This window comes from Triticum urartu, chromosome 3A (genome assembly GCF_056163025.1).
Source record: "Triticum urartu cultivar PI428250 chromosome 3A, HENAU_Tu73, whole genome shotgun sequence".
NCBI classification, from domain to species: domain Eukaryota; kingdom Viridiplantae; phylum Streptophyta; class Magnoliopsida; order Poales; family Poaceae; genus Triticum; species Triticum urartu.
Window position 1 is genome coordinate 156,341,369 of NC_141875.1, and position 72,089 is coordinate 156,413,457.

A 72,089-nucleotide genomic window follows, 5' to 3' on the forward strand; every position below is an offset into this window, starting at 1 on the left:
AGGCAAAAGCACACAATTCACTTCAATCAATCAAACAAGGGCTTACAAACGGTCTAACTATCGCAAAAGTGCTCGACTATAATGTGTTTACATGGGGGAATACTACTACTATCTGGTGGTCATCTAGAAATTTGAACCGGTGGAAGACTCCATGATATCTACTCCAGCTTCGTCTTCAAAGTCGGGTTCACTTGGATCCGAATCGGTGTCGTCGATGATGATGTAGTTGTCTGGACATGCGACGTACTTGTCGTCCTCCTGGGATGCTAACTTCCTCTTGAGTTCTTCAATCTCCTGCTTAAGATCGCAATTGTGCCTTGCTAGAGCTACGATCTCGTCCATGTAGTCCTTGCGTGTAGACTTTAGTTCTCCTTCTAGCTCGATGATCCTTGCCTTCGCATTCTTCAACTCTACCATATCATTGCACATCTGGTTCTCGTGGCGTCGAATGTGCTGGTTTAACTCCGGGATGAAAGATGCAATGGATCTATCTTTCTTGGTCCTGACTAACTCCCATTGTTCATCACGGCGTCCGCAAATCTGGTAGATAGTATCCTTGAGGTCTTCTTGATAAACTTCTCCAATGCGTCCTATGGTGATATGGGCTGCCATGCTCCTTCCTAGACTCCAGGTTGGTGCATTGAAAACACTATCTATGGGTTTCGTGATTGGCGCGAATGTCCTTCCCGGAACGTGAGCTTGAATCTTCCAGCGCTCCTCTTCAGGCAGAGTGGCGTTGAAGGTTCCCGTGAAGCTTGGTAATCCAATGTTCAGGTACTTGGTGACTTCCTTCAGGTGAAATCCAAATGGTGTGCCTTCATCCGGTTGAGCGTACTTAATCTTCGCGTGCGTCATCCTAAAAGAGTAGAAAAGATGAGGAGTTAGAAAACGAGAAGAGAAGGGTGATCTATGGCTTTAACTTAGTGGTCGTGTCCTACAGTCAGCGTGTGCTCTGATACCATCTCTGTAGCGACCTGACCCGAATGGATCACGTCTACTGTGCTACGGTGTCATCCCTGGATCAGTAATGCTGACACCACACAGTACATCGAGGTTTTATAGCAGAGTTGCAATCACACACTTATTACATCGATGGCTGAAAAAGAACTTATGACAATAAATATGACTTAAGGCCATATTTTAAAGATAACAACGGAAGACTTGGAAGATAAATGGGTCCATCAACTCCAGCGGCATCACTGAGTATAGGGCCACGACCTAAACGCACCTCAATCGTCGTCTGAAAAGTCTGCAACATTAACGTTGCAGCCCGAAAACGGGTCAGCACATGGAATATGCTGGCAAAGTAACACATAGAGAGTAATGGAATGAAACAGCTATACTATATGCATATATGGCTGGTGGAAAGCTCTATGGTTACAGTTTTTGCGTAAAGCCAATTTTTCCCTACTGCAAAGGAATAAATTTTATTTACTATCATGGTGGTTGTGAAACATTGAGAATGGTTGACAGCATTCTCAATCCCAATTAAAAGTAATTAAAACCCAATAACATTAATTAGAAGTAACATGTTGAGATTCACATTGATATTCAAGTACTAGATACTCAAGTTGTCCATAACCGGGGACACGGCTAATCATGATTAGTTTGTTACTCTGCAGAGGTTGCGCACTTTTCCCCACATGACTCGATCGCCTCCGTTTGTTTTCTCGCACTACATGGTGTTTGAGAGACGGATGACCGAGACATAGTCTTTCAGAAGCACTAGCACCTTACATGTGGGGTAGACCGGTACACCTACATCCCCTACATCTGCTAGTCCACCCCGTAAGAGTTCGCACAACTTAGTCAACTATGCCAGAGCCCATAGTAGCATGTGGCTGCACACGGAAGTTTCTAGCATGAATTATCTTATGATCCCTTTGAGCCTGGGTGGCGGTCCAAAAAAAACAGGCAAGTCCTGATAGACATCAGGTGCCTCAATCCACCAGATGTGTGTTTAAGTTGCCACCTTAGATAAACCATTAAAATTATCAATCTCACATCTGTCATGGATATCACTCACCCAATCCACGTCTACTAGCATAGCATGGCATAATAAGTAAATGTAGAAGTAACTCCCAAAGGTTTCATAATAATACAGGTAATAGGTACTACCTCATCTACTTCCCATCCCACAATTTAATTAGATCCTAATCATGCAATGTGTGAGGATTGATCTAATGCAATAAAACATGGGTTGTAGAAAAGGTATGATCAAAGTGTTACTTGCCTTGCTGATGATCCGCGAGTCCTAGGGTTTCGAAGTAACAAGCGGCGCAATCCGGGTAATCTATCGCAGACAAACAACAAGCATACAATAAGTACTCATCTAATGCACAGGTAAAACTCGAACAAGAGAACGAACCAGGTAGTTCAACTTAAGAACTCCAGTTGCAAAGAAAGAACGAAAAACAAACGGCGGAAGAAAACAACTCGGTTCTAGCAAGTTGAATCTAGGTCAAAATTTTACTGTAACAAAAGCTTGTTCAAGTTGATTAGACGGAACGGCAGTTTCGAGACGAAACTCCAGGCGCTTGAATCACCTGATTCCGATAAACGAGCGAAAAGAAAGACTAGAAAGAAGATCGGATCTGAGATCGCGATCGCGGAATAAATCCGACGAAAAGAAAAAGAAGAACGGTTAAACGAACGGACGTTCGTTAACCTAGAAGAATCCGGTGATCACGTTCGTTAGGACGAACGGTCCGGCGAACGGTCCAAAGCAACTAAATCGGAGAAGAAAACGAATCCGATCTAGGGTTTCGGAGAAGAAAAACCGAACGAAAAACCGATCTAGAAAACCGGAACGGTTTAGAGAAGAAAAGAATCGGAACGATTAGAAGAAAACGATCCGAGAAAAAGAATAGATGTAGCGCGGGGCAACCTTGGCGAGGTCTCCGGTGAACGGGGCTCCGGCGGCGTCGGCGTAGGGCGGCGGCGTGGGCAAGGTGCGGCGGCGGCGCGGGTGTGGGGCGGCGGCGGCGGTGACGCAGGGCGCGGTGTGATGCGGCGCGGCGGCGGTAAGGTGCGGCGGCGGCGCGGGGTGTGGGGTGGCGGCGCGGGTGAGGCGGCGCGGCGGCGGTGACGCAGGGCGCGGTGTGGTGCGGCTTGGCGGCGGTAAGGCGCGGTGTGGAGGAGGGCTTTGATTTGATGTGTTTAGAGGGGGGTGCTTGGGTATTTATATTGGGGAGGGGAGGGGTTTACTTGGGGTAGAGGACAAGGAATTAGAATAGGAGTAGGAAAGATCTAGAAAATAAACGGAGTAGGACTAAAGAAAACGAAATAAGGAAAAGGGGACAAGGGGGCGCCCTAGAATCCTAAAAGGATTCGGTCCTAGCAAGAGGCGGCGGCGGCCGACCGGCTCCCGCTCGGCGCCTGGCGCCTGGGAGCGCGGCGGTAGGTGGCTTGGCTTGGGCCTTTGGCCCAAGGCGCTGCTCAAGAATTATTTTTTTTAAATAGTTTCCTCGCGTAGAAAAAGAAAAAAAAACAAAAAAGGGATCTAAACGAACTCCGAAAAATCTAAAGTAAATTTTCCCCGACTCCTAAAAATGAGCCGAACAAAATGAACTTTTCTCCGGACCTAAAATGCAATTTTTGAAAACGCGCATTTTTCCCTATCCAAATAAAATGCAAATAAACACCGGAAAGCAAAATTGATCTATTTATTATATCTTCATTTTTTTCCTAAATTTGGGAAAGTCATATTATTCCCTCTCTCATATTTTGACACCGGAAAAATTATTGAAGATAAAATAAATAAATCAAATGATCCTATTTTCAAAATTCGAGAGAACTCTCAAATATGAAAATAACGAAATCTCCAACTCTCTCCGAGGGTCCTTGAGTTGCGTGAAATTTCTAGGATCAACCAAAATGCAAGAAAATATGATATGCATATGATCTAGTGTATAACATTCCAAATTGAAAATTTGGGATGTTACAGTGGTGGTAGCGGCAACAAAAGTAAAGACAGCAAAAGTAATGTTTTTGGTATTTTGTAGTGATTGTAATAGTAGCAGCGGGAAAGTAAATAAGCGAGAACCAGTATATGGAAAACTCGTAGGCACCGGATCAGTGATGGATAATTATGCCGGATGCGGTTCATCATGTAATAGTCATAACATAGGGTGACACAGAACTAGCTCCAATTCATCAATGTAATGTAGGCATGTATTCCGAATATAGTCATACGTGCTTATGGAAAAGAACTTTCATGACATCTTTTGTCCTACCCTCCCGTGGCAGCGGGGTCCTATTGGAAACTAAGGGATATTAAGGCCTCCTTTTAATAGAGAACCGGAACAAAGCAATAGCACATAGTGAATACATGAACTCCTCAAACTATGGTCATCACCGGGAGTGGTCCTGATTATTGTCACTTCGGGGTTGCCGGATCATAACACATAGTAGGTGACTATAGACTTGCAAGATAGGATCAAGAACTCACATATATTCATGAAAACATAATAGGTTCGGATCTGAAATCATGGCACTCGGGCCCTAGTGACAAGCATTAAGCATAGCAAAGTCATAGCAACATCAATCTCAGAACATAATGGATACTAGGGATCAAACCCTAACAAAACTAACTCGATTACATGATAAATCTCATCCAACCCATCACCGTCCAGCAACCCTACGATGGAATTACTCACGCACGGCGGTGAGCATCATGAAATTGGTGATGGAGGATGGTTGATGATGACGACGGTGACGAATCCCCCTCTCCGGAGCCCCAAACGGACTCCAGATCAGCCCTCCCGAGAGGTTTTAGGGCTTGGCGGCGGCTCCGTATCGTAAAACGCGATGATTTATTCTCTCTGATTTTTTTTTCTCTCCGAAAGCAAATATATAGAGTTGGAGTTGGCGTCGGAGGGCATCCAGGGGGCCCACAAGGTAGGGGGCGCGCCCTAGAGGGGGGCGCGCCCCCCACCCTCGTGGATAGGGTGTGGGCCCCCTGGTCTTCATCTTTGGCGAGGATTTTTTATTATTTTTTCTAAGATGTTCCGTGGAGTTTCAGGTCATTCCGAGAATATTTGTTTTCTACACATAAAACAACACCATGGCAATTCTGCTGAAAACAGCGTCAGTCCGGGTTAGTTCCATTCAAATCATACAAGTTAGAGTCCAAAACAAGGGCAAAAGTGTTTGGAAAAGTAGATACGACGGAGACGTATCATTGCCCAACAGTAATTTGTTTACCCACCGTTTGTTATTTTTCTCGAGAGAAGCCACTAGTGAAACCTACGGCCCCCGGGTCATCTAGTTTTCCTTTGCATTTTTATTCAGATCCATTGAACCAAAAATCCAAAAATACCTTGCTGCAATTTATTTTATTTGGCATTCGATCTATCAATATTTACAACTTTATCTCCCATTACTCGTTGTCACCCGACAGGGATTGACAACCCCTTTAACACGTGGGTTGCGAGGTGTTGTTATTTGTGCGCATGGGATGTTTACGTTGTGTTGCTTGGTTCTCCTACTGGTTCGATAACCTTGGTTTCATATCTGAGGGAAATACCTACCGTCGATGTGCTACATCATCCCTCCCTCTCCAGGGAAATACCGACGTAGTTCCAGCTGCCATCAGGCGCCTCCAAGAGGGCCGGCGGCCGCCCTGGGCTCCTGCCCTGGCCGCGCCCCCTTCCTTCCTTGGCACCTAGGGAGAAGGCAGGAGGGGAGGAGCCCCCCCCCCCTTTCCTTTCTCTCATGTGGAGGGAATGGAAGGAGGGGCTATCCCTCCCCCCTTTCCTTCCCTAGGGCTGGCGACCTAGAGGTGGGGTGCACCAGCCCCTTGTTGGCTGGTGTGCTTCCCTCGTTGGCCCAATAAGCCCGATAAATCCTCATGGCTTTCCCGGACCCCTTCCGGTGATCCGATAAATACTCGCTGCATTCCAAAACCTTTCTCGTGACCAAATAGTATCGTCCTATATATCAATCTTTACCTTCAAACCATTCCGGAGCTCCTCGTCATGTCCGTGATCTCATTCGGGACTCCGAACAACATTCGGTAACTATTTCACATAACTCATATAATACTATATCGTCAACGAACGTTAAGCGTGCGAACCCTATGGGTTGGAGCATGATGTAGACATGACCGAGATGCTTCTCCGGTCAATAACCAACAGTGGTACCTAGATGTCCATATTGGTTCCTACATATTCTATGAAGATCTTTATAGGTCGAACCTTTATGACAACATAGGTGGTTCCCTTTGTCTGTCGGTATGTTACTTGCCCGAGATTCGATCGTCGGTCTCTTTACTCATTATGTAATACATCATCTCGTAACTAACTCCTTAGTCACTTTGCTTGAAGCTTCTTGTGATGTTGTATTTCCGGGAGGGCCCAGAGATACCTCTTCTATACATAGAGTGACAAATCCCAATCTGGATCCATGCCAACTCAACAGACACCTTCGGATATATCTGTAGAGCATCTTTATGATCACCCAGTTATGTTGCGAAATTTGATAGCACACAAGGCATTCCTCCAGTATACGGGAGTTGCATGATCTCATGGTCCAAGGAATATGTATTTGACATTAAGAAAGCAGTAGCAATAAACTGAACAATCATATGCTAAGCTAACAGATGGGTCTTTTCCATCACATCATTCTCCTAATGATGTGATCCTGCTATCAAGTGAAAACACATGTCTATGGTTAGGAAACCTTAACCATCTTTTGATCAACGAGCTAGTCTAGTAGAGGCTCACTAGGGACACGGTATTTGTTTATGTATCCACATATGTATTTAAGTTTCCGGTCAATACAATTCTAGCATGAATAATAAACCTTTATCATGAATAAGGAAATATAATAATAACAATTTTATTTTTGCCTCTAGGGCATATTTCCAAGATTCTCCCATTTGCACTAGAGTCAATAAACTAGATTACATAGTAAAGAATCAAACACCCATGGAGTCTTGGTGCTGATCATGTTTTGCCCGCGGAATAGGTTTAGTTAATGGGTCTGCCACATTCAGATTCGTATGTACTTTGCAAATTTCTTTGTCTCCATCCTTGACCTTTCCACGAATGGAGTTGAAGCGTCTCTTGATGTGTTTGGTTCTCTTGTGAAACCTGGATTCCTTCGCTAAGGCTATTGCTCAAGTGTTCTCACAAAATATTGTCATTGGACCCAATGCACTGGGTATTACAGCCAGATCAGATACGAACTCCTTCATCCAGACTCCTTCATGAGCTACTTCCGAAGCAGCTATGTACTCTGCTTCACACGTAGATCCCACCACGACGCTTTGCTTGGAACTGCACCAACTGACAGCTCCACCATTCAATATAAGTACGTATCCGGTTTGTGACTTAGAGTCATCCGGATCTATGTCGAAGCTAGCATCGACATAAACCTTTACGACGAGCTCTTCGTCACCTCCATAAACGAGAAACATATCCTTGGTCCTTTTCAAGTACTTCAGGATATTCTTGACCGTTGTCCAGTGATCCACTCCTGGATTACTTTGGTACCTCCCTGCCAAACTTATGGCAAGGCACACATCAGGTATGGTACACAACATGGCATACATAATAGAACATGTGGCTGAGGCATAGGGAATGACTTTCATTTTCTCTCTATCTTCTGTCGTGGTCGGACTTTGAGTCTGACTCAATTTCACATGTTGCAACACAGGCAAGAACCCTTTCTTTGACTGTTCCATTTTGAACTTCTTCAGAACTTTGTCAAGGTATGTGCTTTGTGAAAGTCCTATTAAGCGTCTCGATCTATCCCTATAAATCTTGATTCCCAATATATAAGCAGCTTCACCAAGGTCTTTCATTGAAAAGTTCTTATTCAAGTATCCTTTTATGCTATCCAGAAATTCTACATCATTTCCAATCAATAATATGTCATCCACATATAATCAAAAATGCTACACAGCTCCCACTCACTTTCTTGTAAATAGAGCCTTCACCGTAAGTCTGTATAAAACCATATGCTTTGATCACATCATCAAAGCATATATTCCAACTTCGAGATGCTTGCACCAGTCCAAAAATGGATCGCCGGAGCTTGCACACTTCGTTAGCACCTTTAGGATCAACAAAACCATCTTGTTGCATCATATACAACTCTTTTTTAAGAAACCTGTTAAGCAATGCAGTTTTGACATCTATTTGCCAGATTTCATAATCATAAAATGCAGCAATTGCTAACATGATTCGGACAAACTTAAGCATCGCTACGGGTGAGAAAGTCTCATTGTAGTCAATCCCTTAAAATTGTTGAAAACCTTCCGCGATAAGTGGAGCTTTATAGACAGTGATATTACCATCAGCGTATGTCTTCTTATTGAAGATCCATTTATTCTCAATGGCATGCCGATCATCGGGCAAGTCCACCAATGTCCACACTTTTTTCTCATACGTGGATCCTATCTCAGATTTCATGGTCTCAAGCCATTTGTCGGAATCTGGGCTCATCATAGCTTCTTCATAGTTCGTAGGTTTGCCGTTGTCTAACAACATGACTTCCAGGACAGGATTACCATACCACTCTGGTGTGGTACGTGTTCTGGTCGACCTACGAGATTCAGTAGTAACTTGATCTGAAATTTCATGATCATCATCATTAGCTTCCTCTCTAGTTGGTGTAGGCATCATGGGAACGGTTTTCTCTGATGTGCTACTTTCCAATTCGAGAGAAGGTACAGTTACCTCATCAAGTTCTACTTTCCTCCCACTCACTTCTTTCGAGAGAAACTCCTTCTCTAGAAATGACCCATTCTTAGCAATAAAGATCTTGCCTTCGGATCTGTGGTAGAAGGTGTACCCACACTACTAGGGAAAACCTTATACACAGAACTTTAGCAGTAGCGCGGGTCAAAGAAGCACGCTGGTGCTAAGTAGCAGTAGCGCGCCTATGCAAACCGCGTTGTAGATAGAGTTTTAGCAGTAGCGTGTCTTGTTCTAAACACGTTACTACTAAAATTCCCACGGCTTAGCCGATAGGCTACACATAGTAGTAGCGACCTATATCGAACCACGCTACCGCTACTTTCTTTGTAGCAGCGCGTTTTAATCTAAACTTGCTACTGCTAAAGGATATAAAATTAAATGGAAAGCACATAGAAAGGTAATTGAAAATGAAAGAAATAGAATAAGGTGAAAGGAAAAAATAAAATGTGAAGAAAACTAAATGAAAAAGGGGGGAAAGAGAAAGGAGTAGCAGTAGTGTGTATCCCAGAATGCGTTGTAGCTAACGTAGCAGTAGCGCTCTTTCTGGAACACGCTACTGCTACTTCTGACTTAACGACGGGGTTCGTCCTTCCCCGCGGCCACTTCCCCCAAATCCATCTCTCCACTCTCGCCGCCGCTGTCGCCCGTCGGCCGCCGCGCGCTCTCCGCACACCCTCTACGCCGCCCCCGACCCCAGATTCAACGCCGCCCCGCCCCGACCGCAACGCCGCCCCCGACCCCGACCTCGACGCCGCCATCCGTCGTGCGCCCGAGCCCCGACCCCGACCTCGACGCCGCCTACCCCTCCCTCGTCGCAGGCACCCGAGGTGAGCACGCCTGCTCCTCCCTCTCCCCTGCCTCTGCCTAGGGTTTCTTTATATTTTAGTTGCATCAAATTAGTTAGGGTTCATGTAAGGGTGGAAACGAATCGGATGCGGATGCGGCTCAAATGAGTTAGGGTTCATCTAAGGGTGGAAACGAATCAAATTTCTAAGATGAATCATAAAACGAGTGAAATTTGACCACTTATTTCACTTTATAGTTGGATAATTGGAATATCCGCTACCACTTTCCACCCCTAGCTTCATCAAATTAGATGGTAATTAGGGCAGTAGTTCCTAGGTACTAATTAGTTAGTAAGAACTAGGTACTAATTAGGTACTAGTTTATTTTTATTTATAGTAAGTTTATTTTTAATAAGAACTAGTTGAATTAATAGAACTAGTTAATAAGAACTTGTTGCTATTTTTTTAGTTAAAGCAATTTTTCCCGCATCGACGTGGACGATGCCTATCCCGCATCCTCGTCGTCGAGTCGGCGGAGGACGACACCTGCTTGACCAGATGGGCCATGTCCGGGACTGGGCTCCGCCGGGGTGGTACTGGGAGGCGCTACCTATCGGGGAGCGCAGGTTGGTGAGGAGCCAGCCTGTCGTTGACCCGAACCTTCTTTGGTGGCGGTCGCGTGGGCCAGTGATGGTCCAGAGGCTCGAGGACCCCGCGGAGGTGGTGCATCACCGTGTCAGTGAGGAGGACGTGCACGTCCGTCGCTACTTGTTTGTGTTGGAGCACAGGTTCTCCAATACCTGGCAGGTTCTCCAGGGATCTCACTAGAGCTATGACCCCGTGATGGTTCCTTCTCTGTGGGTGTCCACCGCCCGCGCCGATACCCGTCGTGTGCTAGGGTTTTAGTTGTATTAGTGATGTTATATGTATGACACTATTCGGGATGTATTAGTGATAATATTCGACGATGTATGGATGCATGAGATGATTTACTTTTGCTTATTGAATGCATGCTAATTTGAGTCCTATAAGATATTTTGAAATGTATATCTTGTGTTGCTCAAATAGGATATGTGCTTGCCCAAGTGGCCGGTCATGTTTGCAGGTTACACCTCCGAGTGGCCTATGTTTTGCCGGAGTGTTGATTCATTTCCGTTCCGACAAATTTCAGGCGCTCGATATGTCCTATTTTAGAAAAGGACATGCCGGATTTTTCCATGAATTTTGGCATGACTTGTGCCAGAAGATGTAGGAAATATCGAGTGCCCCGGATTTGTGTGTTGAGTATCCTGGTAGTTGTCTTTGATGGATTTTCAATTAATGTTTTAACTATGAACATAGGAAATGTCTGACGACGAAAAGGATTTCGGTATTTGCAAATACTGCGAAGACGAGCGCGGCCTGTGCGACGGAATCTTCCTAGATGATGATAGGCGCTTCAGCATCAAGCTGGACGAGAACTTCGAAGTGAATACAGTAAGTCACAACGACAAGTCTTCTTTCGTAATTAAGCATGACATTTGCTTCATTTGCTTCAACTTATAATTTAAGCATGACAAGTCTTTTTTTTACTATTCTACTAGCGTATCCCCTGCCATGCAAGAGTTTTTGTATTGGATAAGATAGGTTTCAGTCGTACTATGCAGGAAAATAAAGTTTACTTGAAGACCGAGCATGGTTATATTTTCCATGCAAAATTATACAATTCAGACGACTACACCTATTTTGGATGCAAAACATGGCGAGCACTATGCAAGACTTATGCATTTGAGCCTGATATGGTTATCACCTTTGATATTCGTCCGGAAGATGATATTGAAGGTAATTCCGACATCTGGGTCGATGTGCAGACACCTCTAGTTATACCATTATGTAAGTTTCTCAACCATATTTATGTCTTTGATATTGTTTATTCAAAAATAGTTGACAACTAATTTGTATTGTCAGCTTATTTCGGTGCAAGCAAACATGTCCAGCGCTTGGTAGACAGGACCTACTACTGTCCTGAGGCTGAACTAAACTGCGAGGAGTTAAGTCATTATGTTTCATGGCTTGAGGATCTTCATACTGTCAAGACAAATTTTCTTCCTGCATTTAGAAATGTTAGTACTGAAAACGTGTAACCAATAGTGTTTGTAATGAACTACGGTCACATCTATTTAGGAAGGATGGTAAGATTTTTACTATTTGTCCTCAGTGCATCTTTTCCATACATTATTTTTGAAGCTAAACTTCATAGCTAAGTATGTTACCATACGAGGTTCTTCAACAGGGACTCCTAATGAATGTTGTGCCTTATGGGATCGAGACTAAAGGTACCATGAGTATTATTAGCTTACGGCCAAGATATCCTACAGATTACTTTAGTGCATTCAAGATTAGCGACGGATGCTTAATAGTGCAAGACTGGACCAAATGTGTGATGGAGAAGCGCAGAGAAGTACTAGGGGGCAGCAAACAGATGCGCTACCCGCGATTAGGAGACAGGTTCATCTGCATGCTCTAACTTGATCAAGGAGGAGAGCTACACATGTTTTATGTTATTTTACCTAAGAGAGAGCAGCAGGAGTGATTAGCTAGCTAGAAATGAGTTTGAGGATGATGATGTGCTACACTATTACTATGATGATAAAATAGCTAGTGTTGGTGGTAATGACTATGATGATTATTATTAGCTAGTGTTAGTGGTGATTAAATAAATACTGTTGGTGGTAATGACTATGATGATGATTAAATAGCTTGTGCTGGCGGATTAGATTCAAGTGGAAACAACATGTGGTGCACATCGAAAGTACTACTAGTCCAAACTGATCAAGTTTGGATTAGTAGTATACTTTTGACATGCACCACATATTGCCTCCACTTGTACCTAATCCACCTTCATTTGACACACTGTTATGGACATAATGATGTAAACCTCATAACTGGTATTGTACCAATATTTGTACGATGGCGCATAAATACACTAAAAATAAAAAAAAGAATACTAGTAGCGATGGAGAGAAAACACGCTGCCAGTAGTTACAATAGCAGTAGCGTGGGAGTGAACAAACGCTGCAGCTATTTGTCCTAGCAGTAGCGCGTGCGGGCATGCGTTACTGCTAAGCAATAGCTGTAGCGCCTTATTAGTACCGCGCCTACCCGCGCTACTAGTGAGCACAAAACCAGCGCTACTGCTAGGGTTTTCCCTAGTAGTGCCAATAGTTTATTTAGGGTATCCTATGAAGGCGCACTTCTCCGATTTGGGTCCGAGCTTATCAGGTTGAATCCTTTTCACATAAGGGTCGCATCCCCAAACTTTAAGAAACGGCAGCTTGGGTTTCTTACCAAACCATAGTTCATATGACGTCGTCTCAATGGATTTAGATGGTACCCTATTTTAACGTGAATGTGCATGTCTCTAATGCATAACCCCAAAATGATAAAGTCAAATCGGTAAGAGACATCATAGAACGCATCATATCTAATAAAGTACGGTTACAACGTTCGGACACACCATTACACTGTGGTGTTCCAGGTGGCGTGAGTAATGAAACAATTCCACATTGTTTTAAACGAAGACCAAACTCGTAACTCAAATATTCGCCTCCACGATCAGATCATAGAACTTTATTTTCATGTTACGATGATTCTCTACTTCACTCTGAAATTCTTTGAACTTTTCAAATGTTTCAGACTTGTGTTTCATCAAGCAGATATACCCATACCTACTCAAATCATCTGTGAAGGTCAGAAAATAACGATAGCCACCGCGTGCCTCAACACTCACCGGACCGCATACATCGGTATGTATTATTTCCAATAAGTCATTAGCTCGCTCCATTGTTCCGAAGAACAGAGGTTTAGTCATCTTAACCATGGGGCATGGTTCGCAAGTATCAGATGATTCATAATAAAGTGATTCCAAAAGTCCACCCGCATGGAGTTTCTTCACGCGCTTTACACCAACATGACCTAACGGCAGTGCCACAAGTATGTTGCACTATCATTATCAACTTTGCATCTTTTGGCATCAATATTATGAATATGTATATCACTATGATCGAGATTCAACAAGAATAGACCATTCATCAAAGGTGCATGACCACAAAAGATATTACTCATATAAATAGAACAGCCATTATGCTCTGACTTAAATGAATAATCGTCTCGCATTATACAAGATCCAGATATAATGTTTATGCTCAACGCTGACACCAAATAGCAATTATTGAGGTCTAAAACTAATCCCAAAGGTAGATATAGATATAGCATGCTGACGATGATCACATCGACCTTGGAACCATTCCCGACGCGCATCGTCAGTTCGTCACCTTGTCCTTAGCCAATCTTCATTTATTCCGCAGCTCATGTTTCGAGTTACAAATATGAGCAATCTAACCAGTATCAAATACCCAAGCGCTACTACGAGCATTAGTAAGGTACACATCAATAACATGTATATCAAATATACCTTTGTTCACTTTGCCATCCTTCTTATCCGCCAAGTATTTGGGGCAGTTCCGCTTCCAGCGACCATTCCCTTTGCAGTAGAAGCACTCAGTTTCAGGCTTGGGTCCAGTTTTGGGCTTCTTCACGGGAGCAGCAACTTGCTTGCCATTCTTTTTGAAGTTCCCTTTCTTTCCCTTGCCCTTTTTCTTGAAACTAGTGGTCTTGTTAACCATCAACACTTGATGCTCCTTCCTGATTTCTACCTCCGTGGCCTTATGCATTGTGAAGAGCTCGGGAATCATTTTCATCATCCCTTGCATATTATAGTTCATCATGAAGCCTTTGTAGCTAGGTGGCAGTGACTGAAGAACTCTGTCGATAACACTCTCATCTGGAAGATCAATTCCCAGCTGAGTCAAGTGGTTATGGTACCCAGACATTTTGTGTATGTGTTCACTGACAGAACTGTTCTCCTCCATCTTATAGCTATAGAACTTGTTGGAGACTTCATATCTCTCAACCCGGGCATTAGCTTGAAATATCAACTCTTGGAACATCTCATATGCTCCATGGCGTTCAAAACGTCTTTGAAGTCCCGGTTATAAGCCGTAAAGCATGGCACACTACACTATTGAGTAATCATCAGATCGAGCCTGCCAGATGTTCATAACATCTATAGTAGCTCCTGCAGCAGGTCTGTCACCTAGCGGTGCATCAAGGACATAATTCTTCTGTGCTGCAATGAGGATAACCCTCAAGTTACCGACCCAGTCCGTGTAGTTGCTACCATCATCTTTCAACTTAGCTTTCTCTATGAACGCATTAAAATTCAAGGGAATGGTAGCACGGGCCATTGATCTACAACATAGATATGCAAAAACTATTAAGAATAAGTTCATGATAAATTTTAGTTCAAATAATCAAATTACTAATGAACTCCCACTTAAATCAACATCCCTCAAGTTGTCTAAGTGATAGATGATCCAAATCAACTAACTCTTGTCTGATCATCATGTGAGATGGGGTAGTCTTCAATGGTAAACATCTCTATGTTGATCATATCTACTATATGACTCAGGTTCGACCTTTCGATCTCTAGTGTTCCGAGACCATGTCTGTACATTCTAGGCTCGTCAAGTTTAACCCAAGTATTTTGCATGAGCAAAACTGGCTTACACCCGTTGTATGTGAACATAGAGTCTATCACAACCGATCATCACGAGGTGCTTCAAAACGACGAACTTTGGCAACGGTGCATACTCAAGGAGAACACTTTTATCTTAAAATAAAGTGAAGGGATCATCTTATAATGCTACCATCGTTCTAAGCAAAATAAGATGCATAAAGGATAAACATCAGATGCAATCAAAATATGTGACATGATATGGCCATCATCATCTTGTGCTTTTGATCTCCATCTCCTACGCATGGGCATGATCTCCATTGTCACTGGCACGACACCTTGATCTCCATCGTAGCGTCGAGGTCATCTCACCAACTATTGCTAACGCATAGCGATAAAGTAAAGCAATTACATGGCGCTTAGTGATTGACACGCAGGTCATACAATAATTAAAGACAACCCTAAGGCTCCTGACGGTTGTCGTACTCATCGACATGCAAGTCATGAACTTATTGCAAAACATGATCATCTCATACATCAACATATATCACATCATATCTTGACCATGTCACATCACAACATGCCTGCAAAAACAAGTTAGACGCCCTCTACTTTGTTGTTGCAAGTTTTACGTGGCTGCTACGGGGAACTAGCAAGAACCGTTCTTACCTACACAAAACCACAATGGTGATTATCAAGTTTGTTATTTTAACCTTCTATAAGGACCGGCCATAGTCAAATTCGATTCAACTAAAGTCAGAGAAACAAACACCTGCCAGCCACCTTTATGCAAAACAAGTTGCATGTCAGTCGGTGGAACCAATCTCATGTGTTTGGATATGTAAGGTTGGTCCGGGATGCTTCACCCCACAATGCCGCCGAATCAAAATAATACGTTGGTGGTAAGAAGTATGACCATCACCGCCCACATTTCCTTTCTGTTCTACTCGTTCATATCATCTATGCATAGACCTGGCTCATGATGCCATTGTTGGGGAACATTGCATGGAACACAAAAAATTTCTATGCACACGCAATATCTATCCATGGAGATTCAAAGCTATGAAGAGGGGGAGAGCATCTACATACCCTTGTGGATCGCTAAGAGGAAGCATTTATCAATGCGGTTGATGTAGTCGTACACCTTCATGATCCGTCCCGATCAAGTGCTGAACGTATGGCACCTCCGCGCTCAACACATGTTCAGCTTGATGACGTCCTTGCCTTCTCGATCCAGCAAGAGAGGCAAAGTAGTAGATGAGTTCCGGCAGCATGACGGCATGGTGATGGAGGTGGTGAAACTATCTGTAGGGCTTCGCCAAGCACAACGGACGTGGACAGAGGAGTAACTAGAACTAGAGGGAGATGGGGCGCCGCACACGGCCTGGGGATCATGGAGTGTGTTGCCCCTCTCCCTCCTCTCATATATATATATATATGTGTGTGTGTGTGTGTGTGTGTGTGTGTGGCGAAGGAGGGAAGGCAGCCTAGGGCGCCCCCAAGAGGGACGGCGGTCGCCCTGGGCTCCCCCCCCCTCCTTCTTTGGCGCCTGGGAAGAAGGCAGGAGGAGAGCCCCCCCCCCTTCCTTTCTCTCATGTGGAGGGGAAGGCGGGAGGGGCTAGCCCTCCCCTCCTTTCCTTCCCTAGGGTCGGCGGCCTAGAGGTGGGGCGCACCGGCCCCTTGTGGGCTGGTGTGCTTCCCTCGTTAGCCCAATAACTCCCCGTGGCCTTCCCGGAACACCTTCTGGTGATCCAATGAATACTCGATGCATTCTGAAACCTTTCCGGTGACCAAATAGTATCGTCCTATATATTGATCTTTACCTCCGGGCCATCCCGGAGCTCCTCGTCATGTTTGTGATCTCGTTCGGGACTCCGAACAACATTCGGTCTCTATTTCACATAACTCATATAATACTATATCGTCAATGAACGTCAGGCGTGCAGACCCTACGGGTTCGAGAATGATGTAGACATGACCGAGATGCTTCTCTGGTCAATAACCAATAGCAGGACCTAGATGTTCATATTGGTTCCTACATATCCTACAAAGATATTTATCGGTCGAACCTTTATGACAACATACATTGTTCCCTTTGCCTGTCAGTATGTTACTTGCCCGAGATTCGATTGTCGGTATCTCCATACCTAGTTCAATCTCATTACTGACAAGTCTCTTTACTCATTCCATAATACATCATCTTGTAACTAACTCCTTAGTCACTTTGCTTCCAAGCTTCTTGTGATGATGTATTACCAAGAGGGCCTAGAGACACCTCTCCGATACACATAGTGGTTATTTAGCAATTTCATCAAAACTCCTTTAATGTTTTCATTTTCCATAAGTATGGTTTGATGATCAAAAGGTTCCGCACTAGTGGCGGGAACATCATTTACTTTGTCAAATTCAAACATGATTGCAACTTCAAGCAAACAAACTAGCAAACTAGCAAAGTAATTTTTGTGTTTTTGATATTTTTGTAATGAGATTAATAAAAGAAAATAAATAAAATAAGAGCAAGTAAATGATGATTTGAGTGTAGGTACTTGTAGGTTTTGGATGATGTCTCCCTGGCAACGACGCCAGAAATTCTTTCTGCTACTTGTGAGTTGCGTTGGGTTTTTCCCTGAAGAGGAAGGGTGAAGTAATATAGTAGCTGATAAGTATTTCCATCGGTGAGAACCATGGTTATCAAACCGATGGGAGAATCACGCCAAGCCTAGTGAACACTACCTACACGCACAAGAGCAAATACTTGCACCCAATGCGGGTAAGAGGGTTGTCAATCGCTTGAACTCGTTACTTGCAAGGATTAAATCTGGTAGTGGTAAATATATAAATTGCAAAACAAAATAAAAATAAGTAAATTGCAGCAATGTATTTTTGGTTTTTGTAATATGATAAAAGTAGACCCCGGGGCCATAGTTTTCACTAGAGGCTTCTATCTTGAAACATAGCATACGGTGGGCGAGCAAATTACTGTTGGGCAATTGATAGAAAATTGCATAGTTATGATGTTATTCACAACAATGATCATGTATATAGGCATTACGTCCATGACAAGTAGACCGAAACGATTTTGCATCTACTACTATCACTCCACCAATCGACCGCTCTCCAGCATGCATCTATGTTATTAAGTTCATAACAAACAGAGTAATGCATGAAGAAAGATGACTTAATGTAGGCAGAATAAACTCAAGCAATATGAATGAACCCCGTTGTTTTACCCTTAATGGCAACAATACAAATATATGCCACGCTACCCCTTCTGTCACAAGGTGTGGACACCGTAAGATTGAACCCATTACAAAGCACCTCTGCCACTAAAGTTAAATCAATCTAGTTGGCCATACCAAATGGATAGATCAGAGAGAAATACAAAGCCATAACAATCATGCATAATAAAGTACAGCAAAGACTCAATTACTTTCAACCAATAATCTGATCATAAACACACAATTCATCGGATCCCAACAAACACACCGCAAAAGAAGATTACATTGGATAGAACTCCATGGAGATCATGGAGAAGAGAGAGAGAGAAGAAGCCATCTAACTACTAGCTATGGACCCGTAGGTCTGTGGTAAACTACTCACACATCATTGGAAGGCAGCAATGTTGATGTAGAAGCCCTCCATGATTGATTACCCCTCCAGTAGAGTACCAGAAAAGGCCTTTAGATGGGATCACAAAAGAACAGAAGTTTGCGGCGGTGGAAAAAGTGTTTTGGGTGGCTCTCTGTTGGTTTCAGGGTTTATGGGAAATTGTGGAGTTCGAATTTGGTTAATCGGAGCTCTGTGGGTCCCACAAGGTCAGGTGGTGCGCCTGGTGAGCTTGTGGCGCTCCTGTAGCTCCCCTAGTCTCCTCCGGAGGCTCCAAGGGTCCCTTCTAGTCCAAACAAAATTATCATAAAGTTTTATCATGTTTGGACTTTGTTTGATGTTGATTTCCTGAAAAAGTAAAAAAAATTTGCAGAAAACAGGAACTGGCACTGGGCATTGAGTTAATAGGTTAGTTCCTCAAAAGGATGTAAAATTGCATATAAAGTATCTAAAATTTATAATATAATAGCATCAAACAATCAAAAATTATAGATACATTGCAGACGTATCACAACGTATCACAGATCTATCTATACTATCAAAGGGGAGGATGTGGCCTTGATGATATGTCGTGGTTTGGTTTGGTTTCGTATGTTTGTCGGTTTCACATCAATAATGGAGAGTATAATTCTTTGAACGAGAGGATCACTTTAATTATGGAGAGTATCATTATTTCAACATAATGGTCACGTTAATTATGAATTGAACGGGAGATCGCATTAATTATGAAAAGTATCATTTCGTGTTGGACGAAGGATCACTATAACATGTATGTTCTCCTTGCAACGCGGGGGAAATTAGCTAGTCAATTTCAAAAGGGCAAACAACATCCACCAACAACGAGTAGCTCTGGTAATCCTTCCATTCGTGCAGTCGCATAAGTGATTCAAGAGAGGGAAAATGATCAAACTATCAAGTACATTGGGGTGAAAATTCGAATATGCCTATCTGGTCTCTTTCATGTGTGTTCTATCCTATTTGTATAAGACAGCACAGATGTACATGTGTCTGTGCAGGCGCTACGCAACAAGGAGCTAGAGATACTAGGTGGACGGGAAGCAGTTGCGGCGTGCATGAGTTGCATTATCAGGCGGTGGCGAGCAACAACCACCACCAACAACATGGATGAGCAACCCTGGTAATCCTTCCGTCCATGCAGTCCCATAAGTGATTCTTCCGATTATGGTATTGAATTAAGGGAATAGAGGATGAGAGGTACTTAGATAAACCTTTTTTGGACCCTGATAAGTGACGTACATGTGGAATGAACACATGGCAACTCCGAATATTTTTATGGCAAGTTTAGTGATGCGAGGATGACAACTTTAGTTGTCAAGCATGACAACTTCCTTTTCGGATGACAAGTTTTTTGGGGGGGTTATTTTTTCTTTTCAGATGGCAAAATTAGTTGTAAAAAGGTCAGGCCTGGAGTGCTTCGTGCCACACGCATGGCACTTATCATTTTCTTTTTACCATTTATCCTCAAAAGAACACAAAAGAAAAGAATTCAAATTAATTCTCAAAAGAGAAAAGGTCAAAGTTGATATGTACGATAGGGAAAGTGATCTCTTACCATGTAAGAGAGGGAAAATTATCAAACTATCAAGTAACTTGGGGTGAAAGTTCAAATGCCCCTATTTGGTCTCTCTCATGTGTGTCCTGCCCTATTATCCTACCAGAAATTGTTCTATGTAAAACATTTAAGAACATTTTTTTAAAGATATAATGGTTGCCTCAAGATTTTAAGTAGTGCAAACGGGGATAAGTCACCCTTTTATTTATTTTCCTTTCTCAATTGAGTTGTAATAATAAATAACTATATAGTGCAAGGTGCAATACAACGCGACTGTACGCATGTTAAGGCTATGGCTCTACCAATGAATGTGAGCTATGTTGCAAGTACAATCCATCTCGGTGTGCGAGTTGTGCATCACTAGGGGCCATCGCGTTAGCGAGATGAAACTTCACGAGTTGTTTCTCCCTTGATCTACTCTACACTTGGTCTTCTTCATTTCCTAATTCACACGACGTCTCCAACAAATAAAATCACACAAACAATGCGATGATGATATGGTAACCGAGAAACATGTAGCACATATGCAACACATGGTCCTAATTTGCATCGTAACATGTATCACTCGATCACATGTCACTACAGCGATCTTGGCATCATGGCGACTTCATGGATTACATGGCAACGATTATGTCCCTCGCGCTTGTAACTCGCCGCATTGCAGCAATGGATTCCCATGAATGCATTAAGATTTGGAAACATGAAGAAGATTGGAAGTTTTGAAAAATGACAACTAAATGGGGCAAGCAAGGTCAGATGCGACCACCACTTCCTCTATGTTGTTTACTGTTTGAACTTTTCCCTCGCGGGTCTTCTCCACCTCCACATTTACAATATTTCAAGGCCACACTCTTATCGCCTTCGCCTACTATCCTCCCCCTCCGTATAAGGGTGGTCCTAGGGGTGTGGCTAGGAGGACCATATTGTCTATCCAACCCAAGGCCTAGGGGGCAAACTTTTTCTCAACATGAAGGGTACTTCACATTATAGTGTCTGTGTTCTTTCCATCGTACTATGTGCACTTCACATATTAGTCATGCTAGTCTGTGTACTTCCCATGTGCTTGTGAGTGTATCTCGCCCATGGAAGTGTTTTTTCTATGGGTATTTTTCATGTGTTGTGTGTGTACTTTTTGTGTTTGTGTCTATAGCATTAGTGTGTGTAGTTATTTCCAGTTTATAGTGTATACTCCCAAATCATTGCATGTAATTCCCAAACCGGTGTGTACACTTACCAAGTCAATGCATATGTACTTCCCACCTTTTGTGATGTACTCTCATATTCATTAATGTGGGGTTCCAGAATACAAGCTGCAGGTGTGTGCCACGTCGAATGTGGTTCAACCTAGGGCCCACTTTTCAAAAAAAATATCAAATTTGATGTGCCAAAGACCCGTGAAACATAACCGATAATATGCACATGGGAATGTAGCTTGACATACAAATTGGTGAAAAAACTTTTAAAGTTTGGGAGTGTACTCTAAAGAAATGATGCAATTTTGAAAATTTATTTTTAAAATGATTGGAGCATGCCCTAGGATTCACCAATTTGCACCCATAGGCAAAACCCTGGAGATAACACCCACAAGACGCTTGAGCTCCCCATGCTATCACACTCCATAGGGGTTCCTCACTTAGTTGATTCCTAAATCACCATTTGGCACACATACTAAAAATGCGGGAATAAGAAAAATACAACGATTGAGATATCACACATGAACTGAAACCAAAGGAGAACTCCAAAATTGCCGTTTGGATGAAAAAAGCATAGAAATCCTACAAACTTCTATAGAATAGCCCGTCTCAAAGGAATTTCAAAATAATGCATGATAACAATTCAACTCTTTTGTTCGAAACGGGGACTTATTCCCAACGACATACGTTTTGGCCTAGAATATCACCTACCATGACTCAATCCATATTCTGCAATAGTCAACATACTCTCTCAATTCCAAAATATTTGAAGTTTTGTATGCCCTAAGGCAAACTTCTTTAAATTTGACCAAGGTAAAAAAACATACCAACATCTACAATACAAATTAATTTCATTAGATTCATATAATAAAGTATTTTTTTCATTATATATATATATTATGATGTGGATATTAGCAACTTTTTCTATAAAATTGGTCAAACTTTAAAAGGTTTGAGTAGGACATACCTAAAACTTCTAATATTTTTAGGACGAAGTAGATCGTATCTCTGGACCACCACCACCTCGGTTTGACACTGAGCCCCCGCATCCGATTCTAGCCTCTTCACCTGTTATCATTACCTTGGAACGTCGGAAGATGAGTTTTTTTATGGGCAGCCATTCAACACACTTTATTTGTTAATCACAAAGGTTACATCATTCATAAGAAGCGTTAGGAGGAAGCCAGTTCAACACACTTTATTTGTTAGATCTAGCTACCTCATGTGTGACCTTATTAGCTTTCCTTGGGCAATGATCAAAGACAATTTTACCAAAATACTTGCCCTCATCGAGTAATCATGAAGTATTGAGGAACTCGCGGAAAATCCACTCGCAGTAGATTGTAGCATTACAATTGGTAAACAAGGGTACTATTTGAGAACCTTTAGTGGCTAAGGATCAGAAGTTCACACTACAGTAAAGGTGATACTCCCTCATTCCAAAATATAAGGTGTGTCAGTTTTCCCAAATGTCAACCACATGCGTGTTTGACCAAAAAATTTAGAAAAAAGTGTCAGTGTCTAGAATACCAAATTTGTATGATTAGATCTAACGCGGAAAGTATATTCAAATTTTATTTATCTAGTATTGTAGATGTCATTTTATTCTATAGTCTTGCTCAAACATATATAAGTTTAGCTTGCGCGAAATGGGATACACCTTATATTCTGGAACGAAGGAAGTATTAACTAAAAGTATAGATCATGTTTGTCGCAAAAGGAGAGAAAGAGGAGTGCGTCCAAATGTCACTGAGATGAAATAATGAAGAGAAAGTAAGGTGCCGGAAAATATATGGCCTGCCATAAATAAACCTGAAGATTGAGTTGTAACAATAGATTTGCGAATAATAATAATAGTAATAATAATAATAATAATAATAATAATAATAATAATAATAATAATAAAAGCTATGACAATAAATCTCTTTTTTGTGGTAAAAACTGGGCTCGGTCTTGTACTCCCAAGTTTGTCATACGCCAATGCCACATTGTTCAGAAAAGTTTCTTCAGAAAAGGAATTGTTCAAGAGAGAAGTCATTGTCACCAAAGTCTAAGATACAACCCCGAACTTCAAAACAGTCTACTTTACAACATCAAACTTTCAAAACCAGACAAAAACCAACCCTGCACTGGTTTCAACACAATTTTGACTAGTTTTGACCATTGACCGCCTAGTCAGCATCCTAGTCACCCCGCAAGTCACCCTCCGACTAACCCCGAATGTGTATTTTCCTTCTAGTTTTTTTTTATCTATTTGGCAAAACATTTTGGAACTTTCCCAGTTTGAATACAAGGGTAGTGCTCATTTTTGAGATTTTTTTTTCCATTTGTTTTTCTGATTTTGTTTTGGCCAATTTTGACCAAAAATGGTCTTAAATGTGTATTTCCATTATACTTTTTAGCTATTTGAAAAGACTTTCTCATGTTGAATACGAGGGTAGTGTTCATTTTGAGAAAAAAAAATCCCATGCCTTTTTGAAGAAAAAGAACATTACATGGCCAAATTTTCACCTAAAATGGACTTGAATGTGTATTTTCCTTCTAATTGTTTATCTGTTTGGCAAAACGTTTTGAAACTTTCCTACATTGAATCACATTGTAGTTTTGAAAATTTTCTAGAAACTTCAATTAAGTGGATGGGTATCAACGATGCTGACTAGGTAGTCAATGGTCAAAACCAGTCAAAACTAAACCAGTCGACTTTTGTCACGTTTTGGAACTTTAAGGTTGTGAAGTTGACAATTTTGAAGTTCAGAATTGTGTCTTAAGACTTTAATGACAAAGTTCAGGGTTGTAATATGAACTTCTCCCATTGTTCAGCCATGATTTAAGAATATCATAACTTGAGAAAAGTTTCATCAGTATTTCATTTGGATCAACGACCAATAAAATATGGTCAAATATCACATTCCTCTCACTGGGACAAGGTTTACCTCAATCTAAGGTTCAAAATTGACAGCAGGATACATCATAAGACATCGGCGGTTAACAAGACAACGCAACGCCCAACAACCCCAGCCCTATCTGTACATATACGTGGTGACAATCTATAGTCCTGCACCCAAGACGAGATGTATGTGCTCAAACGTACAGTCAACACTGCATGGTTAGGAACCTCTTGGCAGCCACAAGAATCAAGCAAGCCTCCAGCATTTCCCATAATTTCATGACAATGCGCTTTCCATGAGCTCAAGGAAACCAGGGGGTGACATTGGCGGCATCGCTTCTTCCTGGACATCAATCATTTCCAGAATCTTTCTTGCAGTTGCTTGAGAATTGTCATTACCGCCTTCTTTCAAGGTTGTGGTCTGCGAGGCTGTTACTTTGGTGTGGATAGACTCATTGTTTTCAAGACCAATGTTTGCTTTAGGGTGTGCTTTTGCAGAAGTTACTGCATCGATGAAGATGCCAGATTCCTTGAGACCACGAATAATAGCCTGGAAAGATCAGGCATAGCTTAGCAGCATTCAAGTAACTTGTCACGTTTATGAGTCAATTCCTTCATTACTGAAATTAAACTGCTATTTATTCTATTTTGAGATCAAGGTTTACCATTGGTGCATATATGCGTGTTAAAACGCCCTTCCTCAAAAGCTTCAAATTTGTATCTTTGTCAGTCCATACAACATGTTCCCGGTACCTGGACATAAGTATCCAAATAAATATAAGGCCTACTTCAGGACAGGGGTAGGAAGGGAAGAACTGCAGTTGTGCAGATGGATAATAAGGGAGTTACCAGTTCCTCATCTCTTGCTCGGTAGCTGTTGATGCAATTATGAAGGCCTGACATGTCAGAGGAAAGGCAAACAAATTAGGTTTGTCACTTTTGTTATTCATCCAAACAAAATTTCATACTGAAGCTGCATTAGCAGCAAAAAACTAAAATTCAGAAAAGGTTATCTTCTCATTCTTAAGAGCTGGTTTGTTCTGTGTCATACTATTCTAGATAGTGCATTGCTGTTGTACTTTTAACTGACACCCATGCACCACTCCAATAAACAAAAATGCATGTTGTTTGATCAGGTGACCAAATGCTGCAGAGGTGCAGCAAAGGAAAGAAACAAACATAACTCACCAATCTGTCAAACTCCAAGATAAAACATCGTTTCACATCCTCCTTTGTTGGCTTACAGCCACACCTATCCCTTCTTGAAGTTAAGTCCGAGAACTTTGTGTAAGTGTAATGCAGAATAGCAGCCTCCTCCAACTTAATTTCACTACAGGAAAACAGATAACAGATGGCTAAATAATTTAGTAGAAACATTTCCCCAGAATTGACTTGAACTTGTGAGCTGAACACTAGAAGAAAAGAAAAACTCCACAAAATCAGATATCTGGCATCATACTTCGGGGATTTCATGTAATTATGCCATCTATGAGCACCATTCGGACGCATATGCTCCTGGACCCTTGCCGCTGATTTCCCATTACCATAAGTGAGGAAGTAGTTTGGATTACCCCGCGTGGCCTCTTTGTATAGGCCAAAGTATGTATCCTTCGGAAGATGATCGTAGTTCTTCTTAAACATGGAAACCTGCAGGTACACAAACATGGTACTATAAGAGTGTGTTTGGATTTTTAGCTGCACAGGCTATAGCCTAGATGGGTAAACTAGCACATTTTAGCTAAGTCACACTCTCCCCTGCCCCTTAATTATGTAACCACCTCTTAAGAGATCGACCTGGCAGTTAAGGTGGGCAGGTACCGACTTTTTTGCATCACTCGAGTATTTGCCAATGGGAGCGATTGAGCAGATTTGGCTCTTCACCAGACGAGTATTGTCTAGCCCAACCAGGCTACCATGCCGCCAAAAGGGAGGGATATTTGTAAGGTTCCAAACACATCGAGCAAGGCTACAAAGTACCTAACCGGGGATCCAAAAGTTCCCCTATACTTCCTCTGTATCAAAATATAAGACGTTTTTTGACACTGTCATAGTGTCAAAAGGCGTCTTATATTATGATACGGAGGGAGTATAAATTAATTGCAGTAATTAATTTATTGGCAACTCGAGAGATAATCTCTGCGAGTGAATAGACCACCACCAACTTAGATCTTTATAAGAGTAAAGATAAGGATTGGTTTTTTTTTGGAACGAAAGGGGTTGCCCCCCCTGCCCCAATTTTATAAATTGAAGCAGAATAAGGATTGGTATTTTATAGCGTGGATTACGCCTTTTGCATACCTCAGTAAAAGGATCTTTAATGTCATCCCGCTCAACGCTGCTCTCCTAAGAGAAAGAAATCATACCAGTCAGATGTGAAATGTATTACCAAATTCAACAACAGATCAGCTCTGCAACTCACATAGTTGGGGAAGATAACCATGTCAACATTATCAGGAACATCCAAAAGCAGCCGCCTAAGAGAGTACTCCCTGGCACCCGCTGGATGAATTAACTCGTCGGTATCAAGATGTATGATCCAATCCATTCCAGCCTCCTGTGATAATCAAGCAGGGAAGCTCACGCTAAACTCACGGCAAAACAAAAGGCCTTATCAAAATCCAACAAAAGCATGTAAAATTTCCTCATAACTATAGCAAATATTTAAAATCTTGTGATGTCTGTAACCAAGTGACTGATGTAAACTCACATCCTTGTTACACCCTTAACAAACTAACAAGGCATATTAACACGACCGGAGTTTCTATAATTTTTAGTTAATGGAAGTAGAGATTTGGGCTAAGATTTACACAACAGTGAACAGACTTTCGGCACAAAAGAAAACACAATACAATTGTTTATCAAGGAGTAAATCAGGTATGTGCGTTCCTGTTTGTACTATATGTACTCTACATACACACTGTACCAGAGACAATATTTTACTTTTTTTTGAAAGGGGGACAATATTTACTAGTGTTAGTTAAATTCCTATCTGCTATATATGTTATGTTGTACTAGTGATGATAAATAGATATTGTTGTTAGTGCTAAAAATTCAACAGAGACCAGAATATTATTCGATGATGATTATGGTCCCTGGCACACACATACACACACACAAAAGAGTTGAAATAGTAAGGTGGTAGCTAACAATAGATAACACGAAGAGAGCCAGTGTTTGTGAATGAAATGAAGACAATTATCTATAATAAATCTTACACAAGGACATGAATGTCAAAATTTATAATTAAGCGGGTACTACCAGACATATCAAATGAAATAGCTCCTAACCCCATGCTCAGCTGCCAGACCTAACCTAGTAGCTTTCTGTACAGTTGAGTTTTTTGGCCTTTGTTCTTGGTTTAAGATATGTTGCTTTTTTCACTTGTGCTTTGTTTTGTTTAAGCATAGCTCTGTAAAACTCAAGTCATTTGGAAGCGCTTTCTTCTAATACAAAATGATAGGCGGTCAGGTGCGTGTTCAAGAAAAGAATTAGCTCATACCCTTGCCATAACAATAGCCATTTCCATGTTAAGTGACTGCTTAACAAAAAGCTCATAATTGCATGGCTTGTAAAAGAAACCTGAAAGCCAAGTTTCATTCCAAATGCGGCTGAAAATGATAGAAACAAGATAGGTTTAGACAATCAAAACATCATGAATATACATCAGCAAAGTTGTTAGCAAAATATATATCATATAATTCATTAATTCCCTTGCACAAGAAAAAAAGAGTACACGATTCATGTACAACAATACTTCAGAACATTCAAAGTTCAATTAACGGCATTGTGATACAAGTAATTTCCAACATTTCTTATACCTCTACACGCATCATTTTCGGCAATACTGTCAGAATTTATCAATGCATGCCTTATCAGTTTTCATTGTTAAGTTAGTATTTACAGTTTTTGAATATTATGGTAGCCGTAGATGGAATTTTCTATGACAAATTACACATACTAGCTTTGTTAATTCAAAAACTAAGTTCGGAAATGAGTGTAACTGTTGAGCATGTCACCATACCTTCTGTCCTGTTGTTCTTTTAGTTCTTTAGTTCTGTAAATAATTTTTACACCCTAAAACAGAGGCACATAAAGTCAGAACAAGATCAGACAAAGTTCACATAACAAAAGGACATGGAGAAATTAATTACCCGGATAGATTCGAGAACAGAAGTAACAGCTGGTTTAGCAGCCTCTCCTTCAACAAATAGAATAAAGTGTGAAACACCAATGACCTTGTGATAATACAACCATGGAAGAATTTGGTGTAAGCTAGCAGATGTGCTTCCCGTTATACAGATCTGCAGTGTCACGAATAGATACCCAAGGATAAAATTAGTTCAACATAAGCATCGGGCGGTGCTCATCAAGACTTAGATATGTGCACTAGATTCTCACAATTAAAACATGATCTGATGTGAAGTTGAATAGTAGTTTTAGTCAAGTTGATTACTATTTTTAAAGACAAAAAATAGGCAAATTGGGTGATAATATATTATGGCCTGTGGTTTGATTTTGGCAAGTCTTCCCTATTTCATCACATATCTAAATCCATATGAGCATCATATATCCTGTTCTTCAAACTTGCTATTCAAGATACTTGGCATACATGCCTAAAGTCCCATCCATCTTGATTATGATACAGGAATGTACATATAGTGGGGAAATGTGCTAGTAATCCATCACCAGTACTGCCCCATTTCTTCATAAGATTATAGCGACTGCAAGTTTCTTTATACTGAGCCAAAATTGCTCATCATTAAGCATTGCCAGCGAATCTGTGCACCAATGAGCCACCATGTTCCCTTCTCAGTGCCTAAACACCACACCAACCGCAAAGAAACAAGAAGCCAGCTCCCAGAAGTATAATCTTTTTTATTACATAATTTCGCCAAATGAACAATTTGAACAGGCACCTAATATTTGACTTCCTAAGTCACCACTACAATTCTGCAAGTATCATTCTTGCAGAACCTAGTGAACACAATTTCTCACTGAGCCATGAAAAGTTCACCAAAAGATTGTACTGTGTGAACAAATGCAAGATTGCAAATCAAGCTTTCTAAAAACTCTGGCATCCAAGTTCATAGAAGGCTGCACCGCTCAACACTTGAAGAAATGGCTATGCAACTACTGACCTCTAGATCGCATCAGCAATGTTCGGTGTTAATGGAAGGGAAGAAACGGCACATTCTATAACAGTCAAGTGGCACTTGAAATACCACAAATCTGCTCTAAAAGATGGGCCTTTTCACTGTGAAGTAACAAAACAACCTTAGATGAGTAAAGGTCAGCCTATTAGCCAACTATTCAAGACCCTTCCATGAGTATATCACTAAGTGCTACTGTGCCACGGTATATGATCTCTTCCCCACAATCTCAAAAGCAACGGGATCAAATCATATCACCAGTGCAACTTCAAATTCTCTGCCCACAGCTCAATATGACAACTCCTCGGATCACATCTACACTAGTCACAATTTCGTAGCACGAGATCACATCGAACCGCTCTAAAAATGAGGATCTCTAAGCGCAGATCAGATCGGAGCCAGAGGGCATGCCGCACCTTGGGGGTTATAGCGGTGTCGGTGTCGAAGCTCCAGCCTCGGTAGAGAGAGATTCCGTGGGAGGAGGCGCTCCGGCCGAGGATCTCGGCGCAGTCGGCGGCCGCGGAGGAGGCCGACGCGGATGATACGGCGAAGTAGGAGCCTCGGCCTCCCGTGGAGGATGAGGAGGAGCCCAGTGGGCTGTTCTCCATGCCGGGGAACCGCTGCGTGTCCGCGGGCCACACGGTGCCGGTGGGGTCGCGCATGCCGCCGCGCCACTGGAGCGCGAAGGCGAACGCGGCGAGCGCGAGCGGCAGCAGCGTGAGGAGGAGGAGCACGCGCATCGCGAACACCGCCGCCCCTCCGGCGCCGGCCGCGGAGGAGGAGGAGGCGCTGCGGTAGCCCGCCATTGGGGAGAGTCGGTGGCGGGTTGGTGGAGACCTCCGTCCGCCCCTCTGGTTGTGGAGCTGCTCCCCAGCGAGCGTTGCCGGAAGGAGACTGGAGAGAGCTGAGCATTCTGCGGGCTGGGCCTTGAGTAGGGCGGTGAAGTGCGGCAAGATGTTGGGCAGTCGACGAATTGTCCATGGGCCGGTGGAGAGCACGAGAGCTATGTCTATCAGGCCGGCCCATTAAGCAGATCGCTCGCTGCTAAATGGTATGGATAATAAGAATAGCCTAAAAAAAGGTATGGATAATTTCATCCGCACCCTTATTATTTGCACTAATTCATCGGATATAGATGAAGGTATGGATTTTGGTCAGCCGGATATCCGACGGGTATGATAGTGGATATGGTATCAGTAATATCCGACAGGTGAGAATTATACGATATGTTTTTACAGATTATCCGAGGTTATCAAACATGAATATGTGATTAATTTAGCCAATTCGACGAGCTCAAATACCCAACTAAACCATTTATAAGAATCATATCATATAAATAGAGTAAAACCATAACCCTGATAGCACCTTAGTGTATGACCACAATTACAGTCGTGGTCATCACAGTAGTAGGCGTCGCTGACCGCATCTCTCTGACCAAGTGCTATGCACTCTTCACTCTATGTCTTTAGGGTCTTTGATTTAAAAGATTATTATAGGATCTTTGAAGAATTAGAATCCATAGAATTTTTTCCTACGTTGGTCGTTTGATTCATATGATTGAATCATATAGGAATTTTTCCTAAGGATGCATCTTGCACTACATTTCACAGGAATTTTAACATTCACTTCAACCTCTTGGAAGAAATCCTTTAGGGCTCCTCTGATTCAAAGGAATTCCATAGGATGTTTGGAGGGTTAGAATTCTTAGGAATTTTTCCTACATTGGTCATTTCATTCATAGGATTGAACCCTATAGAAATTTTTTCTATGGAATCATGTGTACTACATTTCATTGGAAATCTAGCATCCACTCCAACCACTTTTTTCACTTTCTTTGTTTTTTCTGTGGCATCAAACACTCTGTGATAATCCTATGGGATTCAAGTGGACATGCCACTCCAACCCTTTATTTTTCCTATTCCCGTGTTTTGAGAATCCTGTGAATCAAATAGGGCCAACGTAGGAATAGAAAAAATATAGGATTGAAATGGCATGTTCATTGGATCCCTATAGGATTTGAGTTTGCTGATTGATTGTGTCACGGGAAGGACAAAGGATTTCTTCCAAAAGGTTGAAGTGGATGTTAAAATTCTTGTGAAATGTAGTACAAAATGAGTCCTTAGAAAAAATCCTATATGATTCAATCCTATGAATCAAACGAGCAACGTAGGAAAAATTTCTATGGATTCTAATCCTTCAAAGATCCTATGAAATCCTTTAAATCAAAGAGACCCTTATTCTTCCTGTGACACAGTCAATCAAACAAACTCAAATCCCATAGGAATCCAATGGACATGCCATTTCAATCCTAATTTTTTTCTATTCCTGCGTTTTTGTAGTCCTATGAATCAATTGTGACACGGGGAAAACAAATGATTTCTTTCAAGAGGTTGGAGTGGATGTTAAAATTCCTGTAAAATGTAGTACAAAATGAATCCTTAGGAAAAAACCTACATGATTCAATCCTATGAATCAAACGACCAACGTATAGGAAAAATTCCTATGAATTCTAAAGTTTTTCTTGCATGTGAGCAAGCACACCAGCTATATGCGCATGCATGTTATGCGCATACATCAGCATATATGTACATATAGTATGTGTAAACTCCTCCCGTTTCAAAATATAGTGCTTTCTCTATTTCCATGCTTCAGCTTTGACCATAAATTTAACCAACGAGAACGACTGCGATGGGAGAAAAAGTTATGCCAGTGAATTCGTATTCAAAAGAAGTTTCAATTATATAATTTTTGCTTCCACCGTAGTCAGTCTCGTTGATTAAATTTATGGTCAAAGTTGGACCTGGGAAGCGCGGGCGCATTATATTTTGAAATGGAGGGAGTATAATTTATAATCTCTACTCCTAAAAGGGAAGTTGGCAACTTCTTCTCATCGTTTATTTTTGTCTGATTTATTTTTTTCTCACCTCCTACCACCCCCTCTCACTGAATTGTTCTCCCTTCCATTAAAAACCAAATCTCATTAAACCGGTGAGATCTTATTTCGTGCTTGTTTTGGCAGATGTTGATCCAATTCAATCACGTTAATAATAGGTAATTAAGAATTCAGAGATCGCAACATATACGTGAGATCACATTCCTAAAAGAAAGACATAAGATTTTTCTCGATAACCTTTCAAAACAAAATCAGATACTCCTCAATAACAAATTATTAATTTCACACACTATGCCATTTATTATTATTATTATCTCCAATATTAATTGTCAACCACAACTTTCCTGATACAACAAAAATAACATATATTTTTCTTATCTTACCAAATCACATATATTTCTTATCATAGAAAATCACATATATTTGCTTATCATACCAAACCACATATATCTCTAGCATTAAAGGGGAGTTGGTACGCCGCATTCGTGCACCCCTGTGGAAGGACGTTGTCGGTTTCATATCCGGCGTATCTCGTTGTAGGGGTCCTAAGCTAGGCGTGTTGGAGCGATGGTAACATGTGAAGGAAATATGCCCTAAAGGCAATAATAAAGTTGTTATTTATATTTCCTTATATCATGATAAATGTTTATTATTAATGCTAGAATTGTATTAACCTAAAACTTAGTACATGTGTGAATACATAGACAAACTGAGTGTCACTAGTATGCCTCTACTTGACTAGCTCGTTAATCAAAGATGGTTAAGTTTTCTAGCCATGGGCAAGAGTTATCATTTGATGAACGGGATCACATCATTAGAGCATGATGTGATTGACTTGACCCATCCGTTAGCTTAGCACTATGATCGTTTAGTTTGTTGCTATTGCTTTCTTCATAACTTATACATGTTCCTATGACTACGAGATTATGCAACTCCCGAATACCGGAGGAACACTTAATGTGATATCAAACGTCACAACGTAACTGGGTGACTATAAAGATGCTCTACAGGTGTCTCCGATGGTGTTTATTGAGTTGGCATAGATCGAGATTAGGATTTGTCACTCCGTGTATCGGAGAGGTATCTCTGGGCCCTCTCAGTAATGCACATCATTATAAGCCTTGCAAGCAATGTGACTAATGAGTTAGTTACGGGATGTTGCATTACAGAACGAGAAAAGAGACTTTCCAGTAACGAGATTGAACTAGGTATTGAGATACCGGCGATCGAATCTCGGGCAAGTAACATACCGATGACAAAGGGAACAACGTATATTGTGTTGGGGAACGTTGCAGAAAATAAAATTTTCCTACGGTTTCACCAAGATCCATCTATGAGTTCATCTAGCAACGAGTGATTAGATGCATCTACGTACCTTGGAGATCGCGAGCGGAAGCGTTCAAAGAACGGGGATCATGTAGTCGAACACGACGTGATCCAAATCACCGGAGATCCTAGCACCGAACGGACGGCACCTCCGCGTTTAACACACGTACGGTTAGCGTAACGTCTCCTTCTTCTTGATCCAGTAAGAGGGAAGGAGAGGTTGAGGAAGATGGCTCCAGCAGCAGCACGACGGCGTGGTGGTGATGGAGCTACAGTACTCCGTCAGGGCTTCGCCAAGCGCTATGGAGGAGGAGGGGTGTTGGAGAGGGAGAAGGAGGCAACCAAAGGCATGGGAGAAAAGCCCTCCTTCCCTCACTATATATAGGAGGGCCAAGGGGGGGGGGCGCCGGCCCTAGGAGATCTAATCTCCTAGGGTGGGGCGGCGGCCAAGGGGGTTTCCCTCCCCCCAAGGCACCTAGGGGTGCCTTCCCCCATTGGGACTCTTCCCTCTTGAAACCCTAGGCGCATGGGCCTTCTTGGGGCTGGTGCCCTTGGCCCATGTAGGCCAAGGCGCACCCCCTACAGCCCATGTGGCCCCCCGGGACAGGTGGCCCCACCCGGTGGACCCCCGGGACCCTTCCGGTGGTCCCGGTACAATACCGATTACCCCGAAACTTGTCCCGATGGCCGAAACAGGACTTCCCATATATAAATCTTTACCTCCGGACCATTCCGGAACTCCTCGTGACGTCCGGGATCTCATCCGGGACTCCGAACAACATTCGGGTTACTGCATATACATATCCCTACAACCCTAGCGTCACCGAACCTTAAGTGTGTAGACCCTACGGGTTCGGGAGACATGTAGACATGACCGAGATCGCTCTCCGGTCAATAACCAACAGCGGGATCTGGATACCCATGTTGGCTCCCACATGCTCCACGATGATCTCATCGGATGAACCACGATGTCGAGGATTCAAGCAACCCCGTATGCAATTCCCTTTGTCAATCGATATGTTACTTGCCCGAGATTCGATCGTCGGTATCCCAATACCTCGTTCAATCTCGTTACCGGCAAGTCACTTTACTCGTACCGTAATGCATGATCCTGTGACCAGACACTTGGTCACTTTGAGCTCATTATGATGATGCATTACCGAGTGGGCCCAGTGATACCTCTCCGTCATACGGAGTGACAAATCCCAGTCTTGATCCATGTCAACCCAACAGACACTTTTGGAGATACCCGTAGTATACCTTTATAGTCACCCAGTTACGTTGTGACGTTTGGTATACCCAAAGCACTCCTACGGTATCCGGGAGTTACACGATCTCATGGTCTAAGGAAAAAATACTTGACATTGGAAAACTCTAGCAAACGAACTATACGATCTCATGCTATGTTTAGGATTGGGTCTTGTCCATCACATCATTCTCCTAATGATGTGATCTCGTTATCAATGACATCCAATGTCCATAGTCAGGAAACCATGACTATCTGTTGATCAACGAGCTAGTCAACTAGAGGCTTACTAGGGACATGTTGGTGTCTATTATTCACACATGTATTACGATTTCCGGATAATACAATTATAGCATGAATAAAGACAATTATCATGAACAAGGAAATATAATAATAATGCTTTTATTATTGCCTCTAGGGCATATTTCCAACATATTGTTACGCGGTTTGACCGATAAAGATCTTCGTAGAATATATAGGAACCAATATGAGCATCCAGGTTCTGCTATTGGTTATTGACCGGAAGTGAGTCTCGGTCATGTCTACATAGTTCTCGAACCCGTAGGGTCCGCACGCTTAACGTTCGATGGTGATCGGTATTATGAGTTTATGTGTTTTGATGTACCGAAGGTAGTTCGGAGTCCCAGATGTGATCACGGACATGAAGAGGAGTCTCGAAATGGTCGAGACATAAAGATCGATATATTGGAAGGCTATGTTCGGACATCGGAATGGTTCCTGATGAGTTCGGGCATTTACCGGAGTACCGAGGGGTTACCGGAACCCCGCGGGGAGTCAATGGGCCTTATTGGGCCTTAGTGGGAGAGAGGAGGAGGCGGCCAAGGTGGGGGCTCCCCCCCCAGCCCAATCCGAATTGGGAGGGGGCCGGCCCCCCTTTCCTTCTCTCCCTCTCCCTCTTCCTTCTTCTCCTACTCCAACTAGGGAAGGGGGGAAACCTACTCCTACTGGGAGTAGGACTCCCCCCTGTTGGAAATATGCCCTAGAGGCAATAATAAAAGCATTATTATTATATTTCCTTGTTCATGGTAATTGTCTTTATTCATGCTATAATTGTGTTATCCGGAAATCGTAATACATGTGTGAATAACAGACACCAACATGTCCCTAGTGAGCCTCTAGTTGACTAGCTCGTTGATCAACAGATAGTCATGGTTTCCTGACTATGGACATTGGATGTCATTGATAACGAGATCACATCATTAGGAGAATGATGTGATGGACAAGACCCAATCCTAAACATAGCACAAGATCGTATAGTTCGTTTGCTAGAGTTTTCCAATGTCAAAGTATCTTTTCCTTAGACCATGAGATCGTGTAACCGTAGGAGTGCTTTGGGTATACCAAACATCACAACGTAACTGGGTGACTATAAAGGTAGACTACGGGTATCTCCGAAAGTGTCTGTTGGGTGACATGGATCAAGACTGGGATTTGTCACTCCGTATGACGGAGAGGTATCACTGGGCCCACTCGGTAATGCATCATCATAATGAGCTCAAAGTGACCAAGTGTCTGGTCACGGGATCATGCATTACGGTACGAGTAAAGTGACTTGCCGGTAACGAGATTGAACGAGGTATTGGGATACCGACGATCGAATCTCGGGCAAGTAACATATCGATTGACAAAGGGAATTGCATACGGGGTTGATTGAATCCTCGACATCGTGGTTCATCCGATGAGATCATCGTGGAGCATGTGGGAGCCAACATGGGTATCCAGATCCCGCTGTTGGTTATTGACCAGAGAATCGTCTCGGTCATGTCTGCTTGTCTCCCAAACCCGTAGGGTCTACACACTTAAGGTTCGGTGACGCTAGGGTTGTGAAGATATGTATATGCAGTAACCCGAATGTTGTTCGGGGTCCCGGATGAGATCCCAGACGTCACGAGGAGTTCCGGAATGGTCCGGAGGTAAAGAATTATATATAGGAAGTGCTGTTTTGGCCATCGGGACAAGTTTCGGGGTTATCGGTATTGTACCGGGACCACCGGAGGGGTCCCGGGGGCCCACCGGGTGGGGCCACCTGTCCCGGGGGGGCACATGGGCTATAGGGGGTGCGCCTTGGCCTACATGGGCCAAGGGCACCAGCCCCACTAGGCCCATGCGCCTAGGGTTTCCATGGGGAGGAGTCCCACTAGTGGAAGGCACCCCGAGGTGCCTTGGGGGGGAGGGAATCCTCCCCTTGGCCGCCGCACCTAGGAGATTGGATCTCCTAGGCTGCGCACCCCCCCTTGGCCCTCCTATATATAGTGGGGGAGAGGAGGGACTTCATACCCCAGCCCCTGGCGCCTCCCTCTCTCCCCGTTACGTCTCTCTTCCTCGTAGTATAGGCGATGCCCTGCTACTGTGACGCCCTGCATCCACCACCACGCCGTCGTGCTGCTGGATCTTCGTCAACCTCTCCTTCCCCCTTGCTGGATCAAGAAGGAGGAGACGTCTCCCGTCCCGTACGTGTGTTGAACGCGGAGGTGCCGTCCGTTCGGCGCTTGGTCATCGGTGATTTGGATCACGTCGTGTTCGACTACATCATCACCGTTCTTTTGAACGCTTCCGTGCGCGATCTACAAAGGTGTGTAGATGCATCCAATGACTCGTTGCTAGATGAACTCCTAGATGATCTTGGTGAAGCGAGTAGGAAAATTTTTGTTTTCTGCAACGTTCCCCAACAGTGGTATCAGAGCTAGGTCTATGCGTAGTTCTTCTTGCGCGAGTAGAACACAATTAGTTGTGGGCGTAGATTTGTCAACTTTCTTGCCGTTACTAGTCTTTTCTTGCTTCAGCGGTATTCTGGGATGAAGCGGGCCGGACCAACCTTACACGTACACTTACGTGAGACCGGTTCCACCGACTAACATGCACTAGGCACTAGTTGCATAAGGTGGCTGGCGGGTGTCTGTCTCTCCCACTTTAGTTGGAGCGGATTCGATGAACAGGGTCCTTATGAAGGGTAAATAGAAGTTGACAAATCACGTTGTGGCTTTAACGTAGGTAAGAAGACGTTCTTGCTAGAACCCTAATTCAGCCACGTAAAACTTGCAACAACAATTAGAGCACGTCTAACTTGTTTTTGCAGCAAGTGGTTTGTGATATGATATGGCCAAAGTTGTGATGAATGATGAATGATCTATATGTGATGTATGAGATGTTCATGCTATTGTAATAGGAATCACGACTTGCATGTCGATGAGTATGACAACCGGCAGGAGCCATAGGAGTTGTCTTTATTCTTTTATATGACCTGCGTGTCATCGAGAAACGCCATGTAAATTACTTTACTTTATTGCTAAACGCATTAGCCATAGTAGTAGAAGTAATATTTGGCGAGCAACTTCATGGAGACACGATGATGGAGACCATGATGATGGAGATCATGGTGTCAAGCCGGTGACAAGATGATCATGGAGCCCCAAGATGGAGATCAAAGGAGCTATGTGATAATGGCCATATCATGTCACGTTAATTATTTGATTACATGTGATGTTTATCATGTTTTGCATCTTGTTTACTTAGAACGACGGTAGTAAATAAGATGATCCCTCATAACAATTTCAAGAAGTGTTCTCCCCTAACTGTGCACCGTTCCTAAAGTTCGTCGTTTCTAAGCACGCCGTGATGATCGGGTGTGATGGATCCTTACGTTCACATACAACGGGTGTTAACGAGCCTAGCATGTACAGACATGGCCTCGGAATACATGCAAAACACTTAGGGTTAACTTGACGAGCCTAGCATGTACAGACATGGCCTCGGAACACAGAAGACCGAAAGGTCGAGCATGAGTCGTATAGAAGATACGATCAACATGAAGATGTTCACCGACGTTGACTAGTCCGTCTCACGTGATGATCGGACACGGCCTAGTCAACTCGGATCATGTAATACTTAGATGACTAGAGGGATGTCTAATCTAAGTGGGAGTTCATTAATAATTTGATTAGATGAACTTAATTATCATGAACTTAGTCTAAAATCTTTGCAATATGTCTTATAGATCAAATGGCCAACGTAGTCCTCAACTTCAATGCGTTCCTAGAGAAAACCAAGCTGAAAGACGATGGCAGCAACTATACGGACTGGGTCCGGAACCTGAGGATCATCCTCATAGCTGCCAAGAAAGATTATGTCCTACAAGCACCGCTAGGTGATCCACCCGTCCCACAGAACCAAGACGTTATGAACGCTTGGCAGACACATGTTGACGACTACTCCCTCGTTCAGTGCGGCATGCTTTACAGCTTAGAGCCGGGGCTCCAAAAGCATTTTGAGAGACATGGAGCATATGAGATGTTCGAAGAGCTGAAAATGGTTTTTCAAGCTCATGCCCGGATCGAGAGATATGAAGTCTCCGATAAGTTCTTCAGCTGTAAGATGGAGGAAAATAGTTCTGTTAGTGAGCACATACTCACTATGTCTGGGTTACATAACCGCTTGTCTCAGCTGGGAGTTAATCTCCCGGATGATGCGGTCATTGACAGAATCCTCCAGTCGCTTCCACCAAGCTACAAGAGCTTTGTGATGAACTTCAACATGCAGGGGATGCAAAAGACCATTCCTGAGTTGTTCTCAATGCTAAAGTCAGCGGAGGTAGAAGTCAAGAAGGAACATCAAGTGTTGATGGTCAATAAAACCACTAAGTTCAAGAAAGGCAAGGGTAAAAAGAACTTCAAGAAGGACGGCAAGGAGGTTGCCGCGCCCGGCAAGCAAGCTGCCGGGAAGAAGCCAAAGAATGGACCCAAGCCTGAGACGGAGTGCTTTTATTGCAAAGGGAAGGGTCACTGGAAACGGAACTGCCCCAAATACTTAGCGGACAAGAAGGCCGACAACGCCAAAGGTATATTTGATATACATGTAATTGATGTGTACCTTACCAGTACTCGTAGTGACTCCTGGGTATTTGATACCGGTGCCGTTGCTCATATTTGTAACTCACAGCAGGAGCTGCGGAGGAGACTGGCGAAGGACGAGGTGACGATGTGCGTCGGGAATGGTTCCAAGGTCGATGTGATCGCCGTCGGCACGCTGCCTCTACATTTACCTACGGGATTAGTTTTAAACCTCAATAACTGTTATTTAGTGCCAGCTTTGAGCATGAACATTGTATCGGGATCTCGTTTAATTCGAGATGGCTACTCATTTAAATCTGAGAATAATGGTTGTTCCATTTATATGAGAGATATGTTTTATGGTCATGCTCCTATGGTGAATGGTTTATTCTTGATGAATCTCGAGCGTATTGCTACACATGTTCATAGTGTGAGTACCAAAAGATGTAAAGTTGATAATGATAGTACCACATATTTGTGGCACTGCCGCCTTGGTCACATAGGTGTCAAACGCATGAAGAAGCTCCATACAGATGGACTTTTGGAGTCTCTTGATTATGAATCATTTGACACGTGCGAACCATGCCTTATGGGTAAAATGACCAAGACTCCGTTCTCAGGAACAATGGAGCGAGCAACCAACTTATTGGAAATCATACATACTGATGTGTGCGGTCCAATGAGTGTTGAGGCTCGCGGTGGCTATCGTTATGTTCTCACCCTCACTGATGACTTGAGTAGATATGGGTATGTCTACTTAATGAAACACAAGTCTGAAACCTTTGAAAAGTTCAAGGAATTTCAGAGTGAGGTTGAGAATCAACGTGACAGGAAAATCAAGTTTCTACGATCAGATCATGGAAGAGAATACTTGAGTCACGAATTTGGCACACACTTAAGAAAATGTGGAATAGTTTCACAACTCACGCCGCCTGGAACACCTCAGCGTAACGGTGTGTCCGAACGTCGTAATCGCACTCTATTAGATATGGTGCGATCTATGATGTCTCTTACCGATTTACCGCTATCTTTTTGGGGCTATGCTCTAGAGACTGCCGCATTCACTTTAAATAGGGCTCCGTCGAAATCCGTTGAGACGACACCGTATGAATTATGGTTTGGGAAGAAACCTAAGCTGTCGTTTCTAAAAGTTTGGGGATGCGATGCTTATGTCAAGAAACTTCAACCTGAAAAGCTCGAACCCAAGTCGGAAAAATGCGTCTTCATAGGATACCCAAAAGAAACTATTGGGTACACCTTCTACCTCAGATCCGAAGGCAAGATCTTTGTTGCCAAGAATGGGTCCTTTCTAGAGAAAGAGTTTCTCTCGAAAGAAGTAAGTGGGAGGAAAGTAGAGCTTGATGAAGTATTACCTCTTGAACCGGTAAATGGCGCAACTCAAGAAAATGTTCCTGAGGTGCCTGCACCGACTAGAGAGGAAGTTAATGATAATGATCAAGATACTTCTGATCAAACTCCTACCGAAATTCGAAGGTCCACAAGGACACGTTCCGCACCAGAGTGGTACGGCAACCCTGTCTTGGAAATCATGTTGTTAGACAACGGTGAACCTTCGAACTATGAAGAAGCGATGGCGGGCCCGGATTCCGACAAATGGCTAGAAGCCATGAAATCCGAGATAGGATCCATGTATGAAAACGAAGTATGGACTTTGACTGACTTGCCCGTTGAACGGCGAGCCATAGAAAATAAATGGATCTTTAAGAAGAAGACAGACGCGGATGGTAATGTGACCATCTATAAAGCTCGGCTTGTCGCTAAAGGTTATCGACAAGTTCAAGGGGTTGACTACGATGAGACTTTCTCACCGGTAGCAAAGCTAAAGTCCGTCCGAATCATGTTAGCAATTGCCGCATTCTACGATTATGAAATATGGCAAATGGACGTCAAAACGGCATTCCTTAATGGTTTCCTTAAGGAAGAATTGTATATGATGCAGCCGGAAGGTTTTGTCGATCCTAAGAATGCTGACAAAGTATGCAAGCTCCAACGCTCGATTTATGGGCTGGTGCAAGCATCTCGGAGTTGGAACATTCGCTTTGATGAAATGATCAAAGCGTTTGGGTTTACACAGACTTATGGAGAAGCCTGTGTTTACAAGAAAGTGAGTGGGAGCTCTGTAGCATTTCTCATACTATATGTAGATGACATACTTTTGATGGGAAATGATATAGAACTCTTGGACAGCATCAAGGCCTACTTGAATAAGAGTTTTTCAATGAAGGACCTTGGAGAAGCTGCTTATATATTAGGCATCAAGATCTATAGAGATAGATCAAGACGCCTCATAGGTCTTTCACAAAGCACATACCTTGATAAGATATTGAAGAAGTTCAATATGGATCATTCTAAGAAGGGGTTCTTACCTATATTACAAGGTGTGAAATTGAGTTCAGCTCAATGTCCGACCACGGCAGAAGATATAGAAGAGATGAGTGTCATCCCCTATGCCTCAGCCATAGGTTCTATTATGTATGCCATGCTGTGTACCAGACCTGATGTAAACATTGCCGTAAGTTTGGTAGGAAGGTACCAAAGTAATCCCGGCAAGGAACACTGGACAGCGGTCAAGAATATCCTGAAGTACCTGAAAAGGACTAAGGAAATGTTTCTCGTTTATGGAGGTGATGAAGAGCTCGTCGTAAAGGGTTACGTCGACGCTAGCTTCGACACAGATCTGGATGACTCTAAGTCACAAACCGGATACGTGTATATTTTGAATGGTGGGGCAGTAAGCTGGTGCAGTTGCAAGCAAAGCATCGTGGCGGGATCTACATGTGAAGCGGAGTACATGGGAGCCTCGGAGGCAGCACATGAAGCAATATGGGTGAAGGAGTTCATCACTGACCTAGGAGTCATACCCAATGCGTCGGGGCCAATCAAACTCTTTTGTGACAACACTGGAGCTATTGCACTTGCCAAGGAGCCCAGGTTTCACAAGAAGACAAGGCACATCAAGCGTCGCTTCAACTCCATCCGTGAAAATGTTCAAGATGGAGACATAGAGATTTGTAAAGTACATACGGACCTAAATGTAGCGGATCCGTTGACTAAACCTCTCCCTAGAGCAAAACATGATCAACACCAGAATTCCATGGGTGTTCGATTCATCACAATGTAACTAGATTATTGACTCTAGTGCAAGTGGGAGACTGTTGGAAATATGCCCTAGAGGCAATAATAAAAGCATTATTATTATATTTCCTTGTTCATGGTAATTGTCTTTATTCATGCTATAATTGTGTTATCCGGAAATCGTAATACATGTGTGAATAACAGACACCAACATGTCCCTAGTGAGCCTCTAGTTGACTAGCTCGTTGATCAACAGATAGTCATGGTTTCCTGACTATGGACATTGGATGTCATTGATAACGAGATCACATCATTAGGAGAATGATGTGATGGACAAGACCCAATCCTAAACATAGCACAAGATCGTATAGTTTGTTTGCTAGAGTTTTCCAATGTCAAAGTATCTTTTCCTTAGACCATGAGATCGTGTAACTCCCGGATACCGTAGGAGTGCTTTGGGTATACCAAACGTCACAACGTAACTGGGTGACCATAAAGGTAGACTACGGGTATCTCCGAAAGTGTCTGTTGGGTGACATGGATCAAGACTGGGATTTGTCACTCCGTATGACGGAGAGGTATCACTGGGCCCACTCGGTAATGCATCATCATAATGAGCTCAAAGTGACCAAGTGTCTGGTCACGAGATCATGCATTACGGTACGAGTAAAGTGACTTGCCGGTAACGAGATTGAACGAGGTATTGGGATACCGACGATCGAATCTCGGGCAAGTAACATATCGATTGACAAAGGGAATTGCATACGGGGTTGATTGAATCCTCGACATCGTGGTTCATCCGATGAGATCATCGTGGAGCATGTGGGAGCCAACATGGGTATCCAGATCCCGCTGTTGGTTATTGATCGGAGAATCGTCTCGGTCATGTCTGCTTGTCTCCCGAACCCGTAGGGTCTACACACTTAAGGTTCGGTGACGCTAGGGTTGTGAAGATATGTTTATGCAGTAACCCGAATGTTGTTCGGGGTCCCGGATGAGATCCCGGACGTCACGAGGAGTTCCGGAATGGTCCGGAGGTAAAGAATTATATATAGGAAGTGCTGTTTCGGCCATCGGGACAAGTTTCGGGGTTATCGGTATTGTACCGGGACCACCGGAGGGGTCCCGGGGGCCCACCGGGTGGGGCCACCTGTCCCGGGGGGCCACATGGGCTATAGGGGGTGCGCCTTGGACTACATGGGCCAAGGGCACCAGCCCCACTAGGCCCATGCGCCTAGGGTTTCCATGGGGAGGAGTCCCACTAGTGGAAGGCACCCCGAGGTGCCTTGGGGGGGAGGGAATCCTCCCCTTGGCCGCCGCACCTAGGAGATTGGATCTCCTAGGCTGCGCACCACCCCCCCTTGGCCCTCCTATATATAGTGGGGGAGAGGAGGGACTTCATACCCCAGCCCCTGGCGCCTCCCTCTCTCCCCGTTACGTCTCTCTTCCTCGTAGTATAGGCGATGCCCTGCTACTGTGACGCCCTGCATCCACCACCACGCCGTCGTGCTGCTGGATCTTTTTCAACCTCTCCTTCCCCCTTGCTGGATCAAGAAGGAGGAGACGTCTCCCGTCCCGTACGTGTGTTGAACGCGGAGGTGCCGTCCGTTCGGCGCTTGGTCATCGGTGATTTGGATCACGTCGTGTTCGACTACATCATCACCATTCTTTTGAACGCTTCCGTGCGCGATCTACAAAGGTGTGTAGATGCATCCAATGACTCGTTGCTAGATGAACTCCTAGATGATCTTGGTGAAGCGAGTAGGAAAATTTTTGTTTTCTGCAACGTTCCCCAACACCCCCTTGGGCGCGCCATGAGAGGGTTGGCCCTCCCCTCCTCCACTCCTTTATATACGAGGGAGGGGGCACCCCATAGACACACAAGTTGATTGTTTAGCCGTGTGCGGTGCCCCCTCCACAGAATTCCACCTCAGTCATATCGTTGCAGTGCCTAGGCGAAGCCCTGCGTCGGTAACTTCATCATCACCGTCATCACGCCGTCGTGCTGACAAAACTCTTCCTCGGCCTCAGCTGGATCAAGAGTACGAGGGACATCACCGAGCTAAAGGTGTGCAGATCGTGGAGGTGACATGCGTTCGGTACTTGATCAGTTGGATCATGAAGACGTTCGACTACATCAACCGTGTTTCATAACGCTTCCGCTTTCGGTCTACGAGGGTACGTAGACATACTCTTCCCCTCTCGTTGCTACGCATCACCTAGATGGACCTTGCGTGTGCGTAGGAATTTTTTTGACATACTAAGTTCCCCAATAGTGGCATCCGAGCCAGGTCTATGCGTAGATGTTATATGCACGAGTAGAACACAATAATGAGTTGTGGGCATGGGTATATACATATTGCTTGTCGTCACTAGTTGATTCTTGATTCAGCGATATTGTTGGATGAAGCGGCCCAGACCGACATTACGTGTACGCTTACGCGAGACTGGTTCTACCGACGTGCTTCGCACACAGGTGGCTAGTGGGTGTCTGTTTCTCCAACTTTAGTTGAATCGGATTCAATGAACAGGGTTCTTTCTGAAGATCAAAAAACAATCACTATACCGCGTTGTGGTTTTTGATGCGTAGGTAATAACGATTCTTGCTAAGCTCGTAGCAGCCACGCAAAACTTGCAATAACAAAGTAGAGGACGTGTAACTTGTTTTTGCATGGCATGTTGTGATGTGATATGGTCAAGACGTGATTATATAAATTGTTGTATGAGATGATCATGTTTTGTAACACAGTTATCGGCAACTAGCAGGAGCCATATGGTTGTCGCTTTATTGTATGAAATGCAATTGCCATGTAATTGCTTTACTTTATCACTAAGTGGTAGCAATAGTCATAGAAGCAATAGTTGGCGAGACGACAACGATGCTTCGATGGAGATCAAGGTGTCAAGCCAGTGACGATGGTGATCATGACAGTGCTTTGGAGATGGAGATTAAAAGGCACAAGATGATGATGGCCATATCATATCACTTATTTGATTGCATGTGATGTTTATGTAGGATCGAAAGTATGTCTAGAGGGGGGTGATTAGACTACTTGACCAATTAAAAACTTAACCTTTTCCCAATTTTAGTTCTTGGCAGATTTTAGCTATTTTAGGACAAGTCAAGCAATCATCACACAATTCAAGCAAGCATGCAAAGAGTATATTGGCAGCGGAAAGTAAAGCATGCAACTTGCAAGAATATAAAGGGAAGGGTTTGGAGAATTCAAACGCAATTGGAGACATGGATGTTTTTCCCGTGGTTCGGATAGGTGGTGCTATCCTACATCCATGTTGATGGAGACTTCAACCCACAAAGGGTAACGGTTGCGCGAGTCCACACAGGGCTCCACCCACAAAGGGTAACGGTTGCGCGAGTCCACACAGGGCTCCTCTTGGAAATATGCCCTAGAGGCAATAATAAAAGCATTATTATTATATTTCTTTGTTCATGATAATTGTCCTTATTCATGCTATAATTGTATTATCCGGAAATCGTAATACATGTGTGAATAATAGACACCAACATGTCCCTAGTAAGCCTCTAGTTGACTAGCTCGTTGATCAACAGATAGTCATGGTTTCCTGACTATGGACATTGGATGTCATTGATAACGAGATCACATCATTAGGAGAATGATGTGATGGACAAGACCCAATCCTAAACATAGCATAAAGATCGTGTAGTTCGTTTGCTAGAGCTTTTCCAATGTCAAGTATCCTTTCCTTAGACCATGAGATCATGTAACTCCCGGATACCGTAGGAGTGCTTTGGGTGTACCAAACGTCACAACGTAACTGGGTGACTATAAAGGTATACTACGGGTATCTCCGAAAGTGTCTGTTGGGTTGACACGGATCAAGACTGGAATTTGTCACTCCGTATGACAGAGAGGTATCACTGGGCCCACTCGGTAATGCATCATCATAATGAGCTCAAAGTGACCAAGTGTCTGGTCACGGGATCATGCATTACGGTACGAGTAAAGTGACTTGCCGGTAACGAGATTGAACGAGGTATTGGGATACCGACGATCGAATCTCGGGCAAGTAACATATCGATTGATAAAGGGAATTGCATACGGGGTTGCTTGAATCCTCGACATCGTGGTTCATCTGATGAGATCATCGTGGAGCATGTGGGAGCCAACATGGGTATCCAGATCCCGCTGTTGGTTATTGACCGGAGAGTCGTCTCGGTCATGTCTACATGTCTCCCGAACCCGTAGGGTCTACACACTTAAGGTTCGGTGACGCTAAGGTTGTAGGGATATGTATATGCAGTAACCCGAATGTTGTTCGGAGTCCCGGATGAGATCCCGGACGTCACGAGGAGTTCCGGAATGGTCCGGAGGTAAAGATTTATATATGCGAAGTCCTGTTTCGGCCATCGGGACAAGTTTCGGGGTAATCGGTATTGTACCGGGACCACCGGAAGGGTCCCGGGGGTCCACCGGGTGGGGCCACCTGTCCCGGGGGGCCACATGGGCTGTAGGGGGTGCGCCTTGGCCTACATGGGCCAAGGGCACCAGCCCCAAGAAGGCCCATGCGCCTAGGGTTTCAAGAGGGAAGAGTCCCAATGGGGGAAGGCACCCCTAGGTGCCTTGGGGGGGAGGGAAACCCCCTTGGCCGCCGCCCCACCCTAGGAGATTGGATCTCCTAGGGCCGGCGCCCCCCCTTGGCCCTCCTATATATAGTGAGGGAAGGAGGGCTTTTCTCCCATGCCTTTGGTTGCCTCCTTCTCCCTCTCCAACACCCCTCCTCCTCCATAGCGCTTGGCGAATCCCTGACGGAGTACTGTAGCTCCATCACCACCACGCCGTCGTGCTGCTGCTGGAGCCATCTTCCTCAACCTCTCCTTCCCTCTTGCTGGATCAATAAGAAGGAGACGTTACGCTAACCGTACGTGTGTTGAACGCGGAGGTGCCGTCCGTTCGGTGCTAGGATCTCCGGTGATTTGGATCACGTCGTGTTCGACTACATCATCCCCGTTCTTTGAACGCTTCCGCTCGCGATCTACAAGGTACGTAGATGCATCTAATCACTCGTTGCTAGATGAACTCATAGATGGATCTTGGTGAAACCGTAGGAAAATTTTGTTTTCTGCAACGTTCCCCAACAGTGGCATCATGAGCTAGGTCTATGCGTAGTTCTTCTTGCGCGAGTAGAACACAATTTGTTGTGGGCGTAGATGTTGTCAACTTTCTTGCCGCTACTAGTCTTATCTTGCTTCAACGGTATTGTGGGATCAAGCGGCCCGGACCAACCTTACACGTATGCTTACGTGAGACCGGTTCCACCGACTAACATGCACTAGTTGCATAAGGTGGCTGGCGGGTGTCTGTCTCTCCTACTTTAGTTGGAGCAGATTCGATGAAAAGGGTCCTTATGAAGGGTAAATAGAAGTTGACAAATCACGTTGTGGCTTTCACGTAGGTAAGAAAACGTTCTTGCTAGAACCCTACTTCAGCCACGTAAAACTTGCAACAACAATTAGAGGACGTCTAACTTGTTTTTGCAGCAAGTGCTTTGTGATATGATATGGACAAAGTTGTGATGAATGATGAATGATATATATGTGATGTATGAGTTGTTCATGCTATTGTAATAGGAATCACGACTTGCATGTCGATGAGTATGACAACCGGCAGGAGCCATAGGAGTTGTCTATATTTTTTGTATGACCTGCGTGTCATTGAGAAACGCCATGTAAATTACTTTACTTTATTGCTAAACGCGTTAGCCATAGTAGTAGAAGTAATAGTTGGCGAGCAAATTCATGGAGACACAATGATGGAGATCATGGTGTCATGCCGGTGACAAGATGATCATGGAGCCCCAAGATGGAGATCAAAGGAGCTATATGATAATGGCCATATCATGTCACTATTATTATTTGATTGCATTTGATGTTTATCATGTTTTGCATCTTGTTTGCTTAGAACGACGGTAGTAAATAAGAAGATCCCTCATAATAATTTCAAGAAAGTGTTCCCCCTAACCGTGCACCATTGCGACAGTTCGTTGTTTCAATGCACCACGTGATGATCGGGTGTTTGATTCAAAACGTTCACATACAACGGGTGTAAGACAGATTTACACATGCAAACACTTAGGTTGACTTGACGAGCCTAGCATGTGTATAGACATGGCCTCGGAACACAGAAGACCGAAAGGTCGAGCATGAGTCGTATAGAAGATACGATCAACATGAAGATGTTCACTGACGTTGACTAGTCCGTCTCACGTGATGATCGGACACGGCCTAGTTGACTCGGATCATGTTATACTTAGATGACTTAAAGAGGGATGTCTATCTAAGTGGGAGTTCATTGAATAATTTGATTAGATGAACTTAATTATCATGAACTTAGTCTAAAATCTTTACAATATGTCTTGTAGATCAAATGGCCAACGTAGTCCTCAACTTCAACGCGTTCCTAGAGAAAACCAAGCTGAAAGACGATGGGAGCAACTATACGGACTGGGTCCGGAACCTGAGGATCATCCTCATAGCTGCCAAGAAAGATTATGTCCTACAAGCACCGCTAGGTGATCCACCCGTCCCACAGAACCAAGATGTTATGAACGCTTGGCAGACACGTGCTGATGACTACTCCCTCGTTCAGTGCGGCATGCTTTACAGCCTAGAGCCGGGGCTCCAAAAGCGTTTTGAGAGACATGGAGCATATGAGATGTTCGAAGAGCTGAAAATGGTTTTCCAAGCTCATGCCCGGGTCGAGAGATATGAAGTCTCCGATAAGTTCTTCAGCTGTAAGATGGAGGAAAATAGTTCTGTCAGTGAGCACATACTCACTATGTCTGGGTTGCATAACCGCTTGACTCAACTGGGAGTTAATCTCCCGGATGACACGGTCATTGACAGAATCCACCAGTCGCTTCCACCAAGCTACAAGAGCTTTGTGATGAACTTCAATATGCAGGGGATGGAAAAGACCATTCCTGAAGTATTTGCTATGCTGAAATCAGCAGAGGTAGAAGTCAAGAAGGAACATCAAGTGTTGATGGTCAATAAAACCACTAAGTTTAAGAAGGGCAAGGGTAAAAAGAACTCCAAGAAGGACGGCAAGGAAGTTGCCGCGCCTGGCAAGAAAGTTGCCGGGAAGAAGTCAAAGAATGGACCCAAGCCTGAGACGGAGTGCTTTTATTGCAAGGGAAGTGGTCACTGGAAGCGGAACTGCCCCAAATACTTAGCAGACAAGAAGGCCGGCAAAACAAAAGGTATATATGATATACATGTAATTGATGTGTACCTTACCAGTACCCGTAGTAGCTCCTGGGTATTTGATACCGGTGCAGTTGCTCACATTTGTAACTCAAAGCAGGGGCTGCGGAATAAGCGGAGACTGGCAAAGGACGAGGTGACGATGCGCGTCGGGAATGGTTCCAAGGTCAATGTGATCGCCGTCGGCACGCTACCTCTATATTTACCTTCGGGATTAATTTTAAACCTTAATAATTGTTATTTAGTGCCAGCTTTGAGCATGAACATTGTATCGGGATCTCGTTTAATTCGAGATGGCTACTCATTTAAATCCGAGAATAATGGTTGTTCTATTTATATGAGAGATATGTTTTATGGTCATGCTCCTATGGTGAATGGTTTATTCTTAATGAATCTCGAGCGTAATGCTACACATATTCATAGTGTGAGTACCAAAAGATGTAAAGTTGATAATGATAGTCCCACATACTTGTGGCACTGCCGCCTTGGTCACATAGGTGTCAAACGCATGAAGAAGCTCCATGCAGATGGACTTTTAGAGTCTCTTGACTACGAATCATTTGACACGTGCGAACCATGCCTCATGGGTAAAATGACCAAGACTCCGTTCTCAGGAACAATGGAGCGAGCAACCAACTTATTGGAAATCATACATACTGATGTGTGCGGTCCAATGAGTGTTGAGGCTTGCGGTGGCTATCGTTATGTTCTCACCCTCACTGATGACTTGAGTAGATATGGGTATGTCTACTTAATGAAACACAAGTCTAAAACCTTTGAAAAGTTCAAGGAATTTCAGAGTGAGGTTGAGAATCAACGTGACAAGAAAATCAAGTTTCTACGATCAGATCGTGGAGGAGAATACTTGAGTCACGAATTTGGCACACACTTAAGGAAATGTGGAATAGTTTCACAGCTCACGCCGCCTGGAACACCTCAGCGTAATGGTGTGTCCGAACGTCGTAATCGCACTCTATTAGATATGGTACGATCTATGATGTCTCTTACCGATTTACCGCTATCTTTTTGGGGCTATGCTTTAGAGACTGCCGCATTCACTTTAAATAGGGCTCCGTCGAAATCCGTTGAGACGACACCGTTTGAATTATGGTTTGGGAAGAAACCTAAGCTGTCGTTTCTGAAAGTTTGGGGATGCGATGCTTATGTCAAGAAACTTCAACCTGAAAAGCTCGAACCCAAGTCGGAAAAATGCGTCTTCAAAGGATACCCTAAAGAAACTGTTGGGTATACCTTCTACCTCAGATCCGAAGGCAAGATCTTTGTTGCCAAGAATGGATTCTTTCTAGAGAAAGAGTTTCTCTCGAAAGAAGTAAGTGGGAGGAAAGTAGAACTTGATGAAGTGTTACCTCTTGAACCGGAAAATGGCACAACTCAAGAAAATGTTCCTGAGGTGCCTGCACCAACTAGAGAGGAAGTTATTGATGATGATCAAGATACTTCTGATCAAGCTCCTACTGAAATTCGAAGGTCCACAAGGACACGTTCCGCACCAGAGTGGTACGGCAAACCTGTCTTGGAAATCATGTTGTTAGACAACGGTGAACCTTCGAACTATGAAGAAGCAATGGCGGGCCCGGATTCCGACAAATGGCTAGAAGCCATGAAACCCGAGATAGGATCCATGTATGAAAACGAAGTATGGACTTTGACTGACTTGCCCGTTGAACGGCGAGCCATAGAAAATAAATGGATCTTTAAGAAGAAGACAGACGCGGATGGTAATGTGACCATCTATAAAGCTAGGCTTGTCGCTAAGGGTTATCGACAAGTTCAAGGGGTTGACTACGATGAGACTTTCTCACCGGTAGCGAAGCTGAAGTCCGTCTGAATCATGTTAGCAATTGCCGCATTTTATGATTATGAGATTTGGCAAATGGACGTCAAAACGGCATTCCTTAATGGTTTCCTTAAGGAAGAATTGTATATGATGCAGCCGGAAGGTTTTGTCGATCCTAAGAATGCTGACAAGGTGTGCAAGCTCCAACGCTCGATTTATGGGCTGGTGCAAGCATCTCGGAGTTGGAACATTCGCTTTGATGAGATGATCAAAGCGTTTGGGTTTACGCAGACTTATGGAGAAGCCTGTGTTTACAAGAAAGTGAGTGGGAGCTCTGTAGCATTTCTCATATTATATGTAGATGACATACTTTTGATGGGAAATGATATAGAACTCTTGGACAGCATCAAGGCCTATTTGAATAAGAGTTTTTCAATGAAGGACCTTGGAGAAGCTGCTTATATATTAGGCATCAAGATCTATAGAGATAGATCAAGACGCCTCATAGGTCTTTCACAAAGCACATACCTTGATAAGATATTGAAGAAGTTCAACATGGATCAATCTAAGAAGGGGTTCTTGCCTGTGTTACAAGGTGTGAAATTGATCTCAGCTCAATGTCCGACCACGGCAGAAGATATAGAAGAGATGAGTGTCATCCCCTATGCCTCAGCCATAGGTTCTATTATGTATGCCATGCTGTGTACCAGACCTGATGTAAACCTTGCCGTAAGTTTGGTAGGAAGGTACCAAAGTAATCCCGGTAAGGAACACTGGACAGCGGTCAAGAATATCCTGAAGTACCTGAAAAGGACTAAGGAAATGTTTCTCGTTTATGGAGGTGACGAAGAGCTCGTCGTAAAGGGTTACGTCGACGCTAGCTTCGACACAGATCTGGATGACTCAAAGTCACAAACCGGATACGTGTATATTTTGAATGGTGGGGCAGTAAGCTGGTGCAGTTGCAAGAAGAGCGTCGTGGCGGGATCTACATGTGAAGCGGAGTACATGGCAGCCTTGGAGGCAGCACCTGAAGCAATATGGGTGAAGGAGTTCATCACCGACCTAGGAGTCATACCCAATGCGTCGGGGCCAATCAAACTCTTTTGTGACAACACTGGAGCTATTGCACTTGCCAAGGAGCCCAGGTTTCACAAGAAGACAAGGCACATCAAGCATCGCTTCAACTCCATTCGTGAAAATGTTCATGATGGAGACATAGAGATTTGTAAAGTACATACGGACCTGAATGTAGCAGATCCGTTGACTAAACCTCTCCCTAGGGAAAAACATGATCAACACCAGAATTCCATGGGTGTTCGATTCATCACAATGTAACTAGATTATTGACTCTAGTGCAAGTGGGAGACTGTTGGAAATATGCCCTAGAGGCAATAATAAAAGCATTATTATTATATTTCTTTGTTCATGATAATTGTCCTTATTCATGCTATAATTGTATTATCCGGAAATCGTAATACATGTGTGAATAATAGACACCAACATGTCCCTAGTAAGCCTCTAGTTGACTAGCTCGTTGATCAACAGATAGTCATGGTTTCCTGACTATGGACATTGGATGTCATTGATAACGAGATCACATCATTAGGAGAATGATGTGATGGACAAGACCCAATCCTAAACATAGCATAAAGATCGTGTAGTTCGTTTGTTAGAGTTTTTCCAATGTCAAGTATCCTTTCCTTAGACCATGAGATCGTGTAACTCCCGGATACCGTAGGAGTGCTTTGGGTGTACCAAACGTCACAACGTAACTGGGTGACTATAAAGGTATACTACGGGTATCTCCGAAAGTGTCTGTTGGGTTGACACGGATCAAGACTGGGATTTGTCACTCCGTATGACGGAGAGGTATCACTGGGCCCACTCGGTAATGCATCATCATAATGAGCTCAAGGTGACCAAGTGTCTGGTCACGGGATCATGCATTACGGTACGAGTAAAGTGACTTGCCGGTAACGAGATTGAACGAGGTATTGGGATACCGACGATCGAATCTCGGGCAAGTAACATATCGATTGACAAAGGGAATTGCATACGGGGTTGCTTGAATCCTCGACATCGTGGTTCATCTGATGAGATCATCGTGGAGCATGTGGGAGCCAACATGGGTATCCAGATCCCGCTGTTGGTTATTGACCGGAGAGTCGGCTCGGTCATGTCTGCATGTCTCCCGAACCCGTAGGGTCTACACACTTAAGGTTCGGTGAAGCAAGGGTTGTAGGGATATGTATATGCAGTAACCCGAATGTTGTTCAGAGCCCGGATGAGATCCCGGACGTCACGAGGAGTTCCGGAGGTAAATATTTATATATGGGAAGTCCTGTTTCGGCCATCGGGACAAGTTTCGGGGTAATCGGTATTGTACCGGGACCACCGGAAGGGTCCCGGGGGTCCACCGTGTGGGGCCACCTATCCCGGGGGGCCACATGGGCTGTAGGGGGTGTGCCTTGGCCTACATGGGCCAAGGCCACCAGCCCCAAGAAGGCCCATGCGCCTAGGGTTTCAAGAGGGAAGAGTCCCAATGGGGGAAGGCACCCCTAGGTGCCTTGGGGGGGGAGGGAAACCCCCTTGGCCGCCGCCCCACCCTAGGAGATTGGATATCCTAGGGCCGGCGCCCCCCCCCCTTGGCCCTCCTATATATAGTGAGGGAAGGAGGGCTTTTCTCCCATGCCTTTGGTTGCCTCATTCTCCCTCTCCAACACCCCTCCTCCTCCATAGCGCTTGGCGAAGCCCTGACGGAGTACTGTAGCTCCATCACCACCACGCCATCGTGCTGCTGCTGGAGCCATCTTCCTCAACCTCTCCTTCCCTATTGCTGGATCAAGAAGAAGGAGACGTTACGCTAACCGTACGTGTGTTGAACGCGGAGGTGCCATCCGTTCGGTGCTAGGATCTTCGGTGATTCGAATAACGTCGAGTACGACTCCCTCATCCCCGTTCTTTGAACGCTTCCGCTCGCGATCTACAAAGGTATGTAGATGCATCCCATCACTCGTTGCTAGATGAACTCCTAGATGGATCTTGGTGAAACCGTAAGAAAAATTTTGTTTTCTGCTACGTTCCCCAACAGCTCCACCCACGAAGGGTCCACAAAGAAGCAACCACCCACAAAGGGTCCACAAAGAAGCAACCTTGTCTATCCCACCATGGCCATCGCCCACACAGGACTTGCCTCACTAGCGGTAGATCTTCACGAAGTAGGCGATCTCCTTGCCCTTACAAACTCCTTGGTTCAACTCCACAATCTTGTCGGAGGCTCCCAAGTGACACCTAGCCAATCTAGGAGACACCACTCTCCAAGAAGTAACAAATGGTGTGTAGGTAATGAACTCCTTGCTCTTGTGCTTCAAATGATAGTCTCCCCAACACTCAACTCTCTCTCATAGGATTTGGATTTTGTGGAAAGAAGATTTGAGTGGAAAGCAACTTGGAGAGGCTAGAGATCAAGATTCATATGGTAGGAATGGAATATCTTGGTCTCAACACATGAGTAGGTGGTTCTCTCTCAGAACATATGAGTTGGAATGGTGTATGTGTTCTGATGGCTCTCTCTTCGAATGAAGAGGAGGTGGAGGGGTATATATAGCCTCCACACAAAATCCAACCGTTACACACAGTTTTCCAATCTCGGTGGGACCGAATCAACAAACTCGGTCGGACCGAAAATGTAAACCTAGTGACCGTTAGAGATTTTCGGTGGGACTGACATGCAACTCGATAGGACCGATATGGTTAGGGTTTGGACATAACGTAATCTCGGTGGAACCGATTACACAAACTCGGTGAGACCGAATTTGGTAATTAGCTAACCAGAGAGTTGGTCAGGCAAACTCGGTGGGACCGATTTGCTCTTTCGGTGAGACCGAAAAGTTACAAAGGGGAAACACTGAATTTACATTGCAATCTCGGTGGGACCGATTCGCTCTTTCGGTGAGACCGAAAAGTTACGAAAGGGAAACAGAGAGTTTGCAATCCCATCTCGGTGAGACCGAGATCCCTATCGGTAGAACCGAATTGCTAGGGTTTGGCAGTGGCTAATGACAAGTGAAACTCGGTGGCGTCGGATAGGAAGAATCGGTAGGACCGAGTTTGGCTTAGGGTTTAGGTCATATGTGGATATGGGAAAGTAGTTGAGGGTTTTGGAGCATATCACTAAGCACATGAAGCAAGAGGCTCATTAAGCAACACCTCATCCCTCCTTGATAGTATTGGCTTTTCCTAAAGACTCAATGTGATCTTGGATCACTAAAATATAAAATGAAGAGTCTTGAGCTTTTGAGCTTGAGCCAATCCTTTGTCCTTAGCATTTTGAGGGTTCCACTTTCACATTCATGCCATGCCAATCATTGAGCTTTCCTGAAATAATCATCTTGGAATAGCATTAGCTCAATGAGCTATATGTTGTTATGAATTACCAAAACCACCTAGGGATAGTTGCACTTTCAATCTCCCCCTTTTTGGTAATTGATGACAACATATAGATCAAAGCTTCGACAAATGATAATAAGCATGAAATATATCGTTGCTTTGAGAAGTATGTGATAAGTAAGAGCTCCCCCTAAGTTTGTGCATATTTAAAATTTGCTTTGGACTGCAAATGCACAAGGAGTTAGAGTCATGGGTTACTCTTCCATGTCACATACATCTTGGTGGAGCGCTTAAAATGATAAGAATGAAATACATGCACTCATCACCAAGAATAGTGAATGATCACATAAGATAGATAAGATAATAGTATTAAGCAAGCATTAAGTGTAGCTTATGATCAAACACATGATCATCAATGTCTCACAAGCAATGACATAGTATCTCAAGCACTCAAAAGCAAACAAGTTCGAAAAACCACCAAATAAAGCAAGAGAGAAAAAGCAACACACACTCTCTCTCTCAGCCTATGATCTATACATCTTCTCCCCCTTTGGCAACAAGTTACCAAAAAGTTCCTAGAAAATGCATAGTGCTAGATCGACGCTCAGGCTTGATCTTCAGGTGGTGGTGGAGTCCGGATCACTCCAAGGACGAAGGCTTCTGTAGATGCTGGAGCTGGTGGAACTGAGGCTGTAGCTAGTGCAGAGGTGGTGGCTCTTGTGTCAGCAACTGGCACGGCAGACGACCTCGGACCTCGTGGCACTCTGGCAAAGGCATGAGTGGTAGTCCTGCCTCTCCTCTCCTGCATGTCATCCTGGAGCTGCTCCACTGCAGTCTGAATCTCTGTCACCTTGACATCCAAGTCATAGAACTTTTGTTCCATGATCCTCTCTAGGCTTGCCTGGTTTTGAGTTAGGGTGGCTAGTCCTTTCTCAATCCGCAGGGTGGATGCAATCAGGTAACCAAGCTGCTCTTGTTTAGTTTTCAAAAAATACTCAGATGCCTCCTCTTGAGTTGGCATCTTGGCAGCTTTCTCCTTCCTTGCCTTCTCCTTCTTTGCTTGTGCTTGGGCAGACGATGGCTCATTCTCAGTCATGACAACTTGATTGTCCTCAAAATCTGGACGGATGGGCAGGTGTTCCTTGTCCAATAAATATATGCCCGTGCCCATCTTAGAGTTGATGAGCTCCTGAATTTGAGGTGCATATCCACAGCTCCTTTTCTAATCTGCTGCAATCCTCTTGATAGTCTCTACTATGAGGCTCATGACCTTGAATTTCTGTGGCACATTAAATACGTGAAGCAAGTTGATTGCATGGCCTCTGATCATCTTGTGATCTCCAGACTTGGGCAAGAGAGTGTGCCTCAATATCCAATTGATTGTTGGCAGCCCTGACAGAAGATAGTGCACTGAGCCAAATTTGAAAGTGTCAAGTGCTTCATTTGGAATCTCCTTGTACATGTTGGACATTGAGTTGTGGTCCATCTTCTTCTTGGCATAAATGTCCAAGTCATCTGCTTGCTCCTCTGGGGCATTGATCAATTTTGCCCATTCCTCAACAGTTGATTGGTACCTCATACCCTCAGACATCCAAGTTATCCTCCCATCTGGATAAAAGTGTGCTGTAGAGTAGAATTGCATGATAAGCTCCTCGTTCTACTTTGTGAGTTTCTGCCCAACAAAGTCTGCAACTCCACACGCACTAAAGCTGTCATACACTCCAGGGTAGTGTTCCTCATTTTCCTTCATGTAAGTCCAGTCGACCCATCTCATGTCACAAACAATGGGCTTCTTGTCTAGTAGCACTGTCCCATAGAAGTCCTGCTGTTCCTTGGTGTGAAATCTGTAATCCACAGTAGTCCTTCTCCTTGAAGCATACAGGTCTGCTTCTCTCCACTTCCTCAGCCCTGAATCTCTCCTGAGCTTCATGTCCTCAGCCACAGGATGAGCATCGTTGTGGTCTGGGATCTTGGGCTTGAGCTTTCTAAGAACTTGCTCTTCATCCTCTTCTTCAGCAACAGTCTCAGGCACTGGGGCCTTGTTCTTCTCAGCTGCAGGAATGCTCCTTGTATTCCTCTTTGGTTTTGTCTTGGAGGCAGCTTTGGGCTTAGATGCAGTAGCCCCTGATCTTATGGCATCACCCATCAGCTTGGGTGCCTTAGGTGCTGGTGCAGCTACCTCTTCTTCCTCTTCCTCTTCCATGATGGAAGCCTTTCCTAGCACTCTGGCTACGGTCTTCTTGACCCTTTCCTTCCTCTTCTTGCCCTCTGCAGCAACTGGCTCTTTGGGAGTGGGCTTCTCAGTTGAGGCTCTAGCCTTTGACATAGGCTGCCTGCCTGCTGGCCTTTTGATCTTTAGACCTGGCTTTGTGCCTTGAGCTGGCTCAACTCTCTTTGATGTGGCCTCTTCCTCTGCCACATAATCTTCATCTTCAGAATCAGAAGTTCTCTTCTTCCTTTGTCTAGTGGCAGCTTTTGGCAGATTGCTTGGGGTACTTCTGCTGCCATCATCTGAAGAGCTGGAGGGACTAGTGCCCTCACTCATCACCACTTGCTGTTCTGACACATTCTGGCTGTCACTCTGATCTAACATGTTGAACAAGCTGACTGCTGACCCTGTGAACAGTTTATAGATGAGGTAGAATAGATGAGCATCACAAAATGCAGAGATTTTTGCAAAAGAATGATCCAAAAATTTAGTTTTAGTTTCCCACTAAAATCATCTCGGATCTACCGATTTTTAAACTCGGTGATACCGAAGCAGTTTTGGCACCTAAACTAGTGAACTCGGTCAGACCGAGTCACAGTTCGGTGGCACCGAGACTGCTAGGGTTTCACAGAGTTCCAAAATCGGTCACACCGATAAGTAATTCTCGGTCAGACCGAGTCTCACTTGTGCAATGGCATAAGCCAAATCGGTGGGACTGAGTTTTTCAACTCGGTGGGTCCGAGATGGTTTCGGCGGAAACCTAACCCTAAAATTTTCGAATCAAAGCTAATCTACGGGCGTATTGACTGGATAGGAGTGTTTCAATCGTGGCAAGAATCATGATGATCACAATGTGCTGAGAATTGGATTGGAGAATAGCACAAAGATCGAGTCCATACCCTAGCTCGGCGGAGACTCGCTATGGCGGCAACGGCGGGGCAGAATTCCCGTTAACGGCGACGGAGACCAGCGACTGGAGGCGGCTGGCGGCGAGAAGACGATCCGGAGACCACGTTGGCAGAGCAGGCTATCACGCGGGCGAAGGGGTTCGGAGAAATTTCCAAATTTTGCCCGTGACTATATATAGCCCGCCCCTGTCGGTGTGACCGAGTGGAACAACTCGGTGGCACCGAGATTCATAACTGCATGCAGTTACTGAAACTCGGTGTGACCGAAATGTTCAAATCGGTTGCACCGAGATCGAAAACCTAGATCAACTTAATGATCTCGGTAGGACCGAAAGTGGGGTATCGGTCAGACCGAGAATCATAAAGAGGTTTTGGAAGTTTAAGTCTATGACGAATCGGGGACTCCGAGCGCTCCTCACACAGAGTGGTTCGAATCTGACTTGATCAAATTTTGTGATGCAGCATGAATAGAGTTTGAGACAAGAAAAGCATAGATATCTAGAGGAGGTTCTTAGGCATTCTTGTCCATCCACTTGGCAAAGGAAATAAACCCAAACGATCAAAACAACAAGTGGATGTCCTCAAATGAGTAAAATATGCAACCAGCATGCTCACACAATAAGATGGCAAATGAAATATGTGGCAAGGCATGCACAACCAATTCTAGCATCTATCAAGCAATTTGCGATGACAAGGTCATCTATATATGAGTATATTGACTTAGGAGTCAAGTGAGAACACTTGATCATAGGTCATACTCATCGTTTAAGCTCAAGTGGGGTTACCACTTTTACATAAAGCATTGTTGTGTTCACATCTTTAGAGTTTCTTTAGCTCAAGTCTTAGAGTAAAGCTCCCCCTAGATGTGATATCCCCCCTTGGAGGGATGAACTAACCTTGGGTTTCGTCGATGATGACTTCATGTAGATGTTGAAGATGTGGATGCTCAATGTTGATGTAGATCACTTGGAGCTATCCATTTGAGTGAATTGCACTTTCAATACCTACATGGGTTAGTCCCACAAGGAACAAACAAGGATATCCATAGACATAGAGTGATGCACACACAAGATGATGTCCATGAAAACTTTTAGGTTACCTTGTCCCTTGTCTTACCAACAAGAGGGTTTGTGACTCCTTGAACTAGTGCCAGATGTGGAAGTTGATTGCACTTGTTCTTGCCAAAATGATAAGAGTGAAGTATGTTGGCGGAGTCACCCTCAAGAACTCTCTAGTTCTTCTTCTTTTGGATCCACATCATCTTGATGGGAATCCTTGGAGTTGTAGTCGTACTTGATGAAGTGGAACTTGAAGTAGTCTTGGGAATCCACTTGACTAAGATCTTAGGAGCTTCTTCAAATGCGTCAATTTCCTCTTGAAGCTTGTCCTTGCCTTTTTGCTTGTAGTCTTGTGGTGGAAGATCATCTTGAGCTTGTGTCCCCTTGAAAGAAGTATCATACTTCTCTTGTTGAGGAACAAACTTTGTCTTGGGGTATTGATCTTATTCCCACTCAACTCCATTGGCATTGAACTTTCGTTCAAAACCAACGCCTTGATTCTTCCAGTGCATTCCTTGCTTGCGCACAATTTCCTCGGATTGCTTGCTCCTGGCAAGGCTTTTGTACACTCCTTTCTCTATAATTCCCTTCAATAAGCTATTTTCTTGCTCAAGTGTAACTTGGCTAAGAGAGTCATTAGTGGAATCAAGAGAACTACTAGAAGCAACAATATTGGATTTAGCATGATCATTGTTACTGTTAGAGGAAGAATCTTTCTTGTTCTTGCTACTAGACTTGACTTGAGGCATGTAAGTGGATAAGAGTAAACGCTTGGCAATGTAAGAAGAACTTTTCTTGCGGAGATCATCATTGATTGCTTTTAAGAACTCATGCTCTTGCTCAAGATTGAGCTTTTCAAAGCGTAATTTCTCATGAGCTCTTAAAAGTTCTCAATGATCTTCGAAGATAGTTTCATGAGCTAACTTAAGAGTGTTTAGTTCTTTAGTTAGAGCCTCAATCTTTTCCTTATCATTGTCATTCGTTTTATCTTGATTAGCATGATTAATTGACATTTCATCATAGTATTCATCACTAGAGTTGTCAATAAGCAAATCATCACCTAACAAGTCATCTTCATCACTATTGAAATCAACATACTCGGGGTGTGTTACCTTAGGGCCTTTGGCCATGAAGCATCTTCCAATTCCTTCATTTGGTGAGTCAAATATGTCGTAGGAGTTGGTTGACACAAGTGCTAGACCGGCAACACCTTCATCTTGAGTATCTTCGGAGTCGGAGTGATAACTTCTCTCGGAGTGGCTGTCGGAGTCGGAGCCGGATACCCATTCACCAACATGAGCTTGATGTCTTCGTCTTGTGTAGCTCCTTGATGATTTTTCCTTCGTTTCCGAATCCTTGCATCTCCGTGAGTATCTTCGTTCATAACGATCATCTCTACTCCTTCTCTCTCTTGGTGGTGATTCTTTGCTTCTTCTTTTTGGAGAATCTTCTCTTGTAGGGAGCCGTACACTCATTGGAATAGTGTCCGGGTCTTCCACAACTGTAGCAGTTTCGCTCTCGACTAGAAGATCTTTTGTCATTGTAGGACCTTGACTTGAAGCTTCTATCTTTGCTTCTACTCTTGTAGAACTTGTCGAAGTTCTTCACCATTAAGCTCAATTCTTCATTGAAGTCTTGTTTCTCACTTGATGATGTAGGGGCTTCACATGAGGCTTTATAGGCACCACTTGATTTGTTGTGAAGTTCCTCTTTATCCTTAAGTGACATCTCATGAGCAACAATTCTTCCAATCACCTCCGTTGGCTTGAGATCTTTGTAATTGGGCATCATTTGGATCAATGTGCACACGGTATCATATTTTCCATCCAAGGCTCTTAGAATCTTCTTGATGACGAATCTATCGGTCATCTCTTCACTTCCTAAGCCGGCAATCTCATTTGTGATGAGAGCAAGCCTAGAGTACATTTCAGCGACACCTTCACCATCCTTCATCTTGAACTTGTCAAGTTGGCTTTGAAGCACATCCAACTTGGATTCCTTGACGGTGTCGGTACCTTCGTGCATATCAATCAAAGTGTCCCAAATTTCCTTCGCATTCTCAAGACGGCTGATTTTGTTGAATTCTTCGGGGCACAATCCGTTGAAGAGAATATCACAAGCTTGAGCATTGTATTGCAACATCTTCAACTCATCCGCGGTAGCTTCACGGTTTGGTTCTCTCCCATCAAAGAAGTCACCTTGCAAACCAACACACACAATAGCCCAAACGGCGGGGTTATGTCCAAGAATATGCATTTTCATTTTATGCTTCCAACTAGCAAAATTAGTACCATCAAAGTAGGGACCTCTACGGTGATAATTTCCCTCGCTAGACGCCATACTCTCCTAGGTTGTGAAACCAAGGATATGACCACCAAAAGCTATGGATATGAAAGCAAATGGAGACCAAAGCTCTGATACCACTTGTAGGATCGAAAGTATGTCTAGAGGGGGGTTATTAGACTACTTGACCAATTAAAAACTTAACCTTTTCCCAATTTTAGTTCTTGGCAGATTTTAGCTATTTTAGGACAAGTCAAGCAATCATCACACAATTCAAGCAAGCATGCAAAGAGTATATTGGCAGCGGAAAGTAAAGCATGCAACTTGCAAGAATGTAAAGGGAAGGGTTTGGAGAATTCAAACGCAATTGGAGACACGGATGTTTTTCCCGTGGTTCGGATAGGTGGTGCTATCCTACATCCACGTTGATGGAGACTTCAACCCACAAAGGGTAACGTTTGCGTGAGTCCACACAGGGCTCCACCCACAAAGGGTAACGGTTGCGCGAGTCCACACAGGGCTCCACCCACGAAGGGTCCACGAAGAAGCAACCACCCACAAAGGGTCCACAAAGAAGCAACCTTGTCTATCCCACCATGGCCATCGCCCACACAGGACTTGCCTCACTAGCGGTAGATCTTCACGAAGTAGGCGATCTCCTTGCCCTTACAAACTCCTTGGTTCAACTCCACAATCTTGTCGGAGGCTCCCAAGTGACACCTAGCCAATCTAGGAGACACCACTCTCCAAGAAGTAACAAATGGTGTGTAGGTAATGAACTCCTTGCTCTTGTGCTTCAAATGATAGTCTCCCCAACACTCAACTCTCTCTCATAGGATTTGGATTTTGTGGAAAGAAGATTTGAGTGGAAAGCAACTTGGAGAGGCTAGAGATCAAGATTCATATGGTAGGAATGGAATATCTTGGTCTCAACACATGAGTAGGTGGTTCTCTCTCAGAACATATGAGTTGGAATGGTGTATGTGTTCTGATGGCTCTCTCTTCGAATGAAGAGGAGGTGGAGGGGTATATATAGCCTCCACACAAAATCCAACCGTTACACACAATTTTCCAATCTCAGTGGGACCGAATCAACAAACTCGGTTGGACCGAAAATGTAAACCTAGTGACCGTTAGAGATTTTCGGTGGGACTGACATGCAACTCGGTAGGACCGATATGGTTAGGGTTTGGGCATAACGTAATCTCGGTGGAACTGATTACACAAACTCGGTGAGACCGAATTTGGTAATTAGCTAACCAGAGAGTTGGTCAGGAAAACTTGGTGGGACCAATTTGCTCTTTCGGTGAGACCAAAAAGTTACAAAGGGGAAACACTGAATTTACATTGCAATCTCGATGGGACCGATTCGCTCTTTCGGTGAGACCGAAAAGTTACGAAAGGGAAATAGAGAGTTTGCAATCCCATCTCGGTGAGACCGAGATCCCTATCGGTAGAACCGAATTGCTAGGGTTTGGCAGTGGCTAATGACAAGTGAAACTCGGTGGCGCCGGATAAGAAGAATCGGTAGGACCGAGTTTGGCTTAGGGTTTAGGTCATATGTGGATATGGGAAAGTAGTTGAGGGTTTTGGAGCATATCACTAAGCACATGAAGCAAGAGGCTCATTAAGCAACACCTCATCCCTCCTTGATAGTATTGGCTTTTCCTAAAGACTCAATGTGATCTTGGATCACTAAAATATAAAATGAAGAGTCTTGAGCTTTTGAGCTTGAGCCAATCCTTTGTCCTTAGCATTTTGAGGGTTCCACTTTCACATCAATGCCATGCCAATCATTGAGCTTTCCTGAAATAATCATCTTGGAATAGCATTAGCTCAATGAGCTATATGTTGTTATGAATTACCAAAACCACCTAGGGATAGTTGCACTTTCAGTTTATCCTTTATGCATCTTATTTTGCTTAGTACGGCGGTAGCATTATAAGATGATCTCTCACTAAATTTCAAGGTATAAGTGTTCTCCTTGAGTATGCACCGCTACTACAGTTCGTCGTGCCGAGACACCACGTGATGATCGGGTGTGATAAGCTCTATGTTCACATACAATGGGTGCAAGCCAGTTTTGCACAAGCAGAATACTTGGGTTAAACTTGACGAGCCTAGCATATGCAGATATGGCCTCGGAACACTGAGACCGAAAGGTCGAGCGTGAATCATATAGTAGATATGATCAACATAGTGATGTTCACCATTGAAAGCTACTCCATCTCACGTGATGATCGGACATGGTTTAGTTGATATGGATCACGTGATCACTTAGATGATTAGAGGGATGTCTATCTAAGTGGGATTTCTTAAGTAATATGATTAATTGAACTTTAATTTATCTTGAACTTAGTACCTGATAGTGTTTTACATGTCTATGTTGTTGTGGATAAATGGCCCATGCCATTGTTCCGTTGAATTTTAATGCGTTCCTAGAGAAAGCTAAGTTGAAAGATGATGGTAGAAATTACACAGACTAGGTCCATAACTTGAGGATTATCCTCATTGCTGCATAGAAGAATTACGTCCTAGAAGCACCACTAGGTGCCAAACCCGCTGCAGGAGGAATGCCAGATGTTATGCACACCTGGCAGAGCAAAGTTGATGACTACTCGATAGTTCAGTGTGCCATGCTTTACGGCTTAGAACCGGGACTTCAACGACGTTTTGAACGTCATGGATCATATGAGATGTTTGAGGAGTTGAAGTTAATATTTCAAGCAAATGCCTGGATCGAGAGATATGAAGTCTCCAGTAAGTTCTACAGCTGCAAAATGGAGGAGAATAGTTCTGTCAGTGAGCATATACTCAGAATGTCTGGGTACCACAATCACTTGACTCAGCTAGGAGTTAATCTTCCAGTTGATAGTGTCATTGACAGAGTTCTTCAATCACTGCCACCAAGCTACAAGAGCTTCATGATGAACTATAATATGCAAGGGATGGATAAGACGATTCCCGAGCTATTCGCAATGCGAAAGGCTGTGGAGGTAGAAATCAAGAAGGAGCATCAAGTGTTGATGGTCAACAAGACCACTAGTTTCAAGAAAAAGGGCAAAGGAAAGAAGAAGGGGAACTTCAAGAAGAACAGCAAGCAAGTTGCTGCTCAAGTAAAAAAGCCCAAGTCTGGACCTAAGCCTGAGACTGGGTGCTTCTACTGCAAAGGGACTAGTCACTAGAAGCGGAACTGCCCCAAGTATTTGGCGGATAAGAAGGATGGCAAAGTGAAAGGTATATTTGATATACATGTTATTAATCTGTACCTTACTAATGCTCGCAGTAGCGCCTGGGTATTTGATACTGGTTCTATTGCTAATATTTGCAACTTGAAACAGGGGCTATAGATTAAGCAAAGATTGGCTAAGGACGAGGTGACAATGCGCGTGGGGAATGGTTCCAAAGTCGATGTGATCACCGTCGGCACGCTACCTCTACATCTACCTTCGGGATTAGTTTTAGACCTGAATAATTGTTATTTGGTGCCAATGTTAAGCATGAACATTATGTTTGGATCTTGTTTGATGCAAGACGATTATTCATTTAAATCAGAGAATAATGGTTGTTCTATTTATATGATTAATATCTTTTATGGTCATGCACCCTTGATGAGTGGTCTATTTTTACTAAATCTTGATAGTAGTGATACACATATTCATAGTATTGGCCAAAAGATATAAGTTTAATAATGATAGTGCAACTTATTTTTGGCACTGCTGTTTAGGTCATATTGGTGTAAAGCGCATGAAGAAACTCCATGCTGATGGGATTTTGGAATCACTTGATTATGAATCACTTGATGCTTGCGAACCATGCCTCATGGGCAAGATGACTAAGACTCCGTTCTCCGGAACAATGAAATGAGCAACAAACTTATTGGAAATTATACATACTGATGTATGCGGTCCGATGAGTGTTGATGCTCGTGGCGGGTAACGTTATTTTCTGACCTTCACAGATGATTTGAGCAGATATGGGTATATCTACTTGATGAAACATAAGTCTGAAACATTTGAAAAGTTCAAAGAATTTCAGTGTGAAGTGGAAAATCATCATAACAAGAAAATTAAGTTTCTACGATCTGATCGTGGAGGAGAATATTAGAGTTACGAGTTTGGTCTTCATTTGAAACAATGCGGAATAGTTTCGCAAATCATGCCACTTGGAACACCACAGCGTAATGGTGTGTCCAAACGCCGTAACCGTACTTTATTAGATATGGTGCGATCTATGATGTCTCTTACTGATTTACCGCTAACGTTTTGGGGTTATTCTTTAGAGACGGCTGCATTCACGTTAAATAGGGCACCATCGAAATCCGTTGAGGCGACACCTTATGAACTGTGGTTTGGGGCTGCGATGCTTATGTGAAAAAGCTTCAACCTGATAAGCTCGAACCCAAATCGTAGAAATGTGTCTTCATAGGATACCCAAAAGATACTGTTGGGTACACCTTCTATCACAGATCTGAAGGCAAGATATTCGTTGCTAAGAATGGATCCTTTATAGAGAAGGAGTTTCTCTCGAAAGAAGTGAGTGGGAGGAAAGTAGAACTTGATGAGGTAACTGTACCTGCTTCCTTATTAGAAAGTAGTTTATCACAGAAATCAGTTCTAGTGATTCCTACACTAGTAAGTGAGGAAGCTAATGATGATGATCATGAAACTTCTGATCAAGTTACTACCGAACCTCGTAGGTCAACTAGAGTAAGATCCGCACCAGAGCGGTACGGTAATCCTGTTCTGGAAGTCATGTTACTTGACCATGACGAACCTACGAACTATGAGGAAGCGATGATGAGCCCATATTCCGCAAAATGGCTTGAGGCCATGAAATCTGATATGTGATCCATGTATGAGAACAAAGTGTGGACTTTGGTTGACTTTCCCGATGATCGGCAAGCCATAGAGAATAAATTGATCTTCAAGAAGAAGACTAACGCTGACAATAATATTACTGTCTACAAAGCACGACTTATTGCGAAAGGTTTTCGACAAGTTCAAGGAGTTGACTACGATGAGACCTTCTCACCCGTAGCGATGCTTAAGTCCGTCCGAATCATGTTAGCAATTGCCGCATTTTATGATTATGAAATTTGACAAATGGATGTCAAAACTGCATTCCTTAATGGATATCTTAGAGAAGAGTTCTATATATGATGCAACCAGAAGGTTTTGTCGATCCAAAAGGTGCTAACAAAGTGAGTAACCTCTAGCGATCCATTTATGGACTGGTGCAAGCATCTCGGAGTTGGAATATACACTTTGATAGTGTGATCAAAGCATATGGTTCTACACAGACTTTTGGAGAAGCATGTATTTACAAGAAAGTGAGTGGGAGCTCTGTAACATTTCTGATATTATATGTGGATGACATATTGTTAATCGGAAATGATACTGAATTTTGAATAGCATAAAAGGATACTTGAATAAGAATTTTTCAATGAAAGACCTCGGTGAAGCTGCTTATATATTGGGCATCAAGATCTATAGAGATAGGTCAAGACGCTTAATTGGAGTTTCACAAAGCACATACCTTGATAAAGTTTTGAAGAAGTTCAAAATGGATCAAGCAAAGAAAGGGTTCTTGACTGTGTTACAAGGTGTGAAGTTGAGTCAGACTCAATGCCCGACCACTAGAGAAGATAGAGAGAAAATGAAAGTCATTCCCTATGCTTCAGCCATAGGTTCTATCATGTATGCAATGTTGTGTACTAGACCTGATGTGTGCCTTGCTATTAGTTTAGCAGGGAGGTACCAAAGTAATCCAGGAGTGGATCACTGGACAGCGGTCAGGAACATCCTAAAATACCTGAAAAGGACTAAGGATATGTTTCTCGTTTATGGAGGTGACAAAGAGCTTGTCGTAAACGGTTACGTCGATGCAAGCTTTAACACTGATCCGGATGACTCTAAGTCACAAACCGGATACGTATTTTTATTGAATGGTGGAGCTGTCAGTTGGTGCAGTTCCAAGTAGAGCGTCGTGGCGGGATCTACGTATGAAGCGGAGTACATAGCTGCTTCAGAAGCAGCAAATGAAGGAGTCTGGATGAAGGAGTTCATATCCGATCTAGGTGTCATACCTAGTGCATCGGGTCCAATGAAATCTTTTGTGACAATACTGGTGCAATTGCCTTGGCAAAGGAATCCAGATTTCACAAGAGAACCAAGCACATCAAGAGACGCTTCAATTCCATCCACGATCAAGTCAAGGAGGGAGACATAGAGATTTGCAAGATACATACGGATCTGAATGTTGCAGACCCGTTGACTAAGCCTCTCTCATGAGCAAAACATGATCAACACCAAGACTCCATGGGTGTTAGAATCATTACTGTGTAATCTAGATTATTGACTCTAGTGCAACTGGGAGACTGAAGGAAATATGCCCTAGAGGCAATAATAAAGTTGTTATTTATATTTCCTTATATCATGATAAATGTTTATTATTCATGCTAGCATTGTATTAACCAGAAACTTAATACATGTGTGAATACATAGACAAACTAAGTGTCACTAGTATGCCTCTACTTGACTAGCTCCTTAATCACAGATGGTTAAGTTTCCTAGCCATGGACAAGAGTTGTCATTTGATGAACGGGATCACATCATTAGAGAATGATGTGATTGACTTGACCCATCCGTTAGCTTAGCACTATGATCGTTTAGTTTGTTGCTATTGCTTTCTTCATAACTTATACATGTTCCTATGACTATGAGATTATGAAAATCCCGAATACCGGAGGAACACTTAGTGTGCTATCAAACGTCACAATGTAACTGGGTGACTATAAAGATGCTCTACAGGTGTCTCCGATGGTGTTTGTTGAGTTGGCATAGATCGAGATTAGGGTTTGTCACTCCATGTATCGGAGAGGTATCTCTGGGCCCTCTCGGTAATGCACATCACTATAAGCCTTGCAAGCAATGTGACTAATGAGTTAGTTAGGGGATGTTGCATTATAGAACGAGAAAATAGACTTGCCAGTAACGAGATTGAACTAGGTATTGAGATGCCGATGATCGAATCTCGGGCAAGTAACATACCGATGACAAAGGGAACAACGTATATTGTTATGTGGTTTGAACGATAAAGATCTTCATAGAATATGTAGGAACCAATATGAGCATCCAGGTTCCGCTATTGGTTATTGACCGAAAGTGAGTCTCGGTCATGTCTACATAGTTCTCGAACCCATAGGGCCCGCACGCTTAACGTTCGATGAGGATCAGTATTACGAGTTTATGTGTTTTGATGTATCAAAGGTAGTTTGGAGTCCCAGATGTGATCACGGACATGACAAGGAGTCTCGAAATGGTCGAGACATAAAGATCGATATATTGGAAGGCTATGTTTGGACATCGGAATGGTTCTGGATGAGTTCGGGCTTTAACCGGAGTACCGGGGGGTTACCGGAACCCCCGGGGAGTCAATGGGCCTTATTGGGCCTTAGTGGGAGAGAGGAGGAGGCAGCCAAGGTGGGGGCGCGGGGGGGGGGGGGGGGGCTTTCCTTCTCTCCCTCTCCCTCTTCCTTCTTCTCCTACTCCAACTAGGGAAAGGGGGGAAACCTACTGCTACTGGGAGTAGGACTCCCCTCCCTTGGGTGCGCCATGAGAGGGCCGGCCCTCCCCTCCTCCACTCCTTTATATACGGGGGAGGGGGCACCCCATAGACACACAAGTTTATTGTTTAGCCGTGTGCTGTGCCCCCCTCCATAGAATTCCACCTCAGTCATATCGTTGTAGTGCTTAGGCGAAGCCCTGCGTCGGTAACTTTATCATCACCGTCATCACGCCGTCGTGCTGACGAAACTCTCCCTCGGCCTCAGCTGGATCAAGATTATAAGGGACGTCACCGAGCTGAACGTGTGCAGATCGCGGAGGTGTCGTGCATTCGGTACTTGATCGGTTGGATCACGAAGACGTTTGACCACATCAACCGTGTTTCATAATGCTTCCGCTTTCGGTCTACGAGGGTACGTAGACATACTCTTCCCCTCTTGTTGCTATGCATCACCTAGATGGATCTTGCGTGTGCGTAGGATTTTTATTTTTGAAATACTATGTTCCCCAACAACATGGACACAGGGTTTTACCCAGGTTCGGGGTCTCTCGAAGAGATAATACCCTACATCCTTCTTTTAATTGTATTGATATGGGTGTAGTACAGAGTACATGTATCTACCACGAGATTGTTCTAATGGATATCCCCCCTTTATTGACTAGCCTGGCCTCGGTTTTATATAATGCTCCAGCGGCCTAGGGTTCAGGAGAGTCCTTGTCTTGGGCGCCAAGTCGTGTGGAATACCCCTTGTATGCGGCATGTGCTGCCCGAACTGGCCCAATAATGAACGGCCGTGGGGGTCCTCGGCCCGATCCAGCTGGTCGGGAGACAACATGGCGAGTACCCCCTAGTCCAGGACACCGTCAGTAGCCCCCTGAACCAGTCTTCAAGTTGGGGACGCTCCTCGGTTCTTCTGAACTATTCCTTGTCTTCAATCGTCGGCCTTGAAAACTGGTTCAACAAATCTTCCCATCTTCGATCTTGAGGGTTGCCGAGCTAAATCTGAAAAGTGCACACGTCGGGCATCCGAGGATCCCTTTAAGTCTTCGACCTTTATCAATGCCTTGTTATTTTTACGCCGCACCTTGGGTTTGAAGTGTTTCCTGTGCGGCTATGTCCTCTCGCGTCCGAGCTCTAACGCCAGACTGCATCCATGTTCTAGTGTCGAACTATATCCAAGTTCCAGCGTCGGACTGTATCCAAGGTGTCATAGATTACCTCGGTCTTGAAAAAGTTAAAAGGGTTCAACCGAGCTTAATGCTAGTGATTCCCTCTATGGAGCCGGCCACTTGCAACCGAGCTTTATGCCGGACTGCTTCTGAGGTATCTTTTGCAGCCGAGGACCAACGCCGAACTGTATCCGAGGTGGTGCACCACCTCGGCCATGGGCTGATTTTATGAGTTTAATTCCGATTTATGCAATGTATTCTCTGTCGAGATGTATAGCCAGTAGCCCTCAAGGTGTGTATCGGCCTAATATCCGATATGCACCTGAAGGATAAAATAAAACCGCTGACCACAGTAGCCCCCGAGACTCAGGTCGATTCATGAAATTGGCCTGAGGATCAATTCCCAGCTCGGCAGCATACTTAGGAATAGAAACACGGTGTAATATATTAGAGGAAATAGTGACCGGTGAATGGGCCCTTGAGAGAGGGTCTTGAGAAGTTGCCATAATATATTAGCTTGATGCCGGATAGGTCCAGATGGTACCTGTTGTTATCATTGGCGGAACCAGCGGGTGTGCCGTATATATACATAAACA

The 72,089-nt window shown here is 43.8% G+C and overlaps 1 protein-coding gene across 1 annotated transcript; it reads right to left on the reverse strand.

Annotated features, from left to right (window-relative positions):
* Positions 1-24,259: 24,259 nt before the first annotated feature.
* LOC125543388 (glycosyltransferase-like At2g41451) lies at positions 24,260-30,372 on the reverse strand. The gene is made up of 11 exons (XM_048706712.2): positions 29,870-30,372; positions 28,455-28,604; positions 28,325-28,377; positions 27,803-27,911; positions 26,723-26,857; positions 26,602-26,646; positions 25,763-25,950; positions 25,492-25,633; positions 25,153-25,199; positions 24,969-25,056; positions 24,260-24,853 (listed from the first exon to the last, which is right to left on the reverse strand). The coding sequence occupies exons 1-11, from the start codon at positions 30,257-30,259 to the stop codon at positions 24,581-24,583; spliced, it is 1,620 nt and encodes a 539-aa protein (XP_048562669.1). The 5' UTR covers positions 30,260-30,372; the 3' UTR covers positions 24,260-24,580.
* Positions 30,373-72,089: the final 41,717 nt, after the last annotated feature.

Coding starts and splice junctions, on each gene's coding strand:
- LOC125543388 (XM_048706712.2), bottom strand. CDS start 30,259: ATGGCGGGCTACCGCAGCGCCTCCTCCTCCTCCGCGGCCGGCGCCGGA. Junction 25,200..25,491: donor TCTTGGAGTTTGACAGATTG/GTGAGTTATGTT, acceptor CTGACATGTCAG/GCCTTCATAATTGCATCAAC. Junction 24,854..24,968: donor CACGCATATATGCACCAATG/GTAAACCTTGAT, acceptor TGATCTTTCCAG/GCTATTATTCGTGGTCTCAA.